We start from the raw sequence: 62,962 nt of genomic DNA on the forward strand, positions 1-62,962 counted from the left end.
TGCTTATGACGCCATTGCCTAAAATCAACACTGTGCTAGTTATGCTAACTCAACAGGAATGACAGTTGAATTGTGAGTTGTCTGATAGCAAAATTGTGACTAATTCTTTGGAAGTGCAAGCCTCAGCTGGAAGTGGTTCATTCCCAACGAGAGGCAGAGGCCGTGGGAGAAGTACAGGTAGAGGAGGCACTCAGAAATCCTATGGTCGAGGATACACTTCTAAGCTTTATAGCTACTGTAATCGAATTGGTCATTTAGCAGAAACTTGCTACAAGAAAATTGGCTTTTCTGCTCCCTTAAAACAGCGAGTAGCTAATCAAATAAGCACTGAAGGGACAGTTGAGAATTCTAGTGCTGAGATCATTGATTCTGGCTCAGATGAAAAGAGTAATGATATAGTACTTGTGTTAACTCCAGATCAGAAAGAAACTTTACTAGCCCTCCTCCAACAACCATTCATGCCAGCTTCCCATAGTGTTAACCACATCACTTCTTCAGCTACCCTCACTCAGCCAAAAGGTAGGCATTTCATGAGTATGTCATCAAATTTTAATAAAACCTCTTGGATACTTGACAGTGGAGCCACTGATCATGCATCTTACATTCAAGAATCTTTTAAAACTTTCTTTTACATGAAGCCGGTCTTAGTAAATCTACCTGATGCCTCCACCACCACTACAAACATTTGTGGCACTGTACAACTTTCGAACCATTTGATCCTTACTAATGTCTTATTCATACCTCACTTTAAATACAATTTGATTTCAGTTTCTAAACTCACAAAGTCATTGCATTGTGAATTAAAATTCACTGATTCTTCTTGTGAGATACAGGTACTCCCATCATTGAAGATGATTGGACAAGCTAAAGTCATTGGTGAGCTCTATGTGATGAATGCTCAACCCTGGAAGCTAACTACACCAGCAGTTCATACACCCTTAATAAATTTGACAGTGCAGCAGAATTTAGGAGCCTTATAGCATGCTAGACTAGGTCATCTACCATATAGCAAAATGTCCATAATGAAAAATACATTTCCATTCATCGAGTGCATCTCATCATCTTATGTGTGTGATTCTTGTCACTTTGCTAGACAAAAGAAATTGTCATTTTCTAATAGTAATACACACTCTGAAAGTCTTTTTGACTTAATACACATAGATATTTGGGGGGCCACTCTCAATTCTATCAACTTCTGGCCATAAATATTTTCTTACTATTGTAGAAAATAAAACAAGGTTCACTTGGATTTATTGCATGAAATTGAAATCAGAAGCTGCGAGGTTGGTGCAAAATTTTGTTCAACTGGTGCAAACCCAATTTCATAAAACTGTGAAACAAATTAGAACAGATAATGGAATGAAGTTTAAAATGAATTCTTTCTACAACTCAAAAGGAATATTGCATCAAACATCTTGTGTTGAGACTCCTCAACAAAATGGAATTGTTGAGAGGAAGCATCAACACATATTGAATGTTACAAGAGCACTTTTGATTCATTCTCATGTTCCAAAATGTTTTTGGCACTATGCAGTGCAACATTCGGTACATTTAATTAATAGACTGTCAAGCACTTACTTACAATATAAAACTCCTTATGAAGCTCTTTTCAACGCTAAACCAGATTTAACTTCTCTCAAGGTGTTCGGTTGTCTAGTTTTTGCCACTACTTTAAGTGCTGGTAGAAGAAAATTAGATCCAAGAGCTCGAAAATGTATTTTTCTCGGGTATCAATCAGGGACAAAAGGATCCATTCTGTTTGACTTGAAAACAAAAGAAGTTTTCATATCAAGGAACACTGAATTTTATGAGCACCATTTTCCTTTTAAACAAGTGACAAGCGATCTCCCTTCCATGCATCAACATCCATTGGAGTTGTCAAATTCTGACCCTTTTGCATTTTACTATGATAATTTCACATATAATACAGCTGCATCTCATCATGACACACCAGCACCTCCCACTATGAGCATTGCATCAGATTCAACTATAAGTTCTGCATCGCCAGTGGCATCTCCTTATGACATAATTACTTCTGCATCATCCTTAGCATTGGAACCAGCATCAGCACAAGCATCATTAGACCATACATCCACTAACATTGAACCTCCACCTACTGTACCAATTTTTAGAAGGTCTGAACGAGAAAGAAAACAACCGTTTTATCTTAAAGATTTTCATTGTTTCCACATTTCATCACATAGAGATCCAATGAATGCACTCCAATTACCTTCAACTTGTAAGTATCATCTTTTTCATCATTTGTCATATGCATTATTCTCTCCCAAGCACCTAGCCTTTACTTTCTCTCTCATAAATAACCCGGATCCCAAACACTATTCTGAGGCTGTCTTGCATGATTGCTGGCGGAAGGCCATTGAGGCAGAACTCACTGCTCTTGAGCAAAACAAGACCTGAATTATCACTCCTCTTCCCCCTGGGAAGAATGCAATTGGTTGTAAATGGATCTTTCGTACCAAATTCAATCCGGATGGCACCATTGAGAGACACAAAGCGCGGCTTGTTGCCCAAGACTTCACTCAAATTTTCGGAGTTGACTACATTGACACCTTTAGTCCCGTTGTGAAGATGAGCACCGTGAGGGTTCTCCTTGCCATTGCCGCAGCGAAGAACTGGCACCTTCATCAGCTTGATGTGAATATGGCTTTCCTTCATGGCGACCTTCATGAAGATGTTTACATGAAGCTCCCAAAGGGACTGCAGTATTCAAATCCCAAGTTAGTTTGCAAATTGACGAGGTCTTTATACGGCTTGAAGCAAGGTAGTCGCTAGTGGAACATCAAACTCTCTGCTGCTCTTGCTGACTTGGGGTTCACTCAATCTGAAAATGATCATTCATTGTTTACTAAATCCACCGGTACAAGATTTACTGCCATCCTTGTTTATGTGGATGATCTAGTGCTGGCAGGAAATGATCTGGATGAAATTCAGGCTGTTAAGATTTTCTTAGATGATAAATTCAAGATTAAGGATCTTGGCATCCTCAAGTTCTTTATTGGTATGGAGGTAGCGCGCAACAAAACCAGTATTGCACTGTATCAAAGGAAGTATGCATTAGACTTAATCACGGATTGTGGCTTACTTGGTGCCAAGCCAGCTTCTACGCCTATGGAGTATACTACCTCCCTGTCTATGGATTCAGGTTCTCCTCTTCCTGATGCAACCATGTATCGCAGATTGGTGGGCAGACTTTTATATCTTACAAATACAATACCTGACCTTAGCTATTTAGTTGGGTGCTTATCTCAGTTCATGGATTCACCCACTGATGCTCACTTGACGGCAGCCTATCGAATCCTTCGATATCTTAAGCAATCCCCTGCAACAGGCCTATTTTTCTCAAGCAACAATTCCTTTACACTGTCTGGTTACACAGATTCTGATTGGGGTGCTTGCAAAGACACTAGAAAATTCATTAGTGGCTATTGCTTTTTTCTTGGCAACACTCTCATTTCTTGGAAGAGTAAAAAGCAAGCCACAGTTTTAAGGTCCTTCTCAGAAGCTGAATATCGTGTCCTTGCTAATGGCACTTGTGAGCTTATTTGGTTACTCAAGCTGTTAAAGGAATTTGACATTCACCCTCCTCTTCCGGTTGATATTTTTTGTGACAATAATTCGACTATCTACATTGCATCAAGTCCTGTGTTCCATGAGAGAACCAAGCATGTTGAGGTAGACTGTCATGTGGTTCGGAACAAGTTTAAAGAAGAAATTTCTAATCTCAGGCACATTGTCTCTAGCGATTAACCTGCAGATCTTTTCACTAAACCCCTTGCTCCCAAACCATTTTCTCACTTGCTTTCCAAGCTGGGCTTACTTGATTTGCACAACCCAAGTAATACCAACTTGCGGGGGGCTGTAACATAATACAGCTGCATACTTTGTATTGCCCAATAAAACTAAAATGCAGCAAAATAGCAATCTGTTAGAGTTTGTTTTGTATAGCTGTAGAGTTTGTTTTGTATAGTTGGCAGGTTGGCACCACAGGTCAAAAACCGTTGCCAAACCGTTACCTAAAGTTTTGGGAACGGTTTTTCAATCTACGGCAACGGTTTTTGACCGTTGCGAAAAGCCTTGTTTGTTGTAGTGACCACTAGTTATTTAATTTTTCCTATTTGTATAGCTATATATACTGTATATAGCTTTGACTCTTTGAATTAATTGAATTATTCCAAAATCCCTTTCTATCTCAATCACAATGTCATTCTTCTATCCTCTGTTTTCTCTACTCAAAGCTGGATCACAAGCCTTCTTCTCTTCAAGCTTGCTTTTGCAAGTTATTTTTTTTGGTGACTTAAAAGAAAATAAACAAAAACTAAGAAAGAAAAAAAAAACAAGAAACTGCTTAAGAAAGGCAGTCCCGCTGAATACTACTCTCAAACTCCTTCCAAGGCAATGGAAGCTCCACTTGGGGAGAAATAGTCCTCATTGCAGTCTTTTCCATGATGTCTGCTACTGTATTTGCATCTCTCAAGATCAACCGAAGATCAGCACACCATTTCCAAGACATGATATCTCGGATTTTTAACACCAAAGGATTAATAAACCCAGAGCAATCTTGTAAATTATTGACAATAGTAAATGCCTCCACACAGTCTGTCTCACATATAATGTCTCTTTGTCCCGAGTCCCATGCTAAAAGAAAGCCTCTCCAAATAGCAAACAACTCTCCTTGCAAAATGCTACGACTCTCAATTGTTCCCAGACAGCCTCGTTGCCACCTTCCCTTCCAATCTCTGCTAACACAAGCAAAACTAACTCGAGCACCACTGCCAGGATAGCTAGCATCACAATTAATCTTAAAGGTACCCACTGAGGGGGGAATCCAAGAGCCACTAATGGTTGAGGGGATAGATAGTCGTTGCAACTCAAAAATATTTCGGAGCTCCTTTTCTAAGGACAAAGCCATACCAATCACCTTGTCTGTGGTCCAATGCTCGTGAGGATGAAAGATCTCGTTATTTCTCGAACACCAAATCCACCAGAGACCAGAAAAGAATCTAAAAGGGCGCTGTTTGCTACTATATAAGAACCAACTCATCAAATCCACTGGTTGATCGGAGATCCCTAAAGCTTGCCAAACAAGTTGGGCTTTTGGACAATCCCGAATACAATGTAAAACCGATTCCTGACCTGAGAAACATCGTGGACAGCTATCCGTGTGCGAAATGCCCCTCCTAAAACGAAATGCAGCAGTAGGAAGAGCCTCCCGAAGACATAGCCAGGCCAAAAATTTGTGCTTTTCTGGAACATGTTGACGCCAAAGCCAAAGCCAATTACCCCTATCCTCCCAACTAAAAATCTTCTTACTGAGCCACAAATAACCACTATGAGCATCATAAACCTTTGAGGCCGCACCAGTCCAACACCAACCGACCTCTGAACCAGCTTGAACATCTGGGTTGTAAGAGTTAATGTTGCTCTGCAGAGACTGATTCAGATGAGAATAGATATTCTCAAGGTTCCACTGTCCAGATGACCAAAGGTCCAAGATCCTGAGATCCGAATCAGAAATGTGAACATAATCCATCTCCTGACATAGTCGCCCCTCTCTTCTCCATTTAGAAAACCAAAAGTTCTGTTCCAAATCCCCAATGCACCAACTAAAACCTTCCTTCAGGATATCCCAAGCTCGACATATACTCTTCCAAACATAAGATCCCCTTCCTCGAGACCGACTAAAACAATCAGCCTTAGAAGAATGGTATTTCTCCGTCAACAGTTGAACCCATAGCTTGTCGGGATGGTGAAAAAGTTGCCAAACTAGTTTTTCAAGAAGAGCAATATTGACACAAAAAGGATCTCTAATTCCCAGACCTCCAAACTTCTTAGGAGTGACCAACACTTTCCAGTTAACTAGATTCAGGCCTCTACCATCAGCTTGACCCTTCCATAGAAAGTTTCGCATCATGGATTCTATCTTATTAGTTACCCCTTTAGGGAAGAGAGATACTTGCATGCGATAAGTGGGAATCGCAGTCACTACCGAGTTGAGCAAACAGAGTCTGCCTGCCTTATTAAGCAATCTCCCTTTCCAGCTGGCTAGCCTTCCCCGAATCTTGTCCAAAACATCGTTGAAAGTTGCGCGTGTCACCCGAGAGTGATTAAGGTTCACCCCTAAATACTTGCCCAAGTTCTGGACGAATCTGATGGAGGAGACTCCAGTGAAAATCTCTTTTCTTGTCGCTGAAACATTCCTGGAGCATAGCGCTTTAGATTTTTCCACATTAACCTTCATTCCAGAGGCTCTGCAGAAATTTTCCAAAGCTACCATTACAGTTTGAACTTGTTGTTTTTCAGCTTTACAGAAAAGAAGCAAATCATCGGCAAACATCAAATGAGAAATTCTTGGACCCCCTCTAGAAACCGCAACTGGCTTCCACAAGCCCTTATCAACTTACTGATTAATAGAACAGGACAATCTCTCCATACACAACACAAACAGATACGGTGATATAGGATCTCCTTGCCTGCTTTTGCAAGTTATTTAAATTACAAGCTTGATACCATTTTACAAAAAAGATAAATAAAATGATGACTATTTTTTGTATTTGTAAAGAAGTAGTTTAATTATTTTACTAATAAGTAAATATTTGATTATTATGCTGCAAAAAAAAAATTGATCACTTTATTGTGAAATGTTTGATTATTTTTGTGATTTGTATTATTTGGTTAAAAAAAATTATGTTAAACACCTATAAATATATGATGTCCAATACGGTTAATATTTGATATGTTTATATATCGGAATAATCTTTGGAAGATCCATTTGAATTTGTAAAACCTATATAGAGAATTGATTATTCTCATTGTTTTTTCTTCAGAATTATGATTAAATTCCGCATGAAGGAAACTGTAATGGAATTTGATGAGCTAGCGTTGAACAGTAATGATGTATTTTATAGTGCAGTGGAAGCTCACAAAGACAACACTTAGAACTGTAGCAATTGAAAAACGTGGTGAATAAAATAGTAGGGACAATGAAAATGACAATGCACATAAGATAATTAAAAGGAGAATCCCAATTCCCAGATCAATCTATTTAACACATAGAGCACAGTATATCCCAACAACACACATGAGCATATTTTGGCCAGAAAAAAGCTTCAAATGAAATCATGAGTAACAAGAATGACACTACAAAGGTCACACTCAATTTCCACCACGAGGACGAATTCTATAGGATAACTAACCAGATACTTAAAAGGGAAGTTTGATGAATAATTCCCTTCTTTTTTAGGTCATGTCAACGCGGAAAAAAATTGGAAAAAGTTGATCTACAATATTAAGACCACACTAAATCAAGTTGGGTTGATTTAGTGGTTAGTTTATTAGTTCGTTTAAGTAAGTGTCGGCCTGTTGGGGGTTCGAATCCCATCTTATACATGCAGCAATTCATTGACCGATAACAAACCTTTAAATGAAGCTCTAATTTATAACGAATTAATTTTTGGTCTGCCGGGTTAGCAGATATAGTGAAAAATCCCAAAAAAAATTACATTAAGAGCATACTTATTTTTATTTTTTTTATTGTCCTAAGAGCACAATTATTTATTACTTAACTTTAAATTATTTTGGGGAATTTTATTATTATTATTATTTTTTATAAAATTGACTTATATTGATATAATTTAAATTCATACGCTAGACCTCCTAAAAAACTTGTTATGGTGGAAAGGCTTTTGCAAATTAAATTGGACTGAAAGTTATATCTTGTATAACACATTTAAATTTTTTTCACATCAATCTAACATTATTTGATACATTTTTTTAGAGTATTTTAGGATGAATATAATTATGATAGTTATGGTAGTTATAAAACTTTGGCATCAATTAAAAAGTGTATTTAAATTTAAAGTTATATTTTTTATAGTGAATACTATCATGTCCTCTCTAAAATAAAGGGTAAATAACTCCATGTGATATATATAATGTTTATAATTATAATTAAGTTGAATGTTAACCATAATAATTAGGTATATGTTATCTACTTTTTTTTTTCTCTCTTGTGATTATTGAAATTTAGTTTAGCACTCCCAGTCTATAATGGTGGTGGTGGCTGTCACTGCTGGAGAAATCTCTTTGCAGTGAACTCACAAACCCATCAACAAGGTGCAAGTAATATTCAGCTCGTTACACGTGGCAACATTTGTGCTACTGAGGTACGAATTTCTGCTACATAAGCACAACTCCTTCCCAACTAACTCAGCGTACACCCATTGCGCCTCCTCCACCCTCTTTTGTACGGTGATAACATCTTTAAAGTTCACTATCCACAAAATTTTTGTCCCATAAAAGTGATTAAATTCTTGTGCATAATTGTCACCTTGCAAATCCTATTGTTTGCAATTGAATTCGACTTGATCTCCACCTCATCGACAACAATGTCTTTAATCTCATGAGGATCCGAATCTACCATCCCTTGAAACTTGTATTTGACATCATCAACAACAATGTCTTTAACTGTGTTTATAACTTGAGGATCTGAAGAATCTTTTCAAATGTCTTTATGACTTCTGATGTGTACCACGCAATAATCGGCATTCGAGTTCAGTTACCGACCGACCTTAAAGGTCGGAAACAAGTAAAACAGAACAAACAAACTCTGCCTCCCAAAAAGCAGTCTCTGAAACTGAACACACTACTCAATCACGTCTCCACACTCCCAAGAGATATCCATAACGGCACTGACCAGGAATATCGGAACTAACAAAGCTCACTAACGAACCCAAAACACCTATAAATCTGACCACTCTGATTCAGAAAGACTCAGGTTCTAAGTTCACTTCTAGTTATTACTCTTTATTCACTAATTGTTCACACACTTACTTGAGCGTCGGAGTGCTTTGTGTAGGTACTCCCGCCGCCGTGTTTCAGAGGACCGAGGCCAAAATCACCCCGTTACGCTTGAACGACGCATAACTCGGCCGCGTATCCAAGTGCTCGCCTGAAGATTATCGACCTCGGTCATCACCGACGGAACATTTGGCGCCCACCGTGGGGCCATCTCTAACCCCACTTTATTTCCACTCTCTTTTCTTCTCTTGTGCAGGGCCCATTAATTTGATGACATGGATGACAATGGAGTTCCTCAGCCCAATCAAGCCGAACTCATGGCCCAGCTGGCCGAACTACAGGCAGAAGTCAAGAGATTAGCTGAGCTATCCACACAAAACAGCAAGCCAGAGGAAAACAACTCCAAAGGTCCAACCCAAGGTCGAGCCGATCTAGTGGGTGTCAACCCCCCCAAGGAAAAGCTGACCTTGGACAATCCGTTCTCTGAGGAGATAACAAACTACCAAATGCCAAAACATTTCACTCTCCCTTCTTCTCTTGAGCCGTACAAGGGGATTGGTGACCCCCGGGCTCACCTAAAGAAATTTCAATCTATGATGTTTTTTAACGGACCTAACAATGATCCTGTGCTTTGCAGAGCTTTCCCTACTTACCTTGATGGGGCTGCCCTGTTGTGGTTTTCGAAATTGTCTGCAGGATCAATTGCCTCCTTCGAAGAATTAGCTAGGTCATTCATCGACTATTTCGCGGCAGCTCGGATTTACGTGCATGGATCGGACTATCTCAGCACCATTCGCCAGGGCCCACAAGAAAGTTTAAAGGACTACATGACCAGGTTCACAGACGCCACCATGGAAATACCTGACCTGAACCCAGCCGTCCACCTACATGCCCTCAAAGCTGGTCTCAGGCCCAGAAAGTTCAGAGAAATCATCGCAGTGACCAAGCCAAAAACACTGGACGAGTTTCAGGAAAGAGCAGCGGGACAAATGGAAATCGAAGAGCTCCGAGAAGCCGACAAAACAGAAAGGAGGCCGAGGAAAGAGGATGACAGATCTTCCAGATCGGCAAATGCTAAAGACCTCGGTAGATCATTCAAGCTCACTCCGAAATTCGACAACTATACCAAATTCAACACAAGGAGGGAAAAGATAATCAAAGAAATACTCAATGCCAAGATTATAAAACCACCAACCAGAGCAGGAAGCTACCAAGACCAAAGATTCGTTGATAAAAGCAAACATTGTGCCTTCCACCAAAAATATGGCCATACAACCAACGAATGTGTGATAGCCAAAGATCTCCTTGAGAGATTGGCACGGCAGGGCCTCCTGGACAAGTACATTGAGGGCAGAAAACACAGGAAAAGCAATAAGGAAGAACGTCAACAAACCTCGGCCAATAAAGACACCAACAAGTGGTCGAACAACAGCCCACCCAAAGGCGTCATAAACTGCATATCTGGAGGATTCGCAGGAGGGGGCGAAACGATCTCAGCAAGGAAACGAAGCTACCGTGCAATGTTAGCAATCGAAGAAACAACACTGCCAAGCAACAAAAACACATCTGACCTAGAAATCACGTTCAACCAAACTGACATATGCTCGACCGCTCCAAACTCGGACGACCCGGTGGTAATATCCATCCAAACCGGCGACCTTCTGGTAAGAAAAGTCCTGTTGGACCCAGGTAGTAGTGCAGATGTCCTCTTTCAGTCTACCTTCTTAAAAATGAATCTGTCTGAGAAACTAATACAGCCTTCGTCCGGAGAATTAGTAGGATTCTCTGGCGAAAGAGTACCAGTCAAAGGTTACATATGGCTAAGGACGACGATGGGAAATAACCCATTATAAAAAACCTTAGACATACAATACCTAATAGTTGACTGCCCCAGCCCTTACAATATTATCCTCGGACGACCTGCTCTGAATATGTTCAGGGCAGTCGTATCTACTTATCATCTGTGTGTTAAGTTTCAGGCTCAAGATAGCAAGATAGCGATAATACATTCTGACCGACAGCAAGCTCGGCAATGCTACAATGCTAGCTTAAAAAGATCGGACATAAGCCACAAACAAAGTGAGGTCCACTCAATAAATGGCACAGAAATCTTGTCCCTGGCCGAGCTCGATCCTCGAGGAGATACCCAGGAAAGACCTCAACCAGCAGATGAGCTACACAAAATCCAGCTAACCCAAGTCCCGGGGCAGGTAACTTACATCGGCCAAGCACTGAAAGGACAACAAAGATTGGAACTGATAAAATCACTACAAGACTACGCTAACTTGTTCGCCTGGACCCCGGCAGATATGCCTGGCATTAACCCAGACATCATCTGCCACAAGTTGGCCACAAACAAAACAAGCCGACCTATAGCCCAGAAGAAGCGAAACCTCGGCGTGGAGAAATCGAAAGCGGCCTTAGAAGAAACAGAGAAGCTCCTCAAAGCCAACTTCATCAAAGAAATCCGTTTCACCACATGGCTCTCAAACGTAGTAATGGTAAGAAAAAATTCAGGTAAGTGGCGCATGTGCGTCGACTTTACAGATTTAAACAAAGCATGTCCTAAGGATGCTTACCCTCTGCCATGCATCGATAAACTTGTAGACAACGCCTCAGGTTTTAACAGCTTGAGCTTCATGGATGCATACTCTGGGTACAACTAGATTCTAATGCATCCAGAAGACCAAAGCAAAACAACATTTATAACTGAGCACGGTAATTTCTGTTATAGAGTCATGCCATTTGGCCTAAAGAATGCAGGTGCAACCTACCAGCGTCTGATGGACAAAGTATTCCGACATCAAATAGGTCGGAACATTGAGATCTATGTGGACGATATGGTCGCCAAGACACTTAAAGATCGAGCACACTGCGACGACCTCAAGGAAATATTTGAACAGATTCGAGCATACAATATGAGATTGAACCCAGAAAAATGCGCTTTTGGAGTCCAAGGAGGAAAATTCCTAGGATTTATGTTGACTTCCAGAGGAATTGAAGCAAACCCTGAGAAATGCAAGGCTATACTCAACATGACAAGTCCCAAGACGATAAAGGAAGTACAGCAACTAGCAGGAAGGATAGCCGCTCTCTCTCGATTCTTACCCGCGGTATCAAGTCGGTCACACCCATTCTTCCAGACGATCTTAAAAAACAAACAATTTCAATGGACACCAGAGTGCGAGATGGCATTCGCCGAACTTAAGACCCTTCTATCATCACCTCCCGTATTACAAAGACCTGAGGTCGGCAAGCCTCTATATTTATACCTTTCTATTTCCAATCATTCCGTAAGCTCGGCCCTCGTCATTGAGACAGGAAGGACTCAACAGCCAGTATACTTCGTCAGCAGAGTAATGCAACCAACGGAACAAAGGTACCCAAAAATAGAGCAGCTCGCCCTGGCACTTGTAGTCACGGCAACAAGACTAAGACACTATTTCCAAAGCCACACAATAGTAGTAAGAACAAATCACCCATTGAGGCAGATATTAACAAAACCAGAGCTAGCAGGACGATTGACCAAATGGTCAATTGAACTCTCAGAGTTCGATATTCAGTTTCAGACTAGATCGGCCCTCAAGGCACAAGTTCTCGTCGACTTCATCACAGAGATGACCCCAGACGAGCATATGGAAACATGGGAGTTACACGTGGATGGGGCATCAAGCCGAGAAGGAAGCGGGGCTGGCATAATCTTAAAGGAGGGAAATAAGGTGGTAGCCGAGCAAGCTCTCCAATTTCACTTCTCGGCAAGCAACAATCAGGCCGAATATGAAGCCCTCATAGCGGGACTTAAGCTCGCCTTAAGCTACAAAGCAACGAACTTAACGGCACATTGCGATTCCCTCCTGGTGGTCCAACAAATCCGAGGAGAGTTCCAGGTAAAAGACCCTTTGCTAGAACAATACTGGCTCATAGCGAAGGATCTAATTTCAAATTTCAGTTCTTTCACTATATTACATGTACATAGAGAACACAATGTCAGGGCAGACATACTATCTAAACTCGCCGCCACGAGGGCGGATACACAAACATCAACATTATCACAACACACACTCACAAAACCGAGCATTGACCTACTATGTATCGAAAACATTAACCACCTCCAGGATTGGAGGAAACCTTTTCTTGAATACATATGTACAGGTACCATACCCAGAGACGAGCTCCACCCTCAACAATTCAGACGCAAGGCAAGCTTCTATACGAAAATATCAGGGGAGCTATACAGACGAGGTTTCTCACAACCACTACTAAGATGCTTAGACCAAGACCAGGCCAGAGAAGTAATGAACGAAGTTCATGAAGGAGTATGTGGAAACCACATTAGAGGACGAGCTCTCACCGCAAAAATAATCCGAACAGGATATTACTGGCCGACCATGAAGAGAGATTGCATAGCAAAGGTCAAAGCATGCGACAAGTGCCAGAAACATGAGGCCATCTCAACAAAGCCAGCCGAGATACTACATAGCATGGAGGTAAGCTGGCCTTTCCACAGGTGGGGACTTGACATCCTCGGCCCTTTCCCAACAGCACCTGGACAGGTAAAATTCCTTTTGGTATCCATAGACTACTTCTCAAAATGGATAGAAGCACAACCCTTAGCAAAGATAACAGCCGAAAAGGTACGATCCTTTATTTGGAAAAATATAATATGCCGATTTGGAATTCCAAAAGAAATAATATCAGACAATGGTAGACAGTTCACAGACAATAAGCTCGGATTATTCCTAAAAAACTTTAATATTCAGCATCGTTTTAGCTCGGTAGAACACCCACAAACTAATGGGCAAGCCGAAGCTGCTAACCGAGTTGTGTTGCAGGCAATAAAAAAGAAGCTCGACAATGCAAAGGGAGAATGGGCCGAACTCATCCCCGAAGTACTGTGGAGTTATAACACCACAGCGCATAACACTACGGGCGAAACACCCTTCAAGCTAGTCTATGGCTCAGAAGCATTGATACCTATTGAGGTCGGAATACCGACGTTAAGGACCGAGTTATATAGCGAACAACAAAACCTAAATGCCAGGAATACCGAGCTTGACCTAGCCGAAGAGGACAGAGAAATCGCTGCCATCAAACAAAGAGCCCAAAAAAGAATCGCGGAAAGGAAACACAATAAGAAGGTGGTACCGAGGATATTCACGGAGGGCGACCTAGTGCTCAGACGAACAGAAGAGGCCAGGCGACCTCCAACACATGGCAAACTCGCCGCAAACTGGGAAGGCCCCTTCCGTGTAACAAAAGTGCTCGGCAAGGGTGCATATCAACTCCAAACACTACAAGGCAATGACATGCCAGGAAACTGGAACATCTCTTCACTCAAAATGTATATATCATAGTTTGTGTACAATTGCGAATGAAGGTACTCTTTTTCCCCCTTAGAGCTTTTTTCCCAAAAAAGAAGGGTTTTGCCTAAGGAGGGTTTTAATGAGGCCGAACGCCCTATGCATCCAATGAAACGTGACAAAATTCCTCTAAAGCAAAATTTAACAATGACAAAACAACATACTATTAAACAAAATCACCAAATATCATCAAACCGGCCTAAACATCGGCCAAATACCACACAAGGTTCAAAAAACCAACAAGGTCTAAAGTTCAAACAATCAAAGTCAAAACAACAAAGGTTATAAATACATTACATAGAACAAACTAAGAAGGAGCATTCTCATCATGCTCCTCTGCAGTACCATCTACAACCAATTTTCCACCTACAACTATTTTTGTCATATCAAGCTTATCGCAATCAAATTCAGGGGCTAGCAAAGCAACCTGACTCACAGCACGATCAAAACCATAAGAAAACATCTCCATCCCCGCTTCCTCTAGCTCATGAACACGAGAAGTAAGCCGACCTTTGGCCACATCATGCTCCTTAACTTCAGTTTGCAACAAACGGATCTGATCCCTCAAACGAACAACCTCATCCTCAGCTTCCTTCGCTTTAGCCACAGCACTAGTAGCGACCTCATCTTTTTCCTTCACAACTTTCTCCAAATCAGCAATCCAAGCTGTATATGACTTCTCTAGTGTAGAAGCTTTGTCCACAGCTTCTTGATGCTCAGCCCCAACGCACTCAACAGTCCGACCAATACAGAGCAAGCGAGAAGCAACCACCTACGAGCATTTCTGACGTAAGAACAATACAAAAGATCGAAAGAACAAGAAACAAAAAAAAAAAAAAAACAAGACGTACCTGAACGAATTTACCAAGCACTTCCATACCAGCTCGGCGAGTCATAAGCATATCCCCAGGATACTGCGAGGCCCTCTCAGAAAGCCCCACAAAGTTAAACTGCTCGCTCCAAAGGGAATGCGAACTAGAACCAGCAATGAAGCCATGAAGCTTCTTCTGTCGATCAAAGGCAAGTCCACTACCACCCACAACCTCATGATCACCTTCAGAAATAACCTCCAAAGAAGTATCATCCCTCTTCCTTTTAAATGAAGATGCAGGATGCGCAACAAATGAGAAAGCCTGCTCACCAACATCCTTCCGATCACCAGTACTTCCAACCCCTTTCTCCTTTTTCTTGTTCAAAAAAGACTGCAACTTGTTCGGATCCAGTAAAGGAACTCGGCCACCTGGAAGAAACCACCAAACGTTAGATAAACTCGGAAAATGCCCAACACTTAACAACAAACATCAGAAACATTACCTATATAAGCCCTTAAACCCTCATTATCACCCGAATCATATAAACGCAAAATATCAGGAATAGACAAGCATTCCCCAGCAGCAACACTCTCAACAAGAAAGTTCATCACAAACTCCTCTTCCTCACTCCTCTCAGAAGCTTCAAGGATTTGAGTCGGTTCAGAGCACCAGTAGAGAGGAAATTTCTCACTCAGCTCATCATCCAAATAAAAAGGATACTCAGACTCAGCCGAACGGACTTTGACAAAAAGAGATTTGAAGTTCTTGAAAGAGGACTTATAAAGAAGGAATACAGACCGACCCGGAAAACTACTGAAACAAACCCACAATCCCTTACGAACCCCCTTTGCCTGAAAAAGAGAGAAGAACAAAGACAGCGAACAAGGGAAGGAGAGGAATTCCATCAGACATTGAAATGCGCAAAGAAATGCCCAAGAATTTGGGTGCAACTGTGACGGAGCACAGTTTAGCTGAGTGAGGACGTCACACTCAAAAGAAGAAAAGGGAAACTTCACCCCAAGTTCAACCATGCATGGAGTATACATATAGAAATACTCCCAGTCACCCCTTCTCTCACAAGCCCTATCACTACTGGAGCAGGGCTGAAACTCAACAACAACACCAGAACCTCCCCTCACGAAATCAATGCCCCTCAAATCAGAAAGGGATTCGATGCTAATGAAGGAAGATGAACGAGTCTTCACATCATCCTGAACCCAGTGATAGGGATCATCTTCCCTAACCTCAACAGCCTTCAACTTTTCTTTCAATTTCTCTCCCGCCATGAAAGAATATACAAAGACGAACAGTCAAAGAAGAGTCAAGAAATGCTTACCTTTCGAAGACATAGCGAAGATAAGAAGATTATGAGCAAACAGTGTAATTTCCAAAACAAGAAAAAATAACTATTATTGCAAGCCCACTAACAAAGTGGGTAATTTAATTCACACCCACTAGCAAACGTGGGAAACCAAAACGGCAATAAGGAGCAATAAAAATGACACGACTTGCGAAGAGACAAGTAAAACCCCTTTCAAATTTTTTCAAAACAAACTTAGCCACGTATGAAAGACAAAAAGCTCGCCTACCGACCTATACGGAACGCTAGACGACTTGGGGGGCTATGATGTGTACCACGCAATAATCGGCATTCGAGTTCAGTTACCGACCGACCTTAAAGGTCGGAAACAAGTAAAACAGAACAAACAAACTCTGCCTCCCAAAAAGCAGTCTCCGAAACTGAACACACTACTCAATCACATCTCCACACTCCCAAGAGATATCCATAACGGCACTGACCAGGAATATCGGAACTAACAAAGCTCACTAACGAACCCAAAACACCTATAAATCTGACCACTCTGATTCAGAAAGACTCAGGTTCTAAGTTCACTTCTAGTTATTACTCTTTATTCACTAATTGTTCACACACTTACTTGAGCGTCGGAGTGCTTTGTGTAGGTACTCCCGCCGCCGTGTTTCAGAGGACCGAGGCCAAAATCACCCCGTTACGCTTGAACGACGCATAACTCGGCCGCGTATCCAAGTGCTCGCCTAAAGATTATCGACCTCGGTCATCACCGACGGAACAACTTCTATTATAACGGACCATAAACTCTCCTCTACCTTCAAGTGCATTAATTGCATTCGTAAAGATCTCTTCCCCTTCATAAAACTTATCTGATAAATTACTTTTAATATATATATCACAAGATAATTTATCCTTTATTCCTTTATTTTAGAGAGGGTATAATTCACTATTTTTTATTATTTGTTAATAATTCTTTTTATTTTAAAAAAAATAAAAAATTATTATAAAATTAAAAATTGTTGTCAAATAAGAAAACAAATATGACATTATTAATTTTAATTATACTTTCTAAATATTATTAAAATTTTATAATTACCGCAACTTTCATAAATTCACCTTTTTCTTTTATATATATATATTTTAAACTATTGTGCCATTGTGCTCTAATTTTCTTTTCTCTTCGTTGTTGGATCTCCTTTACGTGAGTATGGGTACAATCATCTTTTAAGTTTTATCTTGTTTTTTATATTCTTTGTCGGTGTAATTTGTTATTCCCTTTTGCTTGATTTCCATAAACTCTTCGATCCAAATTTGTTTGGAACAAAGGGTAATGTCCGTGTTCTTCGTGACCAAGTAATAGTTCTCACTTATACAACAATAATAAAATCTTTAATTTTCTCAATAAAATTAATTGTTTATTAATTAAAAATATTGATTCCCTTCAATCTTCATGTTGAAATCTTGAAAGGGATAGAAAGGGATAGAACTTTATTTATATCAAATTGAAATCTTGACCAAATATGACAAGACACCAATCACACTATAACCATCCCCACACCACATTAGTAAATAACCCATTGAAAGAATGAAAATATTATATTCACACAAAAAAAAATTATCATATAGAGTTTAATTGTGATATATTGTTAGTATAAAACTGTTATATATATATATATATATATATATATATATATATATATATATATTACATAAATAAAAATTATTATTTTTTATATTAATTTTGTAAATGGTCATTTAAAAAAACGATTGTGATTGTACGACTGTACGGTTAGTACATTAAAATTAAATTTTTATCATATATTTAATTTATTTTTAATATATAATTTATATTAATAATTAATTTAGTGACTTACTTTTAATATACATATAATATAGTGTTTTAGAAAAAGCAACAAATGCAACTTCCTCTAACGAACTTTTGCTTACTTCTAATAACTAACTTCCTAAATCTAATATACACCATTACTTATTATAGAACCATCGAGTTGTGTTTGTTAAAGTCAAAGAAGGCACGGAAGAGATGTTGAATAAACTAAATTTTTAATTAGAATGAAGTGTTTTTTTGTCTCAAATATTTTAAGTTAAAATTGAAAGCGTCTTTAAACTCTTTTTTTTATCTCAAATTTATCTTTAAAATTAGGAATCGTAGTAATACTATTTTTTTTTTCACAAAATATCAATTTTCAAATCATTTTATCCTATATTAATTATATATATATTTTTTAGGAGAAAGTTCAGATGCAGTCAACTTCATATGAAATTGATAACTAAGAATTATTAGATAAAAATTTAGTCAAACTAATCAAATTATTTAATGAACTCCACTTAAGTTTTTATTTTTTAATTTTTAATCTCCAGCCTTTCTTTTTCAAATCATTTTCTCCCACTTCATCTCAACCATGGAAGCACTCATCTTTTCACCTTCTCTTTTATCATAACCCCTCCAACAAACAAAACAATGATAGCCTCAGATCTTTTATCGGAAACGATGAATCACACAACCACACACTCTGTCTCCCTTTAACTTCACCTTCTCCTCCTCCATTTACTTATCTTCTGTTTCAATTACACATTTGTGCAGAACAAAACCAAAATACACTCATAAAAACTACAGAAGAAGCATCCTCCAATGTAGTAATATTTTTGGATTTTGCTGTGACCTAAATGGTATTAAATGGCACACATTACAATGTTAAAACAACACAACACTACTTAACATTTGTCTCAAGTTAGTCGAGTGATCAATTCACTTGTTTGCTTAAGTATGTCAAGTTAGGGATACCGTCAACAACTAACTTAACCATTGTCTCGTTTTGCATGAGTATATATAACTATGATAGAGCTTTTATATATGTTTACTTCAATTTCAGCAAAATTTACGCTTCAACTATTCAATCAATAAGTCTCCTCCACATGATGATTTGTTTTCAAATTTTGTATATTGATGTTGTCTGTTAAGGAGTAGTTAGTGCTCTTCTTTTTATTTTTCTTTTTTGTTGTTCAAAACGAAAGGTTGAATTAATCTTATCAAGTTATTATAGTATTAACCGAAAAGGGCAAAGTCTACAAGGACATACATTTGCAAATTAAAGAGATGACGAGTTGTGCAAATACTTGTTAAGTTGTTATATGCAATAGTGGCATTAATTTCCCCCTAATAATTGATAACCATTTGTATTGGAATCATTTGAGTTGCGTATTCAAGAATTGATTAGCCGACAGTAGTATTTGGTCACTACTATTTGGCAGAAGATTGAATGATACTATGCAGAACGATAAGGCGGTCTTGCTGATCCTATGAATCACTCATTAAATCATTTAACATCAATATTGGAGGATGATGTTTCTTGTAGAAATATTATTTAAGCATATGCTATTTATTATTCTAGTCATACCAAGTTGAAGGGTTTAGGTTCCATACAAGTATTTCTTTTCAATGTTGTGGTCGTGGTCGTGCGTTCGATTTCCACAGATGGTGCCATTGTTTGTCAGTTTGTTGAATAGGTTGGTTGGGTGAAACGGTTGATGGTGAGTAGCGGGACTTGAGCGCACTCGTCACGGATAGAGATGACGTCCACAAATGTCGGTAGGTGGGGTCACCTGAAAAGACACTCCGATGCCAAAATAAGAATTATGAGAAACACTGAAAACTTAAACGAAATAAAGAATGCAAATCAACTGAAATAAAGCTAAGGAAAACTCATGGTTGGGTTGCTTCCCAACAAGTGCTTATTTACCGTCACTAGCTTGATGGTCAACTCCTCTAAGGAGGAGGGTCATAGACTCATAGGGGCTCAGATATTCACCCCTCACTGTGAACTTCCTTCCTGTACTCTCATGAATCAACTCAACATGCTCTAGAGATAGGATCTTATTCACTTTATGTGGTAGGACTGGATTTCTAGTGAATACCACTCTCATCCCAGGTGAGAAGTCTTTAGTGGGAATCTTTTTGTTCCTCCATCCCTTCGGTACCTTCTTCTTGGGACCCCCTCCCTCCTTAGTGGGTGGTGAATGCCCAACACTAAACTTCGGTGTGTTGTCAGGGGGTACTGTATGGGTCTCCACCAAGGGAGAAGGCTTAAACAATGAGCTCTGCATGCAAGTACTTCCTTCTCCAGAGAAAGGTGAAGGTTTAAAAACCTTGAATACCAAATAGTCTTCCCATAGCTTCAAGACTAATTCACCTCTCTCAACATCAATTAAGGCTCTTCCAATGGCCAGAAATGGTCTTTCTAGTATGATAAAGTCATTTGCATCTTCTCCCATATCAAGTACTATAAAATTTGCAGGGAAGAATAGTTCTCCAACCTCGACCAAGACATTTTCCACTAGTCCATATGCCTGTTTCATATATTTATCAGCCATCTCCAATGCTATCCTTGTAGACTGTGCTTCTTGAATTTGCAGCTTCTGCATCACAGACAATGACATCAGATTAATACTTGAGCCAAGATCACAAAGAACTTTGTCAAAAGTGATATTCCCAATAGTACAGGGAATTTGAAAGCTCCCTGGATCTGGCATCTTGTTTGGTAGCTTGCTCTGAATGAGGGCACTATATTCCTTGGTCAGCACTACTGTTTCATCTCCCTTTAAGGCTTTCTTCTCAGAGAGTAAGTCCTTCATGAATGCAGCATATGGAGGCATCTTATCTAGAATCTCAACAAAAGAAATATTAATTTGTAACTTTTTAAAGACTTCCAAGAATTGAGAGAACTGCTCATCCTTGGTCTCCTCTTGGAGCTTCTGAAGGTGTGGTGCTTCAGGCTCTTGGATAGGTGCTCTATGTGGGGCGTGTGGCAATGTAACTCCAGCCTGTCTTGAAGCTTCTTTCTCCTCTGACCCCTTAGCAACTTGCACCTTCTTCTTTAGGATGGATTCATTATCCATTGTGAGGGCCTTACATTCTTCTCTTGGGTTTACCTCTGGGTCACCCGGAAGAGTGTTGGGGGATTTCTTAGGTATCTTCTTACTCAACTGACCTATTTGTACTTTCAAGTTCTGAATGGAAGCTCTAGTTTCTTGCATAAAGCTATGTGTAGTCTTAGAAAGTTCTGCAACTAGAGAGGCCACGTCAGGAGTATTCTGAGGCTGAGTGGATGCCTGCTGTTATTGAGAAGCTTAAAATTGGCGGTTGTTAAAATTATTGAACTTGTTCTGATTGAAACCGTCTTGAGGGTTGTTGTTGAAGTTCTGCTGAGGCTTCTGGGGTTGCTCTTTCCACCCAAAATTAGGGTGATTCCTCTATCCTTGATTGAATGTATTCGAATAAGGATCATTATTAGAATTTCTAAAAGAATTTCCCATATAGTTAACTTGCTCAGGAGTGGGTTGAGCATAACCATAATTCTTCCTTGGTTGAAGCCTCCACTCATGTCATAGGATGCATCTTGAGTACTAATAGTCGAGACTTGCATCCCACTCAAGTGCTGAGAAATCATATTGATCTCTTGTGACATGATTTTTTTCTGAGTCAGAATGGCATCCAGAGTGTCCACCTCTATAACTTCTTTCTTCATTGGATTACCCGGATTCACAAGGTTCCTCTTAGAAGAATAAAGATATTGGTTGTTAGCAACCATCTCAAGGAGCTTATTGGCCTCTTCAGGCATCTTCTTCGTGTGTAAGGAACCTCCTGCAGAGTTGTCCAAAGACATCTTAGCCATCTCAGAGAGGCCATCATAGAAAATCTGCAGCTTGGTCCAATCTAAAAACATGTCTGGGGGACACTTCCTGATCATCTGCTTGTATCTTTCTTAGACTTCATAAAGAGATTCACCATCTCTCTACCTGAAAGTCTGAACATCCACCCTTAGCTTAGACAACTTCTAAGGTTGGAAGAACTTGATCAGGAATTCATTGACCACCTTGTTCTAGGAGTCCAAGCTCTCATTGGACTGGGTGTCCAGCCACTGCTTTGCTCTATCTCTCACAGCAAATGGGAAGAGCATGAACTTGTAGACGTCAGAGTTCACTCCATTAGTCTTTATAGTATCACAAATCTGTAGGAAATTAGAGATAAACAAATTTAGGTCTTCCTGCGAGAGTCCATAAAACTGACAGTTTTGTTGCACCAGAGTGATCAACTGTGGCTTTAGCTCAAAATTATTTGCACCAATGGGAGGTACTGAGATGCTGCGTCCATAGAAATCAGGAGTAGGGGCAGTGTAGGAGCTCAGCGTCCTCCTAGCTTCCTCATTCGGATCCCCACCATTAGGATCCATAGTGAGCTCTTCAGCTTCTTTCTCAAAAGTGTCTTTGAGATTCTCACTGGCTCTGTAAGCTCTAGCTTGTTGCAAACGGCATCTCAAGGTCCTCTTAGGTTCATGATCAAAATCAAGAAGGGATTCTTTGTCCCTATTCCTTCTCATAAACAAACAGAAAACAAAGAAAAAGTAAAAATCTCTATGTCAGAGTATGGAGAATTCTCCATGAGATATCCTATGTAAAAAGAAATAAAATAAAATCAAGCAAGCAATTAAACTACAAATTTTCGAAAATTAATAAGAGTAAATAAAAAATTTCGAAAATCAAATAAGGACAAATAATATAAATTTAAAAATTTCAGAAAAGAAAAATCACTAACAGGACACCAAACTTAAAATCAAAGATTAAGGAAAAAATAAAGAAAACCTAATTCGAAAATTGTAAGGGAAATAAAATAAAAATAAACAAACAAACTAAGAAAAATACCTAATCTAAGTAATCAGTCAACTGGTAGTTGTCAATTACCATCAGTCCACGGCAACGAAGCTAAAAATTTGGTGCGAATTTTAGGAACATCCACAACTGAACCAGCAAATACATCGGGTCGTCCAAATAATACCTCAGGTGAGTGATGGTCGATCCCACGAGGACTGACGAACTGAGCAACAATGGTCAACTGATTGGCCTAGTCAGGTGAACAAAAGAGTTGATTGTGTGGGTTTTTAAAAGCATTAAATAATAAATAAAGAATAGAAAAAGTAAACAGTGTGTTTGGTGTGAAAACAGTGAGAGAAAACATGTAAGGTATCGGGGATGTTTACTTTAATTAAAATAGAAAAGTAATAGTCCTAATCTATAGAAATAAACAGAGCTCGTAACTTTAACCAAAGAGGTTTAGTGGCTCATGACTTATAGAGAAACCAAGGGTTCTGAAAAGTGCGGCAGAGAAAAGACCTCCCCCCTAGAGGGTGAATCTTTTTTCCTTTTATATCTAACGTAATTTGATTTGGAAATAAAATAAATGATAAATCCTAAAACTAAAAGATATTATTTGTAAATAAAAATTACAAAAATAAAAGATAAGATAACTAATAAAGGCTAAATCCAACTAGAGATGCTCTAGAGTGTGGGCTTGGCTTCGGACTGCCTGGCGCTAAACACCAGATCGGCGTTTAGCGCCCATAAGGGGCAGAGGTGTTCTGACTTGCAAGGCTTGAGATGTTTACTTTAATTAAAATAGAAAAGTAATAGTCCTAATCTATAGAAATAAACAGAGCTCGTAACTTTAACCAAAGAGGTTTAGTGGCTCATGACTTATAGAGAAAGCAAGGGTTCTGAAAAGTGCGGCAGAGAAAAGACCTCCCCCACCTTAGAGGGTGAATCTTTTTTCCTTTTATATCTAACGTAATTTGATTTGGAAATAAAATAAATGATAAATTCTAAAATTAAAAGATATTATTTGTAAATAAAAATTACAAAAATAAAAGATAAGATAACTAATAAAGGCTAAATCCAACTAGAGATGCTCTAGAGTGTGGGCTTGGCTTCGGACTGCCTGACGCTAAACACCAGATCGGCGTTTAGCGCCCATAAGGGGCAGAGGTGTTCTGACTTGCAAGGCTTGAGATGTTTACTTTAATTAAAATAGAAAAGTAATAGTCCTAATCTATAGAAATAAATAGAGCTCGTAACTTTAACCAAAGAGGTTTAGTGGCTCATGACTTATAGAGAAAGCAAGGGTTCTGAAAAGTGCGGCAGAGAAAAGACCTCCCCCCTAGAGGGTGAATCTTTTTTCCATTTATATCTAACGTAATTTGATTTGGAAATAAAATAAATGATAAATCCTAAAACTAAAAGATATTATTTGTAAATAAAAATTACAAAAATAAAAGATAAGATAACTAATAAAGGCTAAATCCAACTAGAGATGCTCTAGAGTGTGGGCTTGGCTTCGGACTGCCTGGCGCTAAACACCAGATCGGCGTTTAGCGCCCATAAGGGGCAGAGGTGTTCTGACTTGCAAGGCTTGCTGGTGCTAAATGCCAGCTGGGCGCTAGTGCCCAAGGGGGCTACCTCAATTCTTCTTTTTTTGCTCCAAACTCTGCCAAATTACTCCAAATTTCACCTAAAATCATAAAAACACTAAAACAACTCAAAGTAGCATCCAAAGAGGATTTTTGCACTAAAATATAATAAAACTTAACTGAAAATAACTAGAAAACAAAGGGTAAAGGGTACAAGATGCTCACGCATCAGTAGCTAAATTGGACATCGTCCTCTTAAAAATTGGTGAGCGGTACAGTACCACGATCCTCACCTGGTGAGTGGTAAACCACCTCAGTACCTACCATCTGCAGGCAGTTAACCACCTCGATCCCCACAGACGTTTTCAATTGGAAAACAGCATACACGTGGGTGGTAAATAATCACGATCACCACAAAACAATTATTTCATATCAAATCTGGTGGGCGGTAAATAACCATGATCCCCACAAAATAATTTTCTTTAAGTTCTGGTGGAACATCACAAACATAAATAAAATCAATATCAATACAATTCATTCATAAATCATAATTAAATCAACTCTTATCATCATTTATCATTCACCACACATATCAACCACTCACTCAACAATTCAAACCACAAGTCTCTAATCCTAAATCATACATATCACCCAACTTATCCTAGGATCATCTAGCCTAGGTTTCCACGAAACATTACATGTTATCTATAAGAAACCAAAATCATACCTTAGCCGATTCCTTCCTAAGCCCGAAACACCACAAGCATCACCTTCTGCAATTGTCCAAGGCCCCAAACGTACACCAACAAAAAATCCAGCCACCAAAAGTCAACCCAAGCTTCCAATGTTCACTCTCAAGCTTCCAATGTTCGTTAATTTGCCTCCATAATCGCATAATTTAATCTAGTACCATATAAATACTACTAAATTAACATAGGATTTGCTATTCCAATAATTTCACAAGGGTTTGAGGATTCTCACCTTACCAACATGAAATTGAAGCAAGACCCAGCAAATTCACAAGGTCAAAATGCTCCTAAGTTCGAAACTATAGGAGGATTATATGGGTGAGAAAATATGACTTACCAACTAAATTGTTCAGTGGGTTTTGTAGAGAATTCCGAGACAAACGTGTAGCTGCTGACGACTCGTCAATTGAAGCTCCGAATTGAAAGTTATGGACGATTGAATTTTTTTAGGAATAAGGGTTAGGGTTTTAACGTTAACCAAGCTTCTTCAACGTGTTTGTAGGATTGAAGAAGAAGAAGGCTTGTCCTCGGTGTTTAATAGGTTGGGCCTTGGGTCTGGTCCAACTGGTTTGGTCTGTTGGCCCGTTTTTAGGACAAAATTTTTAAAATTAGTGTCAAAATTTGTATTTTAATTATTTCTTCCATTCTAAACTATAAAATCTAATTTTCTAGTTTTTTTAAATAATAATTAATTTATTGATTAATTATTTATTAATTTCCCAGGATTTACATGGATTACTTTGGCTTATGCGGGTTGGGGACCTGCCAGGGTCGACAGTCCGCCGAATTGACCTCTGGTCCTTATTGGGCTGGGCCAGAACAGTACCCCTAATGCGGCAAGCCGTGAGAATTGTGGTTGGCGCATTAACCTAATTTTTGTCTTCTCGCGTAGTTGGCTTCCTCTGATCGTGACCTTGGCTGCTAGGTGTATGCTTCTAGCACGTTCTTCGTGCGTGTGAGTTGCCCTTTGCCGTTGCTTGTAGGTGTCGCTTCGGTTTCTGTGCCAAGAGCATTTAATGCCCTTTATGAGTGATTTGAAAGCGCGTGAAAAGGTCTGTTATGCCCCTGACCTTTCGCGCTTCTTCTTCTCCCCTTACGATTACTTTTTTTTATTTCTGTAACTGCTATCACCGTTACTTCCCCTATTTTCTTTGCACTTTCGCCATCCTCTCCTTCCTTTCATCATTTTCGTGGATTTCATTTTTGCCTTGTACCACCTTCACTATTTCGTTTGCGACTTCCTTCATCTGCCTTTACTAGTAAATAATATTATTTATGCACTTTTTATTTTGCTTTTTGCATGTTTTTTCTTTGCTATTACATGTTGATTCTGATATTGTCATGTTGATTTTGGCCCTTTCTCATTGTTGTTATGCCTTTTCTTGTTGCTGCTTTTGTTTAGATCGAACTATTGCTTGATAGCTAGTTCTTAGGGGGTGTTGTAGGTGTCTTTTTCCTAGATTTACGCTTAGAAATGGTATAGTATAGGATAGTAGTGTCGTAGAATAACTTAGTTTTAGTTTTGGCTTGTGCCGAACTCCCGACTTCTTGTTTTAACTTAAGAGGTACCACCTATAGCTATGGTGGAGCAACCTGTTGTGAATCGTTACGCCTGGTGTACGACCGATGTTATGAGCACGTCCTCCAAGGTGACTGCGGAAGATTTACAAGAGCATTGCAACTCAAGAGCGTTATGCAGGGGTGGTCCTGAGGAAGCCAAATATGATGTTTTTGTGCTAGGCTCCCGAGAGCGTGTTTGTCAACTCAACCTTGAGGATCTCTGGGTTCCCGACTGGATGTGAGTGTATAAGCCCATGTTCACAGTTTTGGGAGTTTGGCTTCCTTTTTCTCCGTTTATCATTGGCCTCTTAAACCAGTGTGACGTTGCTCCCTCGCAGCTTCATCCGAACAGTTGGGCTGCTGACGGTCGGAATTTTCTATCGGTAAAGAATAAAAGTAATCGCGTTGTAAGTATAGTTTCTAAACCAACAGAAAATCCTTTCGTACAAACGTTTTGGTTGTCACAAGTAACAAACCCCTAAATAAATTGATAACCGAAGTATTTAAACCTCGGGTCGTCTTCTCAAGGAACTGCAGGGAAGTATGTTCTTATTATTGGTTATGAGTTTTGTAAATTGGGGTTTTGAAAGTAAAGAACAAGTAATTTAAATGACAAATAAAATAAATAAATGACTGTAAAATAAACTCTTGGCAAGGTATGAGAATTTGGAATTCCTATCCTAGTTATCCTTATCAGGTATGATGAGAATTGGATTTTAATCCCACTTAGTTAAGTCAAGTGGACTAATTAGATTGATCCTCAAGTTCTAGTCAATCCCTGTGGAAAGACTAGTTTTAGAGTGATCTAGATTAATTAGGAATCTGCCAATTTCAACCACTGCTGAGTCTGACAACTCAAGTGTTACCAATTACTTAACCAAAGCCAAAAGGAAGAAAATATCTAAATTAAATTAAAAGCATTCATAAATAGAATGAAACAATCATAAACTGAAATACCTCAAATAATATTTTAAGAAAATCAAAACATGAATGTAGCATAAGCCAAATCGAAGAGATAAATGATAATCAAAGGTATATAATAAAAGTGGAAAGTAAATAAGAGGAATATTGAACCTGCACTTGAAGAGAAGTAATCCTAATCCTAAAACCTAAGAGAGAGGAGAGAACCTCTCCCTCTAAAAACTACATCTCAACTATGAAAAATGAATAATCGGAGATCTCCCCCTGAATGGATGCATTCCCCCACTTCATAACCTCTAATATCTGCCTTCTGGACTTGGATCTGGGCCAAAAAGGACTTCAGAAATTGCTGGGGGCGTTTTCTATAATTTCTGGTGCGTGGCGTCTGTCACGCGTCCGCGTGGGTCACGCGGTCGCGTCATCTGGAGTTTTCCTTGTCACGCGTTCGCCTTGGTTATGCGTCCGCGTCATCTGTGTTCTGCTCATGGCGCGCGTCTGCGTCAGTCACGCGTTCGCGTCGCTGTCTTTTCGCGCTAGGCATGCGGCCGCGTCGTCCATGCGTTCGCGTCGCTTCCAGTTTCTTCAAAAACTCCATTTTGTGCTTTCCTTCTATTTTTGTATATTTCCTTTCCATCCTTTAAGTCATTCCTGCCTTTAGAATATCTGAAACTACTTAACACAAATCACGGCATCGAATGGTAATAAAGGGTGGTTAAAATAAATAATTTTAAAGCATAGGAAACATGTATTTCACATATATCACATAATAAGGAAGGAAAAGTAAAACCATGCAATTTACATGAATAAGTGAGTGAAGGATTGAATAAATCACCTAAATTGAGCATAATATATATCATAAAATATGGGTTTATCAGCTGCCATCCGGTGCTTCGAGATGGTTTGCGAGTACCTAGAGCTCCCGGCCTCCGTCAAAGTTTTTCTATTCTTTTTCTTACTTACAAATCCCTCCAGAGAGGGTAAGCATAAAAAGGGATACCTTTCTTTTCGGGCAGTGCAAAACCGGTGAATCTTCGGTCTTTTTTGAGGATTCGTTCCATGGTTTTGAAGAAACTTTTTTCAAAGTAGGCCAGCTCGAGGTCGTCACCCTTTTTGGCTTACCCTTGAGGGAGAAAGACGTATACCGACCTACTGGAGCTTCGGTGCCAGCTCCAATTACTTAATAAAAGTGACCTACAATGAGTTAGGTCGGCAAAACCAATAAGTCGTTGACGTTTTGCTAGCGATATTTGGTTCAAGTAACCTTAACCCTCATCTCTTGATGGGTGACCGGGAGGGCGGTCGCGATTGTGTGGGTAAGATCCTGTCTTTTATTGTTGTCTTCCTGCTTTCCCGATTTCCTGCTTTGTGCATTGCTGTTTTGCTCCCGATTTCATAAGTTGCTTTTTTCTTAACTTGTTTTTCTCCTCCTTTTGTAGCTGGGATGAACGCCGGGCCCACTTCTTTGAGTCGTTTGATGACTCATATTTTTCCTGGAGATGACGAGTATAGCTTGGACAAGTTTTCATTATGAAGGAAAAAAAACATTTGACAACGGGTTTTTCATTGACTCGCAGCTACTGCCGACACTGAGAACTTCTTCTGAGATGAGAATCTGGCTGCTCATGCGGGATGGATGTACTGAAGTCTTCTCTTGGCCGCCGCCATCTCTAGAAAAGTGGCACCAGGTTTGGCTCAGTGCTAGGTTCTAGAGGGAAAACATAGAGCTACTCAAAAAGACATTTCCAACTTGAGGCCGATGGGGAGGCCATGAGGACCCGACTTGGCGAGGGTGAGAAGAAGCTGAAGGAGGCAGCCGAAGAGATGAATCGCCTCGTTGATCGGGACCTCTGCCTCTCCAAGCAACTTAACGATGCTTAAGGTCAGGCCACTGCGGCGGAAACCAAAGTGAAAAAGTTGGAGGAGAAGCTAGCGGAGGCTGCAAATGTGAAAAAGAAAAATAAGGAGATCCTCAAGGACGCCAGGGATGCCATAGCTGATATCGAGTAGGTGATCAAGGCCCATATCTCTTTGCTTGCTCTCGACTTCGACACTTCCGTTGTTGGTGCCTTTAAGATGATTCAAGATGGCAACATTGTCGATCTGCCGAGAAAATGACATGTTTCTGAACTAATTTTTAATCAATTCACTTTTGTTATCGGGCCGATGTAATGCCCTTGTATTCCTGAACTTGTTTCTTGTTGGGCGATGCGATGCCTTTGTATTCCTGAATTTTGTATGCTTAAAAAGTCTAGTAATGACTGCTTACTGTTATATTGTTCCTTTACTTGGCCATTTAGCCGTATTATAATGGATACCTGTGCATTTTTGCGTAGGGGCTCTCGGGGTGATCAATCCTGAGAAGCTGATTTGATGACTTGGTAACAGTTAATAAATCTCAAAACAGAATACGAATGTTTTTCAAAAATTGGCCTCGTTAAAACTCCTTACCGCCGTCCCGTTCTAACGGCAAGGGGAAAAAGTACCCTTTTTTTACTAAGTCATGGCAATACAAGTAGACTTTGAAAAAAGTAAAGCAAGGTAAATTAAAATGGAAACATTTAAATGAACTTATGAGACAAAAAAAGATAATCATGTAGACGGGAGATTGTCAGACCGCTAGAAGTAAAATCTCCTATGGTTCGTTGGATTCCAGGTCCTCGGTACCTCCTTCCCGTCTAACAGCTCCAGCTTGTAAATGCCTTTTCCATACACTTCCTTTACTCTGAAGGGTCCTTCCTAGTTGGGGGGAGAGCTTCCCTTCTCCCGGAGTTGGTGGACTGATATCGTTGCATTGTAGCACGAAGTCTCCCTTTACAAACCTTTTGTTGAGAACTTTACGGTTGTTCTTTAGTGCTAGCCTTTGCTTTCACGTTGCTTCCGACAAGTGGGCCATTGCCCTAGTTTCATCTATCAAGTCTTTTTCGATCACCTCGTTGCCTTATCCCAACAGTAGTCTTGGACTTGGCTCCCCTATTTCAATGGGAATCACAGCATCCACTCTGTAGATAATCCGAAAGGGCGTCTCCTCGGTGGATGATTTTGGTGTCGTTCTATAACACCAAAAAACTGAGGCTAACTCGTCTGCCCAGGAACCCTTCCTTTGATCCAGGAGCTTCTTCAGTCCATTCAGAATAATCTTGTTTGTTGCCTCAGCCTGCTTGTTGCGGGGGTGCTCTACAGAAGAGAACTTTTGCTTGATGCCAAGGCCTGACAGGAACTCTCCAAACTTTTTGTCGGAGAACTGTGTTCCGTTATTCGACACCATGACCTTGGAAATTCCAAATCTTGCAATCACCTGTCTCCATAGGAATTTTTGACAATTCGCGGATGATATGCTTGCCTAAGGTTTCACTTCCACCCACTTGGTATAATAATCTATGGCCACAATTAGATACTTGACTTGTCCTTGGTCGTCGGGAAGGGGCCCAATAGGTCGACTCCCCATTGGGAGAAAGGCCGTGAGGCCAGGAAGGAGCTTAGCTCTTCCGTCGGTTCCTTATGAAAACATGCATTTTCTTCGCACCAACGACACTTCTTAACGAACTCATTGGCATCAGTCATCATGGAAGATCAATAATAGCCAGCTCTGATGAGCTTCCAGGCCAAGGATTCTCCCCTATGTGGTGCCTACAATACCTCTCATATACCTCCTTCAATACATACTCTTCTTGTTCGGGTTGCATACATTTTAGCAAGGGTTGGCTTAGTCCTCTTTTATATAACTGCCATTATACCACCGTGTATTTTCCGGCCTCTTTCCTTATAACCTTAGCTTTTTCCCCATTTTTCGGCAGCTCTCCTTCCTTAAGAAATCGTTGGATTGGGCTAATCCTAAAAGGAGGTTCCTCTTGGCTTTAAGTCAAGGATACGGTCACCGACGGCTCCTTTATCAAGCCTTGGATGAGAGATCGGTTTCTCCTTTCAGGCTTGGTGCTCACCAATTTTGACAAGAGGTCTGCTCTGACAACTCTCTCCCTAGATACATGTTGGACTACTACCTCCTCGAAATCTTTGTACAATTGTTTGGTTCTTTCCAAATATTTTTGCAACAGTGGTTCCCGAGCTTGGTATGTCCTGTTTACGTGGGCTGTTACAACCTGTGAGTCGATGTTAACTTCAAGCTTTTCCGCTCCGACCTCCTTGGCTAGTATTAAGCCTCCGATCATAGCTTTGTATTATGCTCGGTTGGCAGCTACCACCTGGCTTACCTACCCCTCGTTTATATACTCTCTCACCATATTTTGTATTTCTTGCATCGTCCAGACATGTTTGGTGGTTAGATGCTTCCCGAAGTCTTCGTTCAACAGGCCATTGGTGAGGCACAAACTGACAACGGAGTCCGTGAGGCCGTCAATTTTCAGACATTGATCAATCATTTGGTCCAAATACTTTCTCGTGGGTTTTCCGATGCATTGGGTCACCCCCAATAGGTTGATCGGGTGCTCTGCTTTGGCAATTTGGGTGCTGAACTATGCGAGAAACTTCTAAGAGATATTCGCAAAGACCATGATGGATCCTTGTGGTAAGGAGTTGAACCAACGAATCACCGGTCCCGCGAGGGTCACCGAAAAAGCGCGACATCTGACCGCCTTTCTGACACCTTTCAGGTTCATCTTGGCCTCGACGACCGTGATGTGCTCTTGCGGGTCTTCGGTGCCATCGTATCTCATGTGTGCTGGTTTGTCAAAGTCCTTAGGTAAGCGGACTTTGGGAATGGAGGAGTGAAAAGGAGTTGCACCGAACACTACAGGATCTCGACGTTTCCTTTTCCTCCCCTCCCTGTGTTCCTAGCTTCTCGACTTGCCGCGGGAGTAAGGGGACTGAGTTTGATTGTCAGTTTGGTCATGCCCGTCGTTCTCCTCTCTCTGGCACCTTTCTTCAGACCTCCTTACGGGGGACCAGGTGCGAGAATGACTAGGTCGGGACTCAGTGCACGAGCTAGTGTTACGGCTAACCTCGGGGTTGTAACGATCCCTTGTGGCCAAATATCTCTCCAAGTTTTAGACTCTATGCCTAGACTCTTGCATGATCCGGGAGCTATCGCTGGCAATATCGCCGAATGGATGCTTCTCTGGAGATCAATCACAGGAGGGGTCTCGGTCAAGGGAGTTTTTGGGCGCTTCCGAGAGGTCCCCGAGCTCACTCTTCTCACGATGGGCCGACCCCCAGGACTTCGGGACTCAGTGCACGAGCTACTGTTACGGCTAACCTCGGGGTTGTAACGATCTCTTGTGGCCAAATCTCTCTCCAAGTTTTAGATTCTATGCCTAGACTCTTGCATGATCCGGGAGCTATCGCTGGCAATATCGCCGAATGGATGCTTCTCTGGAGATCAATCATAGGAGGGGTCTCGGTCAAGGGAGTTTCTGGGCGCTCCCGAGAGGTCCCCGAGCTCACTCTGCTCACGATGGGCCGACCCCCAGGACTTCGGTGCCTCCACCTTCCTCTCGTACCTGCTCCGGACGAGGAATGAGTTCCATCTTCTGTCTGCGTCAAGTTCCCACAGACGGTGCCATTGTTCGTCAGTTCGTTGAGTAGGTTGGTTGGGTGAAACGGTTGATGGTGAGTAGCAGGACCTGAGTGCACTCATCATAGAGAGGGATGACGTCCACAAATGTCGGTAGTTCTACGGGTGGGGCTACCTGTAAGGACACTTCGGTGTTAAAATAAGTGTCCGTACAAAAAGGAGACTGATTAGGGTAAGAATGTGACGTACATTGGAGGAGGGATAGGTCCCTCTCTTTTTATTCCTTGTATCCGAGTGGACCCCTTTGCTTGGGTCCATTCACCTGGAAGCTTCTGCCAGCTATTCAGGACTTCCCCAAAAAATCGCGTGCCGTGTGGGTTACTTTAGCTTACACAGGTTGGAGATCTATTGGATTAGCAGTCTGTCAAATGAACCTCTGACTCTTATTAGGCTGAACCAGAACAAATTTTATTTTATTTTTTTTATTTTTATTTTTATTCTCATAGTTTATTTGAGATTATAGATTTAAATTTTAGTACCATGTTGTTCTATCTATCTGGTATGGTGAACGAATAATGGAGGTGAGGATTTTATTGTTTTATTCTATTTTATATGTTGCATACAGGTGGAGCATGGCATTACAATGCCGATATCTAATACTGTATTTAAAAAGGACAATGATAGATGTTTACTAAATTTTTAACTACTAAATTAAGTTATTATTATAAAATATATATTAAAATATAAAATATAAATTGAAAATAAATTCATAATATTTTTTATTTAAAAAAATAGACTCTAACATTTAAGTCAGTAACATAGGGAGAAAAATATGATAAATATAAAAGGAAATAGATAATTATGTTATGCAAATGAATTTTTTGAGAAGCAGATAGAATAATGAGAATTATAGAGAGCATAGAAAATGTCTTGTTTGCACGATTCTTAGAGAGAGCTCCGAGGTTAGAGTGAGAGTGTAATATTGTGCTAATAAAGGCCTAAAGCGAGATTTACGTAGTTAGAACTTAGAAGGTAGTTAGAACTGTAACACATTCAGTTACGAGAATCTGACTAATGAATATAGTTGTTGTGAGATACATTTTCAAAATCTATGAATAACCATCATGAAAAGTTGCGTTTTAAGGAGTTGTTTCTCTTCATAAAATGTATATGTTTACTCATACATATATGCTTACAAATAACACATCAAAATGACAAAAACATAAAAGAAGAAATCCATCAACAGTTATCAGATTTTCTATCTTTTATCTATCTCAACACTTTTTTTAGGTAAAAAGAAAAGGAAGGACAGAAAATATTTTCATTAGTGTAAGATTTAATTGATTGAGTGCAAAATAAATTAAACAATTTTTATTATATTTTACAAAAAAATTCACTAATAACTTATTTGCACACATCAATTTAAATTGAATTATATGCAAAATATGAGAGGTTGTCATAAAATTCAAATCTTTCTAGATACTATATCTAGCTGAATGATGATCATAAAATTAAGATTTTAGGTTATTAATTAATATCAATAATGCTCTACATCTATGTAAAAAATTTAACCAAGTCATCCAAGCACTTTTTCGTTATCGCACCTCGCCTCCTCCCCCAAGTTATGTGAAGTACACGCGCGCTCCCCTCCCCCTCCTATTAACGTAACAGAATTACGTAAAGCTTCTTCTTCAACATAAACATTCTTCAACGTTAACGATCGGATTGCGATTTTTGGATCTGCTCTGCTGCTCGTCGTTCTTCTTTTTTTTTCTCTGCTGCTCGTTGTTCTTCTTCCTATTCTTCTTCGTTTTCTTCTTCGATCTGTGGATTTATCTTCTTCGTTTTCATATTTCAATAGGCTATCGAAACAATGAATGATTCAACTTCAAATTAGTTGAATGAGATCGATTTGGATTATTCTTCTGAATTGAATCAATTGGACAAAGTTTTTATTATTGAATTGAATTGAATTGAATGTAATTACTAAATTCTAGACGCAGGTATTCTGATTTGGATTAAACTGAATTGAATTGAATGAAATGCAATCTCTGAATTCTAGATGCAGGCTTTTCGAATTTGATTATATATATACAATGTTCAAATTTGAATTTATATAATGGATAATGTTTCGTTCATTTTGTACTATACAATGGTTTCACTTTAATAACATGTTCGGTTCATTATGCAGACATTTATTTGAATTTGAATTTATATAATGAATAATATTCCGTTCATTTACTACTATACAATGGTTTCACTTTAATAACATGTTCGGTTCATTATGCAGACACTTGTTAGAATTTGAATTTATATAATGCACATTATTCCGTTTATTTAGTATTATAGAATGATTTCGCTTTAATAATGTGTTCGGTTCATTATGTAAACCAGGTGTATTGTGGATGAACAATTTGTCCTAAAGGTCGGGATGACTTTTAAGGCACTAGAAGAAATTGAAAAATTTTACAAAAATTATTCCAAACTTGCCGGTTTTTCTACCAAAATAAGGAACATGACTCAAAGTTTAGGTGTTTCTAAAACTGAATATTGATATAAACATTTTTTTCACACTAGCTTTCTGCAATAGTGCTATATACACTTTTTTTCGGTTCATCTAGTGTATTAATTTTGGTTTATTTGTGTTTTTGGGACTCTTGATGTTTGATAAATACCTTGAATCCATTCACTATGAACCTAGAACAAAACATTAGCCCAGACAGTTCCAACAGATATATATATTAACATTAGATTTTCCATTAACATTCACATATATACATTAAAGAAGAAGTGCTTACTTTTTTAAACAAGTTAAACAAATTAGTGTAATTTATAACGAGTCAAAGAAACTACAACCTATTTACTATCTATATCGCCAGATGTGAATTTATAAAAAAGGGTTGAGAGGACAGCAGATGGTTTGGAGAGTTTTATGACTTCAAATGCCTGAATCACTTGGCCTCTTATATTGTTAATTTTGTTCATTGACCGCTGAGCTTGATATATTCTGCTTCAACTCCCTCTCCATCCTCCATCAAGGGTTTTTTCCCAACATAAACCCTCATCTGGGAGATTATTAATCCCTGAAAAGGATACAAAAAGTAAAATCAGGCACAAGGAGTGATTGAATAAAACGTGATAAACATTCAATTAGTAAGAAAAATATTTTATGCATTCAAATGAACTCAAGTGAACACTTAACAATGAAGTGAATATAAATCATCAACTCTAATGAACCGAACTCCATTCATGTTTGAATAAAACGTGATAAACATTCAATCAGCAAGCAAGAAAAATATTTCTACATGCAAAAGAACTCAACTGAACAATCAAGTGAATCTAAATCACTAACTCCAATGAACCGAACTCCTTTCATGTTTGAATAAAATGTGATAAACATTCAATCAATAAGAAAATATTTTTGCATGCAAAAGAACTCAACTGAACACTTAACAATCAAGTGCATTTAAATCACCAACTCCAATGAACCGAACTCCTTTCATGTTTGAATAAAACGTGATAAACATTTCCACTCGTAAATCACCAACTCTAAAATATTTCTGTATGCAAATGAATTCAAGTGAACACTTAACAATCAAGTGAATATAAACCATCAATTACAATGAACCGAGTTATATATCACAGAAAGAAAATAACAACACATTTCCATTCGTATGCCCTAGTTATGGAGAAAAAAATGGAATCAGAATAAGTCGATCTACTAAATGCACCAACTCAATCCACTAAACCTTAAATCGAACTAGAAGAAACGCGAGTTTTGCGCAAAATTAAATGAATATAATAAAATAGTTTTTCTCGTACCTTGCGGAGTCTCTATTCTTGTTTTTGTTTGTTTTTCTTCTTCCTTTCGAAAACTTGACGCAATTCTGGAGTAGCGACAGTTTTTGTAGAGAACACGAACAAGGTTTGAGAGATTTTGAGAGAAATTTAAAATTTTTCAGAAGCGGTTTCGACAATGAAAAATGAACGTTATTTCATATTCAAACACGAATGGTAATGTTTGGTGGGATGTTCTGTGTGTGTATACACGTTTCATTTAATAAGACTGATTTTTTTTTTATTTTGGACCTGTTTAAATGAACTTGGATAAAAAATTACTTGAATGTGTAACCTACAGAATTAATATGTAAAAGGAATAATAGTAGTGGACAGAGAATTCTATTATAGGAGAAAAGATAGTTCATAAGTATGTGTGGTTAGGATTAAAAATCATTAAAGAAAATTATGTATTTTTAAAAAAAAAATATTGATTATTCATGTAAGATTCAATTGTCCGAAATTTATAATTTAATTTTCACAATAAACATCCTTAATGTATATCACAATAAAAAAAAAATTAATAAAAAATATTTTTTAATTGTTAATATATTTAATATATTTAAATTTTTTTATTTTATTCCTTTAATCAAAACCCTTAATAGGCTTGTTAACTAAATCTAAAATATATAAACAAAAAATTTTAGGGACTAATTTTTTTTATTAATTTTAATCAATATTTGACTAGTTTACTAATTTATATATATAAATTTTAATAAATATAAATTATATTAATTTGTGTATAAAATCTGATATATTAATGTGCATTAACCCAAATGTTAATATTTAGAGAAAAGGACAAATAGGTCCCTGACTCTTTGTCCCGCGGATATTTTTGTCTTTGACCATTAAAAAATACTTTTAAGTCCCTAACCTTCACAAAATTTGGACGGATCAGTCCTTTCGTCCAAATGCCTCCGTTAGAGACTGATCCGTCCAAATGCCTCCATCAAAGACTGATCCGTCCAAGTTTTATAAAGGTCAGGAACTTAAAAATATTTTTTAATAGTCAAAGACAAAAATGTTTAGGAAACAAAAGTTCAGGAACTTATCGGTTATTTTCTTTAATATTTATTAGCTTGTAGCACTGCTGATACATAAATAATAAGCACTGTCTTTTGCCCCACGCACCACTCCTCCACTCTCTTTAGAGTCCCCATATAAATGGAATGCAGCAAGTACCTAATAAACTGCAAAGAGAGGACAAGAAGCAAGATCTCATCATAATAATGAGGCTTGCTCTTACTATAAGAGCATCATCCTCTTCTTTTTCCATATCCAACCCCATTATCACTTTGTCACAAGATGAATCAAACACACCAACGTTACCTTTCAACCATTGTACCACACACTCATGGTCTCAACTTAAACCTACCTCATCAGCCAACTACATGTCCCCAAAACTTGGTCCCAAATGGAAGCAATACCAAGGAATCAACCACTGGCAAGACTTGCTTGATCCCCTTGATGATAACCTACGTTGGGAAATATTAAGATATGGACACTTTGTAGATGCAGCCTATCGTTCTTTTGACTTTGACCCTTCTTCTCCGACTTATGCCACGTGTCGTCATCCCAAAAGCTCGCTCTTAAATCGATGTGGAATTGCGAGCTCAGGATACAAATTAACTAAGAATTTACGCGCCACGTGTGGGATTCACGTGCCAACATGGGCAGATAAAATATCTAGTTGGGCATGTAGCCGGTCTAGTTGGATCGGTTACATAGCCGTATGTGAACACAAAAAGGAAATTATCCGGCTCGGCCGACGTGACGTGGTGATCGCATTTCGAGGAACGGCTACGTGCTTGGAGTGGCTGGAAAACCTACGTGCAACGTTAACTAACTTGGCTGATCAAGTGGACGGAAAAGACGATATTGGCCCTATGGTGCAAAAAGGGTTTCTAAGTCTGTACACGTCAAAAACCTCCAAGCAAGCAAGTTTGCAAGAGATGGTAAGAGAAGAGATTGGGAGAGTAATCAAATCCTATGGTAATGAACCACTTAGCCTCACCCTCACAGGTCATAGCCTTGGAGCCGCGCTTGCAATCCTAAGTGCGTATGATATAACCACCACCTTTGAGAATCCACCAATGGTGACGGTTGTTTCCTTCGGTGGGCCCCGCGTGGGAAACAGAAGATTTAGGAGAATATTGGAACAGAATGGGATCAAGATACTGAGAATAGTGAACCCTGACGATGTTTTCACAAGAGTTCCAGGGTTTGCTGTGAGTAAAGACAATGACGTGGCGGACAATGAAGATGTCCACGTGGCAAGATTGTTAGGGTGGTTACATAGGCGTGTAGAGGACATGCAGTTGGTTTATGCTGATGTTGGACAAGAGCTAAGGTTGAGTAGTAAGGATTTACCATATTTAAAGCAAGGAGATGTTGCCACGTGTCATGATCTGAAGACATACCTGCACTTGGTAAAAAGTTTTGTAAGCTCCTCGTGCGGCCCTTGCACACAGAAAACAATCAACGACATGTGGCCAAAGGCTTGGCTGTAATTGTGATTTTATATTATTTTCTTGTTTGTTTTGACTTTTGAACATAAGGTGGGATTTTTTACTGCTTGGTAAATATCTTGATGGTTGTATATATACCATGGAGGATAAAGCTTAAACTATTGTATCGAAGGCGAGAAAGTTTATGTAAAAATTATATTATTATAAACATGTAACTCTCAGTCAAATGCGATTTATAAACATGTAAACAAGCCGGGTATAAGTAGTTTTAGTTTGGTAAAATTTTTATTTTGTAAGAGTAAAATAGTTTATAAAAATTAGTTTTTAAAAAATAATTTTTTAAAGAATTAATTTTTACATACAAATCTTTTTATTGTATAAGTCTTACAAGTTCTCAATATTCTTTATTTCTAAAATGTATCTTTTATGGCACGTAGGTTTCACGCGTCTCCTTAATAGATTTTTCAATCAATCAACGCGTAAATATATAACTTCCTTTTTCGAAAGGATTTTGTTTCCTTTTTCGAATTTTTTCTGCGTTTTCTTGTCTTCTCTCTTCGATTTTTTTCATGCGTTTCTCTCTATCTTCTCCTTCGCCGTTTACATAAGTTTTTCTCTCTGTTTTCTTTTTTCGTTTTTCTCATTTTTCATTGTTTTTGAAATCAATCTCTGAAATTGTTTTGAAGCTAATGTATGATTCAACTTTAGATTGTCAGCTGAACCAGAACGAAGTGAATTTTGAATTTGAATCCAATGAAGTTTTTGAGATGTGGTTTAATTTCAGTTAATAATTGAATCTGAATATTCAGTTAATAGTTTATGATTGTGTAGTTGAATAATGCATGGACCTTGCCTGTGAAATTTGTTGTTCATTGTTTCTTATTTGAATTGAATCTGATGTACTAGTTCTGATAAATTTTCTGCATTTTATATCAGATATTTGGGTGTAAATCAGGAATATTTGGGTGTATTTTAAAAAAATTTGGGTGTATTTACAGTTTATAACTTTTCATCTCACTGGGGGTGAATTGTCTTATTCTTTTAGTTGAATTGTTTTAGTTTTTGTTTAATAATGATTCATGAATATGATTTTTGTTATTTTTTATGATGATTTTATAGTTCTATTTGCATTCTATAGTTTATGCTTGTTTTAATATGATGTATTTTGGATATATTTTGCAGCCCCTCTATGGTATTGATGGGCAATTTGTTCTTCACATACAAGTATTTTTCTCATACAAGTCTTTACAAGTCTTCTCCTCCTTTTATTATTTTGAATCCAATCAAGTGGCTGATGTATGATTCAATTCAGAAGAGAAAAATGTTGCATTAGAGGAAATATTTTTCTATATTTACAACAAATTTGGATGTAATACGAAGATATTTGGGTGTATTTTTAAGAATTTTGGGTGTATTTTTATTCTGATAAGTTCTGCCTAATTCAAAACCCTTCTTCTTCCTCTTCCTCATCTTCTACTGCTGCTTTTTTTTTCATCATCATCACCATCTTCTTCTTTCTTTTATTCATCTTTTTCTTTTTGTTTTACCTTCTCAAGTTTGTTCTTGTTTTACTCTCTTAACAAGAATAAAAACAAAAAAATCAAACAAAAAAGAAGAAGAAACACATAATGCTGCAAAATTACTTGAAAGATGGTGAACTTATATTCATTTAACTAAAAGAAAGAAAGAAATAAGGAAATGAAGAAGGAAAAAAAATATAGCATTAGAGGAAACATTTTTCTGTACAAAAATACTATTTGTACACTAAAATCAGCCACCAATGTATTTGTGTATAAATACATGTGTGGTTTAATTTATATTCAATGTATATTTGTATTCCGGTATGTATTTTATATTGGTGGCTGACTTTGGTGGCTGATTTTAGTATACACGTAGCATAACTCATTTTTGTATTTGCAGCAAATTTGGGTGTAAAACAAAGATATTTGGGTGTATTTTTATTCTGATAAGTTTTGCATAATTCAAAACTCTTCCTCTTCCTCCTCCTCCTCCTCATTTTCTGCTGCTTCTTTTTTTCATCATCATCACCATCTTCTTTTTTTTCTTATTCATTTTTTTCTTTTTGTTTTATCTTCTCAAATTTCTTCTTGTTTTATTCTCTTAACAAGAATAAAAACAAAAAAATCAAATAAAGAAGAAAAAGAAACACATAATGCTACAAAATTACTTAAAAAGAGGATGAACTTACATTCATTTAACTAAAAGAAAAAAAGAAATAAGGAAAAGAAGAAGAAAAAAATGCAGCATTAGAAAAAATATTTTTCTATACAAAAATACTATTTGTACACTAAAATTAGCCACTAAAATCAGCCACCAATCTATTTGTGTATAAATACATGTGTGTTTTAATTTATTTTCAATGTATATTAGTATTCCAGTATGTATTTTATACTGTGGCTGCTTTGGTGACTGATTTTAGTATACACGTAACATAACTCATTTTTGTATTTGCAGCAAATTTGGGTGTAAAACGAAGATATTTGAGTGTAACATAAAGATATTTGGGTGTATTTTTATTCTGATAAGTTCTGCATAATTCAGAACTCTTTCTTCTTCTTTTTTTTCATCATCATCACCATCTTCTTCTTCTTTTTTTCTTATTCATCTTTTCCTTTTTGTTTTACCTTTTTAAATTTCTTCTTGTTTTACTCTCTTAACAAGAATAAAAAAATCAAACAAAAAAGAAAAAGAAACACATAATGCTGCAAAATTACTTGGAAGATGATGAGCTTACATTCATTTTAACTAAAAGAAAGAAAGATAAGGAAAAGAAGAAGAAAAAAATGCAGTATTAAAGGAAACATTTTTCTGTACAAAAATACTATTTGTACACTAAAATCAGTCACCAATGTATTTGTGTATAAATATATGTGTTTTAATTTATTTTCAATGTATATTTGTATTCCAGTATATATTTTATACTGGTGGCTAATTTTGGTGGCTGATTTTAGTGTACGCGTAACATAACTCATTTTTGTATTTGCAGCAAATTTGGGTGTAAAACGAATATATTTAGGTATAAAACGAAGATATTTGGGTATATTTTTATTCTGATAAGTTCTACATAATTCAGAACTCTTGCTCTTCCTCCTCCTCATCTTCTACTGCTTCTTCTTCTTCGTCTTTTTATTTCATATTCTCATAATTTTTTTTTGGAAGAAAAAATCAAACAAAGAAGAAAATATATAATGTTGTCAAATCAAAAGAAGGAGGAGAAACAACAACGATGAAGATGAAACAAGCGAAGAAAAAAGAGAAGAAACACAAAGAAAGAGAAGAAGGAAGAAGAGGAGGAAGAGGAGAAACGCGAAAAAAAATTGGCCAAAAAACAGAGGGAGGGAGAGAAGAAAAGGAGCCGCGCGCCCGGCCCCGGGGGGGGGGCAGAGGGAGGGATGTAATGGAAGCCTTGTTCCTTCGGTTGAATCAATAGAGAGAGGGAGGGCAGTAATGGAAGCCCTGTTCCTTCGGTTGAATCAATAGAGAATGAAATCTTTCTAGTATAACTTTTCTTGTTTCTGAATCAAAGCGCTGGTTACTGGTTAGCATAGACAGACAAGATATTAAAATTTAAAACACTACCTACTCATGACAACTGTGGTTCCTCTTACACATCTTTCTACAGAAAAGAATGATATCTTGTTAGAAGTATCCATTTCATCATTCGGAACCATGTCCTATCCCTCTCTCCCTTACTATACATCTCTGCATACAATTTAATAATGGTGCTAATTTACTTATCTTTTTCAAACCTCCGTTAAACCATATTATACCAGTTTCTATCAGGAATGAAATGATGTTGTCGAGTTTTAACAAAGCCATGATACATGAATTTAAAAAAGAATAGCATAATTAGTTTTTTTTCATTCAAAGATCAATAATAATTAACAGTAAGACTCGGTATTTTAATATACTTGAGGTTTAGTGAAAATCATTCAACTCCCTTCTATTTCAAAAGACATAAACTGAGCTCTCATGACATTTGGGTGATAATACACCTAAGAGCCCAGTATTTGTACAATATAACATTATAACATGAAACTATACCCCTGTAAAAATAACACAGAGCTTCTAAAAAGATGCTTAGGAAAAGCTGCCTAGACAAATGGGATTGGAACACAATGAGTTACCTCAAATAACAGGAGAGAGCAATATAGCTTGCCCACAAAATATTAACTTCCTACCTTTTTCTGTGTTACTACATCTTTGGTAGAAAAAGAAATCAAATCTTAGATTTTGTCTTTTGAGGAGTGATACACAAGCGAAACAAATGTTTATCAGAAGCTATTAACTTAGGTTGTGAACTTGTGGTGCAGATGAACGATAATAACAGAATATACTTATACATTCAAGGATCAATAACAATGCACATCATTTTCGTAATAAAATTGTCTACCAATTTTCTTTTTCTCTTTTTTTTTTTTTACATGATGCAAATGAGATTTAAACTAGAACCTCGTGCATACTACCCAAACCCTTTATCGCTAGACCAATCCTCGTGGCTTAATTTTTAGTTTTTACATGTGGTAAAAATTATATTCCTCATTTACAACAAGATAAAATGAATTTTAGAATTTAACTGAATATCAGATCCATGCATCACACACATATATATACACCAAAAGATATGTAGAGAAAGATATGATTCAACAACGAAAAGAAGGTAGTTATTTACGCTCAAGATCATTTAGTTGCTTTTTTAAGAGTGCATGTTCATACCGCATCCTTTCAAGCCTAGTCTCAACCATGTACATCTCATCTTTGAGGTGATGAATTCTTTTCTCCAACCATGCCACGTCTGAAGTTCTAGTAACTCCATTTTCCATCATATTTATGTTGTCTACGGGAGGGTTAACATGTATGTGTTGAGGTCTTGACAATAGCACAAGTATGCTAAACTGCTGCAACAGAATAGAGTAAATAGTTAATAAAATGATGTATTTGATCTGCAACTATAGTTAGTAAACGTTTTACAACATCCCTAAAGTCCAAAATGCTGATAACGTTGGAGAAGGTGAAATTTTTCATGGATTAGATATATGTAAATTGTATATGAATTTCATTTAAAAAGAATTTCACCCAATTTTCACCCTAAAGATACCCTTGGTTGAGAAGGAAAAAATAAAAAGGGCAGCCCAGTGCACAAGCATCATGCATTAATGCAAGGTCCAGGGAGGGACTGCACCCAAAGGTTGTAATGTAGGCAGCCTAATCTCATAATTACATCACTTCCACTTCTCGGAAGAAACCAGGTGAGATGAGCATGGAAGTGCAAACTAGTGTGATGTAAGATGACAAAAGTTATTAGGAAAACAGCAAAAGAAAAACTAAAGGTACTGCAGGAAGAGATAAAATTCGTGGTGGTAGGACACAAGTGTGCAAGAGAAGGTAGAGGTAAAAAATGGAGATGATGTAAAAGGTGGTCTTTATGCGATAATGAGAAAAACTGGGATAAATAAGCGGCCACAGAGGAGACAAAAGTGACGATAAATGAAGTAAGAACAAGAGCTTACGAGGGTCTTTATCAGTATTTGGGTATGAGAAAAAAAAAAAAAAAAGAGATTTGGATCATGTTAAGTGCATTAAAGACAAGAATGGTGAAGTTAGTCACAGATAAGAGTATTTAAGGATGGACATGAGATTCTTTCATGGCATGCTTAGGTCAATTACAAAGGAGGAACCAAGACTTGAATTACTATTGAAGAATTCAAAATTTTGAAAGTAAATGAAGAAAGGTAGAGCAGTGGGCCCAGATATTATCCTGATTGAATTTGGGAAGATTTAGGATGAAATAGAGTCTATTAGCTACTAAACTCTTTAATGAGATTTCATAGTCTAAGAAAATGCATATGTATGGAGGAAGAACATTTTGGTCCCTATCTACAATGAACAAGGGGATATACGAAATTGTGGTACAAAAACAGATTAAGCTCATGAGCCATACTATGAAGTTGTGAAGAGTTATAGAACGAATGTTGGGACAAGAAACTAAGGTTTCAAAGAAACAGTTTGGTTTTATGTCAGCTAGATCTACCTCAGAGGCTATAAAAGAGAATGATGAAGAGGCGGCATCAGAGTAATAAGAAAAATCTACACACGATGTTTATTGACTTGAAAAAAAACATATGACAGGGTAGCAAGGAAGACCTGTATAAAGGTTTTCTAGAAGAAAGCAGCAAGGATTGTACATATTCGTACAACTAAAGATATGTGCGATGGGAATACAACTAGGGTGAAAACTCAATAAGGTATAACAAAGGAAATTTTTATTGGTGTAGGATTACACCAAGGATAATCTCTAAATCCATCTCTTTTCACACTTGTTTCAGAAGCATATTCAAGAACTCATACCAGGGTGCATGCCTTTTCCTGATGACATCACCCTTATGGGAGAACCGCAGGAAGATTTGAATTAGAAGTTGGATTTGTAGAGACACATTTTGGAGGTATATGGTTTGCACATAAGTTGCATAAAAGACAGTATATGGAGTACAAGTTTAGCGGCAAAAGATGAACACCATAGAAGTGAAAATCGGGAAAAATGTTATATCAAAAGTAAAGGAACTTAATAAGGATGGTCAAATAGTGGAGTGTTTTGGGTTTTATGCAATAGAAAAGTAGTCATATGAACATGAACATAAGGTGAACATGAACATAAGTTCAGCGTTAAATTTTATCACTATCATTGAACCAGCTATGTTATATGGAAAAAAGTGTTGGGTGACAAAAGGTGAACATGAACATAAGTTCAGCGCTAAAACGAGAATACTTCAATAGATGAGTAGTCATATGCATATGGAGAAAAAGTTAGAGTAGCACCTATTATTGAAAAGATGATAAAATCTTATCTTAAGTGGTTTGGACATATGGAAAGAAGTCAGTATAGCATTTAATGAGAAAAGTGGGATTGGATAAAAAAATAAACTAGTGGTTGGAGGGAAAGGAAGACCTAAAAAGACTATGTAAGAAGTGGTCAAATAAGAACACTGTATGAACACTCTCATTGCAAACATGATACATATTAAGACGTAATGACATTATTTGATCTATGTAACCGAACCCACTAGGTACTAGTGGGATCATAAAGCCTTGTTTTTTGCTGCATTGTAACATAACATTCACATAGAAGCGAATCAGCGACATACCACTAACATTAGCAAGTAATTGCAACAATCTTTCAATAAAAATTTGATTTTAGCATTTAATGTAAAAGTACTGATAGTAGAATGGCTTTTCATAGTTTCATGACTAATCCACAAAACATGAAAAGACAAAAATTTAAAGCTATGGTTCAAAGTACGCACCTGCATGAAGAAAATCAGCGCAAAAATGGCAACAATGAGTAATGAGAGGTTGTTCTGACTTTTCAAAGACAACCTTAACTTTCTCACATAATCTTTGAACAAAGAAGGAACAGACGATGTATCAATGAATCTTGTTTGCATCTGGGTGTCAACCTTGTGAATAGCATCTGCTACACTAGATGTAGCTTGCATCCTTGTAGAGTTACATTCCTCCTGTGAAGCTCCTGAAGTTTCTACAGTCTCCAACTCTATATCAGGATTGATTTTTCCATTTTGAGTCAAAGCAACAACAGCACCTCTTTCTGCCTCATAAAAACAAATCATAAATATTACAAAGAAACTGATGGTATCAGGAATGCATAATGAACTTCAAAATTTAAGAACATATATAGAAATTGCAAATGTTAAACCTTGCTTTTCTAGGTTTTTCTGCTTCAACAAGTCATGTGCCTGAAAGTAGTGATAGAATCTTAAGTGGACAATAAAAAGTGTAAATAGTGAACACAGAAAAAAAAAACACCCACAAAAAAAATACCATGCTAATCCAAGTAGTATAAGCTTCTCGACATTCTTCAACGGTTGATTGTAATATTTTGCCTGTGCAGTTGTTCACAAAATCAAATAAAGTCCAATTTTTAGAAAATGGTACATGTTCTTTTTCTTTTCTTTTCTCTCAAGTGAAGCAGATATGTGTCTCATACACATAAGTATAAAAAAATTTGTCAGAGTTGGTAATTCTGTTCCCAATCTTTCTTTGGCGTAATAAAAAAAGTTCTTGTAGATAAAAGACAATATCACACTTTACATCATGAAACCTTGTATTGTGCAAAAAAAAAATAATGCTAAAAATGAATATTTACTCAACTAATAGATTCATCAAACTGATTGCAATACCAATTGATGAGGTCAAAAGAAATGTAACTTTAAATTGAAATTTTAAAACTCCTAAAGTATAAGAGATGACAAGTCAAAAGCTAATAACATGGAGAACTGTTTGCTTCATACTTCTTCATTTCAGGAAAGTCGAAGAAAATTTAACAGACCAAAACTATTTATATTGAAAAAGTGAAAAGGGAGCACTAAGTCATTTAGCATATAATAATAATAATAATAATAATAATAATAATAATAATAATAATAAGATACAAAGCAAGAGAATATTAGTTTCAGGATAAATCATGAAAAGGCCCACCTCTCCAAATAGTTTTCTTAGAAAATGCTACAGTCACATATACTCTCAAAATGCAAGAGTCATCCTTGTGTCTCTGTATATCCCACAGTCCCTGGTAATTAAACAAGAAATATAAGTAAACTATAAATTCATTGGGAGAAGAAAATTATTAGCGAAACAACTAAAACAAAGAGAGAGTTAAATGAAGACAAGAAACCACCAAGTAAAAACAGTGGCTCGTCATGAGAGCAAAAAGAGCAAGTTTAGCACGAAGTCAACAGTAGAATTCAAGCCCAATGAGCTTTTGCAAGCGAGTCGGGTCAAAATAAAACATGTTATCTACGTTGACCTAGTAGCACAATTATAAAGAGAAATAATTCATGCCAAATGCTTCTAATAAGTATATTGTACTGGGGGCAAAAAGCTCATAATTTTATGATAAAGATCTAATTTTCCCAGAAAAAAATGTACCTCAACACGAAAATAATCTGCATAAGGTACATCACTGACTTCTTGTGATGTCTCTATAACCAGATGACTGAAAGAAGTAAAAAAAAAATAAGTAAAAAAAAAAAATAAGTAAATAAGTTCTTCATATATTTCAAGTAATCAATGGAGCAACTTTATTCTTGCTCTAAAAACAAATAATAAACATCTACAAATAAGGGAAGACAAAGAATGGAAACGATAAAATGCAGTATTGAGGCAAGAGCAATTATTTTCGCTGCCAGCATAACACAATAAAAGCACCAATACTCATTGAACAGACAAGAAGATGTTGAGATAATGGGTCTAAAAAAGGGAAGGAGGAAGAAGGAAATTGAGTATATGTATATATAGGCAGTTTATGATATGATGTGTTCTATGTGTGATACAAAAGAGACAGCACTAATCGCCATGTACAATAACAATAGAGTATTAATCTTAATTAATAAGGAAAAAAATCATAGATAGATGGAGATAAGAAAACCAATCCTAAGATACACTTCTTAAGATATTTTCCTCATTCCTACCAGATGCCAGAATAAGAAGATGAAGTATATGCTACAGTCACTTGACCATGCTATCCAAGGCCACATCATGGCACCAAGGAATTCCCAATTAAATAATTACATTACATTTAGCTTGAAAAAACGTCTTGAAAGAAATCAAAAGAATAACTGAAGAAAAAATAAAAATGGATTGAGTCATGGTAACAACCTGCTCTTATACACTCGAAATTTCTGAAGCTCATGGCAGCCACCAAATTTTGCTCCTGAAAAGGAAACACAATTATGTTCACTGGCAGGTCTCCATAGGAACAGTTTGCCAAGTTTTTAAAAATCATAGGTACGCATCAAAGAACTTATTATTGCTTCATCAAATGACATATGCTCAGGAGATCTTAGATTTAACAATTTATTCCATCTTATATTTAGCTTAATTTGAATTAATAACTTCAAACTTAACTACTTAAGGCATGCTGCTCAATCATTTTTTCCATGAAATGGAATTTTGTAACTCATCAATATGTTCATATATTTCTCTGTAAATAAGCCCCCATATTAGGCATTCACTTTGGCTTCATTCAAAATTTTAGTTGAACCTCCACCACTGCATAGTCAATAAAATTATCATGGAATAACAAAACTCAGATAGAAAAGAGAAATAAAGCTGGCAGAAACATACCAAGATAAAGTTTTATTGGATGTTGAAAAGATAGTTCACGAGCATACCCAAATTTCTCTTGAGGACGCCACGAACTACACTTGAAGTCTGAAAGGGGAGGGGGAAAAATGAAAAAATCATCCTCGACAAAACGTTAAGGTGTATTGTGACAGGTATTAGTCATCTTAAATTCTTCCCTTTAAACCATACTCACAACCAGCAAAGCATACAAAATTAAAGATGATTTTTCAAATGCAGAGGTTTCATAGTTGTTTCATGCAGGCTACCTTTATCACCACATCTTTTATGGAAAGACTCATGAAAGTTTACAGCATCATCTGAGAAAAAGTACCTAAAGAAGTCTTCAACCTTTATCTGCAGTTTGTAAATTTAAAATTTTAAAATTTCTAATAAATTTAGAAGACTAATATTACTAAAGTCAACAAGGGAAAACTTGAAAATGAAAAAATAAAATGGTATTTTTTCTAATAAGAAATACCGGAAACTCAGCTTCTGCAACACATGTGTATTCTTCTGGGGCTGCACATTAGAAAATAAGCTCAGATCAGCAGAGTTTTTGAAAAAATATGATGGATTAATAAAATATATTATAAGTTAAACACAATAGACATTTTTTTATCTTTTTGATAAAAGAATAATTTCATTAAGATTTAAGGAGAAGGATAATATGATAAAAAAGCAAAACAAATGATTCATCTATAAAGCATAGCTTTTCAAACCCTAAACACAATGGGCATGAAAATTTGATCAATTTTGCTCAGGCAAAGTTTCCTAGGGTTATATATTTAATATTTTTTAACTTCTCAGACCACAAATAAACAGAGGGGCTGGAGAATTTCAAAGACAGGATCAATCAAGTCAGTTTACCAACTTCTATTTGTAAGAAACAGTAGTTAAGCAAAGAGCTTATATGGCTAATCCACTGCAGTTAACTATTTAAGTGTAACAGAGCTGCAATACAATATAGCATACAAACTCCAATCTCATCTGTACATCAAAACTTCCCGATTGTTACAAACTTCAGGCAAGTTATTTTATGACAATGTATGATAAAGTATACCCTAAAAGCCTGAATCAATAGAAAAGTAAAAATTTCATTTTATTTATATTTCAACAAAACCACCCATTCTTCCAATATACTATTAGCCAGATCCATTGAACAATTCTAAAATAAAAACCTTGCATCATTCTCCCACATTACAATATCTAGAAGATTAAATGCATTCTACAAGCTTAAATCCAAAATGTATACAAGTAGTGGGTATGTTCCAAACTCACTTGTTGGAGCATCAATGTCCTCCTCTTTCCAGCATGAACTCGCAGCTGGAGAATCTTCATTCAATACAGGTTCAGCTACCTGTTTTGTACTGGATTGTTTATCTGTAACTTTCATCACTACAGGGCTATCTATAATATTTGATGGAGGTCCCATGTCGTTGATAATATTAGTAGTAACCTTGCTTCTGATTAACACATATATAAGTAAGTCTAAATGAGTTTCCACACAAAATAATCTTATTCTAAGGCAAAGGTCACTAAGATAATGGGCATACGGGTCTGCAGAAGGAGATTCATTGTCTAATATATCAGAACCTTTGACATTTTCAGTAGCTATAAGTTCACTGTCTTGGGCGCTGCACTCGGACATAGACTCCTGAAAAAAAAGAAAAAGAAAGACCACCCAATGTATAAGGGCAAGGGTACAACAAACACAACATTAGCCAAAAAGAATTGCTGTTAAATTCCAGGTTTTTTTTTTCTACCTTAACAAACATCATAAATAATTAGATACACAGATTACTGTAGCAAAACACCTGTTCAATAACTGCTCTGGTACCATTAGCCTGCCGTAACCATCCATCATTAATAATCTTAAAAGCTTCATCACGGGATAGGAAAGATGCGAAAAAGTACTGTCAAACAGATAAGTGGATTAAGACGGACATCAGGGCACAATTAAGCAGAAAAAACAGTACGCGGTAAAAATATATTCAGATTGAATATTCAATGTTGCAGTGATGCATAATGACTATAACGTTCTTCTATGTGTAAGATACCTTCCTGTTGCCAGCAAGAATCTCAATGGCATTGGGAAAGAGCCCAGCTGTCTTTGCCCTACGTACACTTGTGACTTCTGGGAATGCAATTATTCTCTGAAACATAAACCATTGACATATCCAAGATGCAGAGAAATCGTAAAACAAAAACCAAAATCTCTAGATAAGAATAAACTCAATGGAAACAATCAAGGAACGATACTTCTTTCACATATATCATGGATTTTATTGTAAAAAGATTACAATGAAGAGATTATATATCTGGAAACAACACGGTTCAGAAAAAATACTTACACAAAATCTTTCAGATATTTTATTGTCCAATATGGATTTAAGTTTGTGATTTAGTCACTCTTGACAGTTCATACCCACGTACGTGCTTTCACACAATCATTTGCAATAAAAAATATAGTACCAAAAGCAATAAATTTTCCCATTAAACTAGATTAGTCATGGGCATTATAAACAAGCTCAGAAGGCAAAAAGATAAAAGAATATGTTAAAAATGCATTCTGTTCAGTCACTTACCTTTGTCTCAAACCCAAATATGTTCGAGTAGAAACATATAAAGTTGACAAAAAGGTACATATGACCCTACAACAAGAAATTAATAACTAATCAGGAAACCAAATGAAAAGGCAACATGACTTGTTATAACTTGCTTTTAAATCATTAAACAACAAAATGAAAAAGCTTTTGGCAGTTTAAGCAAATGAAATCCAGAAAAATGATTTTCCAATAAAAAAAAGAAAATGTACATCACTCAAGTCAAGACTAATACCATTTAACAACAAATCAAAACAAGAATATTACCTGAATAAGTATATTTTCCTGGAGGGCACAATTAAAATCTTCAATAAGGACCTAAAATAAAAGGAGAATAAATAAGATGTGAATTATGAAAAAGGAATGAGAAAAATCAACATATAAATATCAATTTGCTTTGTTGCTAGATGTAAGAAATGCACAGACAAGGTTAATATATAATTGAATCCTAGCACTTATTTATCCATAAGAATGTGTTCTTTTATTTTGGTTACAAAGGATGTGCAAGCATCTGTCTACGGAGAGGGGAAAGGGGGCCTTCTGGGAATGGAACTCTTGATATCAACATCACATTCAAGTCTAGAGAGACTTGGTTTTTCCTTAGTCCTAGATGAAATATGTTTGTGTTTATATAAATGGTACAGAACTAATTTTGGAAATTTTGTAAGAATGACTTACTAAGAAAATGTTGAGCCAACATTATTCAAATTTTGGAGGACTGAAATTACAAAACTAAAATATGATACATTGAGTTTTAGGTAATATAATTAAGGAAAGCACTCCCGAAAATGGTTGCTCCACAATTCAAACACTTCATTCACACGGTAAGCAGAATGTGTAGATAAGATACACATTACAATAGAAGGATAAGTTGGTAAGAGGAATTTCATTCCAAACAAATCCAAAATATGTTCTACCCCAAAGGCTTCAAGAGATATCTCATTATATCATGAAAGAAAGTGCGTAAAGTATTCAATAAGGTTGGGTTGGGGAACCTCATTGATAAGGTTCTTAAAAAAATTGCTTACAAGCCACCAGTCAAAAGTCTCTTATTTTGCAAAGTCGGGGCTGCTCTTGATTTGAGGCTATCCAAAATTATTGTTCTTTAGTTTTGACTTTTTTGAAGATTTGAGTAATAGTTCCTTTAGTTATACACCACCAGGGTCCAAGGTCGTTAGAATTAGTTAACCTCTAAAGAATTTATATATTAAAAAAGGAAGCAATTGACTCAATAGTCTGAATATTACTTGAGAGTAAGGAAATGAAAGTAAAAAACCTTCATGGAGGAGTGTTGATAACTAAATAGGGTGTGTGAATGATCTTATCTACCATTAATCAAGAGAAGGTCCACAATTTGCAAAATAAGAGACTTTTGACCTGGGACTTCTAAGCAATTTTTTTTAGCATCTCATCAATGAGGTTTCCCAACCCGACTTCATTGAATGCTTTGCCAAGAAGTGACATAAGGACATGATCATATACAAACACGTTCCAAAAAACTGCAAATTTGACTAGAATACCATTCAATTCAATTCAATTCTATGCTATAACAGTAATCAGTAAACCAATAAGCAAAACCTTAAGAAATTAGAACAGCTAACTTGAAAAGATAGAAAATCACTTACTTCATCTGGTGGAAGACGAAACAGCTGCCGATACTCTTCACTCTTCAACGCGTCCATAGTCTGTAACCAAAAGGATAAAGGCATGAGTTACAAAGATTGATCACAGAAATGTTGAAATTCAAAACTACCAAAAATTTACACAATTTCCATAGATAACTAAGCCAGCTTAGATTCCTAATATCAAAATCCACAGAACTCGAAATTCTCAAGACATCCGGAAAAACACATGAAAGATAATACAGCATAATTCATTTCTACAAAATTAAATGAATAAACGAAATTCCTATAAAGTAATGCGCTACAGACTACACTACACACAGAAACGATTGAACCGAGTCGAAGAATCATAAATGCAGGAAGCGCGCAGCACCGACAAGATTAAAAGAGCGAGGAGGTAGGTACCTGATTTTCAGCGTCAGCAAATAGGTTCGGCGATGAATTGGAAGAATCGCTACGATCAATGACCTCGGCGGCGGGTGAGGACGATAAAAGCGACACCTCGGCGGCGGCGGAGGTTCTGGAAGGAGAAGAATCAGACGTCTGCGGCAGCGGTTCCGTCCTCACGGCGGCAGGGACGGAGGAGGTGGCAACAGCAGTGGAAGCCATAGAAGAAGAGAGAGAAAGGTAGATCTGAGAAAATTAAACGGAAAATGAAGGAGTGAGAAGAGGGAAATGGTGGTTGGTGGGGTTTTACGTTCTTAACTGACGGCGACGACGGAAACTAAGAAGAAACAAGAAGAAGAAACGTTGCTTGAGTCGTAGAAAGAATTTTAATTTTATAAATTGGAATTAATTAAAGATAAATAGATAATCCCATAATAATCTAACTAAAAATTCCATAATCCATACAATTATAAATAATTAAAAATAAATAATTAAAATAAAAAAGAAAACCCTTGGAAACCCAAAGTAACCTATTTTTATTTAATTCCCAATTCATACTGTATCACATAAACTATATAAGTTTTAGTTTTTAAATTGTATATTATTAAATTGTACTATCATTAACATTATAATATGTGTAAATGTTCTTCATGAAAATTTATTAATACAAGTGTTCATTTATTAAACAGAAAGATTATAGTTGATGTCGTTTAAATTTTAAGTTACATCAAATCTTAAAAGAATTAAAAAAAATTATTACAAAATAAATTATAATATCCAAATAATAATACTATAAATATTAAATTCTATGAATTTGGCAACTTTGAGCTATGAGTCAACGTCGGTAGTTATTGGGGGAAAAGAAAAAGAGAAAAAGATCGTCGTTTTTCGTTGACGCTGACACCGATTAGCGTGACTTTTGTGTGTTAGAGATCCCTATCAGTAGTAGCCGTTGGGTTTACGCACAATAATGAGAGTCACCAACAATTTGTCATTGGACCGATATCAATCTCAGCTTTTTCAGTTCGGCACAACTTTGGCAAATTCTGGGTTTTTTGTAGGAACATTTACTGGAATTTTTTCTTAAATAATGTAAAAGATATATTATTTTCAAAAATAATTTTAAATAATATTAAATATTAAAATTAACCTTTTTAAAAAAATATTTTATATATAAACAAAAAATAATAACTATGTATATTTTATATTATAATATATATTTTATGCAATAACTAACATTGTGTCTGTGTATACCTAACATGGTTAAATTTTTATATTATTGTTACGGGGCTTACCTAGAACCGGACGGTGGTTGGGCTTGTTTGAGGCCCAAGCGCTGGAGGAGTGTGGTCTCCGACTTGGTTTACGTCTGGGAGCCGCCTCTGAGTTGTGTGTTCCAAGAGATGGGGGGTGGTACCTGCAAAGACACTCCGATGCCTAAGTCAGCATGGGGTTAAGCAGGCTTAGAATGTATTGGAACTTAGAGATACCTGAGGGGTGTTAGTGTATTTATAGTGGTGATCCAATAACTACCATTGGAGTAGTGCCACCTTTTTAGGTGGATAACCGTCCCTTTATTTAGGGATTGTTGGGATATGGCTTCTAGAAGTGGGTTGAGAGATTTTAGGGGCAGTTACTTATTTGAATAAGTGTTATCTGCCAGCTATCTCTTGAACCCGACTCCTTTGGAAAGAAGTCTGTGTTGAGTCCGACCTCTTCTAAAGAGGTCGGTGAATAACGAAGGCCAATCTTTGGATTGGGCCTTTTGGTGTATTTGGACCTGGGCCTTAGTGTTGGGCCAGTGTATTAACAGTGCCCCTACTCGAGTTCAATCTCTTTTTCTTAAGAGTTGGATTCGAGTATTTGAACTCGGGCTTGTAGGCTCTGTATAATTGGTTTTAGCACATCTTACTTAACCAAAGAATATTTCTTATCCTAGTTTCGTACAACTCGTTCAATTCGAGTTGTTTTGAGGATACATGACTTGTTTTAATACAAATCACCTTTCTGAAACTTATTCTGATTTCTTACGATTTGTTTTGATACAAATCGTTTATTTCAAAACTCGTAATTATTTTTTAGTATAACCTCATCTAGCTCATTCGATGCGAGTAGTTTTAAGGTCTTACGATTTGTTTCATTTCAAATCGTTTAATTAAAACGTGGCTATTTCTTGATCTAATTTCATACAACTCATTTAAATTTGAGCTGTTTTTTTAGGATTTCACAACTTGTTTCAAGTACAAATTGTTTATTTTGAGTCCTTTTAAAGTATCAGATCATCTTTATAACCATCGGACTTCGTTGCTTTATCCATTATGCCCCTGCTCGAGGTCGAGCTTTATGGAGTCGGACTCGAGCAATCAAGCAGAAAGGATTTTCGAATGAAGCCTTTTTTTGTTGAACTCATTCATTCTGAGTTTTCTAGATGACTTGTTTTTTATACAAGTCACTTTTTTGAAGCACAACTCGTTATATATCAAGTTGTTTTGCGCAATTTGTTTTAATACAAATTACTTAGATCATATGGTTATTTTTTACTTGATTTGTTCAACTCATGGGCTTGAGTTGTTTTAAATCATCAAGCCGTATTATAACCATTGGATACCAATTTGTACCTCGTCGCTTTATCCGAGCGACCATTGAAAAGATCAGCTCGTGATTTTTGCACTTTGTCGAGCATAAATTGGCGCCTTAGGTGAAGGGATTATATGCTTATTCTCTCCCCTTTCTAGTTTTTACAAGGTTGTCATCCTCGTGTGTGGTACAACTCGTTTTATCCAAGTTATTTTGGAGGATAGTTTTTACGTTTCGATTTTAGTCAAAAACGTTTACAATCCTTCCTTTTTAACTCGTTTCTATATGAGTCATTTGGTAGAAGTGATTTGTAGTGCCCCTACTCGAGCCCAATTTCTTTTTAAGAGTTGGGGTCGAGTATTTAACTCAGGACCGTAGCCGACCTGATAAGGAACCGACGTGATGTTTCAGAACCGACGTGTTTTTTTTTAAAAATTCTCAACAATCGCATCTAATCAAACGTCACGTCCGTTAGGGATTTGTATATTCATACGCGGGGATCAGTTACATTGGGAACGGTGCCTCTCTTTAAATGACGGCTTCCGTTTTTACCATTGTGCCCCCAACATTTTTATAAATACTTTCCCTCTCTTTCCTTGCTTCGTTTCTGAAAACTTTCACACTTCCTCTCCTCTGTTCGGAAGAAGCTCTTGTTCGAAAGAATTCATCTTTCTCTGTTTGTTGTGCGCATGCTTTTCTGTTTTAGGTTTCGAAAAAACCTTTTTGATCTTTGTTTTGAAAAACATTTTTCTTGGCTGACTGTCCCTTTCTTTAAGTTAAGTTTTCCTTAATAACTCGGGACAGCCTTTTGCCTTAGTGCTTTCAATAGGTTTTCTGATCTCTTTTTGGTATTCCTTATACTCAATTTTTGATTTATTGAGCTCTTATGATTTAGGTTATTTTTGCGATGCGTTTCCTTGTTTCTCGGTTTTTCCGACTTGTAAGTCAGATAATTTCCGAGTTTATTACGATCGACTTTTATAACCTCTTTACACCGACTTGTACCTCGTCGTTTTATCCTGACGACCATTTAGGTCGGTTCATGGGATTTTCACGCTTTGTCGAGCTTAAGTCGGCGCGTTTCGTAGAAAGAAAGAAAAACGAGAAGGAATTTATAAGAGATAAAAGATCTTTATTTATTTGCGAAGGTACTTTTACTGCTACTAAGGGTTTTTCACTATCTATGATCCCTTAGTCTCTACTGTGATGCCTCGTTAAAAACCCCCCTTCAGAAAAAACCCTTTCCTTTTGGGAAAAAATCATAAAGTTGGGAAAAGAGTACATCAGGGAGTAGAGTTCGCTTTTAGCTATAGTACCTTTTCATGTTACGAGCATGCCACGACCTTTGTAACTCGGTGTCGTTTAAGTTAGTCACCTTATAATAACTTTTTTCTAAGATCTCAGTAATCTTGTAGGGTCCTATCTTTTTGTTGTCAGCTTTCATTCGCCCGAACTTAGTAGCCCGATATTTTTTCTTATCAAGATGAGGTCTTTTGCGGCGAATCTCGTAGCCATCCTTTGTCTCAAGAGCTCTTTCCTTATTCGAGTTTGCTCTCGAATTTCCAGAAGGGGGTCAATTTTTTCTTTTTGAACTTGAATGTTATCCACTTCATTGTAGAATTTCTCTAAACCTCTTTTCTTATCTGAGTTTGCTCTCAGAATTCTGGAAGGAGGTCGAGTTCTTTCTTCGTGCTCTGATATCACTGTAGAATGTTGTCTTTGATTTAATAATTTTGGACTTAGCTTTCATGATAAGCCAGTGCCCCTACTCGAGGCCGAGCTTCATAAAGTCGGACTCGAGTATTCAGTCATGCCATTCTTGAATCTTACTATTTGTTGCTATGTGACTTTTACAAGTTATTTTAGACTCTCTTTTTGGGAGGTCGGATAACTTGTTTTATACTTGTTGTGTCAACTTAGTAAGGTCGGATACTTATCTCTTGGCTTGAGGAGGTATTCTTATAAATCGCCATCCTTTCTCAATTTGTTTTAAACAAATTGTTGTGAGGTCAGGTTTGCATCCTCTTCGTGTTGATGTTTGATTATGATCACGCTGTCCTTAAGTTATTTGTGCAATTTGTTTTAGGTTTGCCCCTTGCCAGCTTGATTTAGTACAAGTGGCTTAATGAGGTTGGACCACGATTTGTATTTATAACTTCTTACACCACTTTGGATCACATCACTTCAAGTCAGAAAAAGTGTGCATTAGGGAGTAAGGTGCGCTTTCTAGCTGTAGTATCCCTTTTGTTGTAGACATGGCACAATCTAGGTAGATTGTTTTCGAGTAGGTCGAGTATGTTGTAGTAGTTCTTTTTCAAGTCTTAAGTGATTTTGTTGGGATCTTTTCATTTTGGTGTTGGCTTTTCTTCGTTCGATTTTGGCCCGATGTCATTTTGGATCAAGACGAGGTTGTCAGTTGAGAAATTTTTTTCGTATGACCTTCTCATAGCCATTTATGCTTGGGATCTGGTTCTCGAAGTTGTACCTCAAGAAAGAAGTCGGACTTTTCTTTGTAAGCTCTTAGCCTGTCTGACCTTGTTGTAAAGTCTGACCTTTAAAAGAGGTCGAACTTTTCTTTGTGAGCTCTAAAAGAGGTCGGATTTTCTTTGTGAGCTCCAAGCTTATCCGACCTTGTTGTAAAGTCTGACCTTTAAAAGAGGTCGGATTTTTCTTTCTAAGCTTGGAAAGAGGTTGGACTTTCTTCCTAAGCTTGGAGGTTTTCGACTTCATTGTAGACTCTGATCTTTCAAAGAAGTCGGAATTTCTTTCTGGTAATCTTCGAGATTTTCGACCTCATTGTAGAGTTGATCATGAAAGAGGTCGGATTTTTTACAGACTCCAAAACGAGGTCGGATTTTTTCCTTGTCGGCTCTAAAGAGGTCGGATTCTTCTGAGCAAATGAGGTTTTAGACCTCATTTGTAGAGTCTAACCTTTAAAAGAGGTCGGACTTTCTTCGTGGGATCTAAGAGAAGTCGGATTTTTCTTTATTAGTCTGAAGGTTTTTGATCTTATTGTAGAGTCTGACCTTTAAAAGAGGTCGGACTTTTCCTTCATGAACTTTGCAAGAGGTCGGATTTTCTTTGTGAGCTCCAAGCTTATCCGATCTTGTTGTAAAATCTGACCTTTAAAAGAGGTCGGACTTTTCTTCATGAGCTCTTTAAAAGAGGTCGGATTTTCTTTGTGAGTTCCCAACTCATCCGACCTTGTTGTAAAGTCTGACCTTTAAAAGAGGTCGGACTTTTCTTCATGAGCTCTCTAAAAGAGGTCGGACTTTCCTTCATGAGCTCTCTAAAAGAGGTTGGATTTTCTCTGTGAGCTCCCAGCTCATCCGACCTTTGAAGGAAAGTCTGACCATCATCCCCTCCAATGAAGACTGGGCCTTTGTCACCCTGACTTTCTTTTTTCTTTGGATCGGATTCCAGTTTTCTTCCTGGAAGACATCCATTTTTATTGGTGTGCAAACAACATCAAATTCTACCACGGGAATATTTCTTTCCATATTCATTGGCAGTGATGTAATTTGTGAGCAACCAACGAAAGATGTACCATGAGAATTTTTTGTGTTATTCACTGTTGTAATTGACATGTGAATCCACTGAAGAAAAAACTGGATTCATCACTCCGTTGTCGGATTGGGTTGCATTCAAATTGGCTGATGTTGTGTATTTGGAACATGCAACTGCTCCATTCCATGAGTGGGTATCATGGATTTTTCCGAGATTGTAAGTTGGCACAAATGTCATTATCCATCCTATTTCACGAAGAGGTTGGGATTAGTCACGTTCCCTTTTCCTCTTTTTTTTTTTTCACGTAACTTCTTTTGCCAATTGAATTTTCTAAATTGAAAATTCTTTTATTCAATTGGCTTTCGAGTTCCCTTTTTTTTCACGTAACTTCTTTTGCCAATTGAATTTTCTGAATTGAAAATTTTTTTTATTCAATTGGCTTTCGAGTTTGTCTTTTTTTTTCACGTAACTTCTTTTGCCAATTGAATTTTCTGAATTGAAAATTCTTTTATTCAATTGGCTTTCGAGTTCCCTTTTTTTTCACGTAACTTCTTTTGCCAATTGAATTTTCTGAATTGAAAATTCTTTTATTCAATTGGCTTTTGAGTTCGTCTTTTTTTTTTCACGTAACTTCTTTTGCCAATTGAATTTTCTGAATTGAAAATTCTTTTATTCAATTGGCTTTCGAGTTCGTCTTTTTTTTTTTCACGTAACTTCTTTTGCCAATTGAATTTTCTGAATTGAAAATTCTTTTATTCAATTGGATTTCGAGTTCGTCTTGGTTTGCTTTCTACAATGGCCTTGGGACGGTGCTTTCTTCTCTTTTGTTTAATCCAATTTAACTGTAGAAGTAGAATCATCATCCCTATTTGATAACCTCTGCCCATTGGGAGAAGTTTTTACGGAATTTCTGGTATCCATAGAAACTGTATTCCAGCTTCTTTTTAACATGCTTGCATCTTATTCATGTCGAGTGGTTGTCTGACTATGTTGTTGATCATCCGCCATTATCAAGAGTTGAGCTTCAGGTCCCCGACAACGGCGCCAATGTTACGGGGCTTACCTAGAACCGGACGGTGGTTGGGCTTGTTTGAGGCCCAAGCGCTGGAGGCCCAAGCGCTGGAGGAGTGTGGTCTCCGACTTGGTTTACGTCTGGGAGCCGCCTCCGAGTTGTGTGTTCCAAGAGATGGGGGGTGGTACCTGCAAAGACACTCCGATGCCTAAGTCAGCATGGGGTTAAGCAGGCTTAGAATGTATTGGAACTTAGAGATACCTGAGGGGTGTCAGTGTATTTATAGTGGTGATCCAATAACCACCGTTGGAGTAGTGCCACCTTTTTAGGTGGATAACCGTCCCTTTATTTAGGGATTGTTGGGATATGGCTTCTAGAAGTGGGTTGAGAGATTTTAGGGGCAGTTACTTATTTGAATAAGTGTTATCTGCCAGCTATCTCTTGAACCCGACTCCTTTGAAAAGAAGTCTGTGTTGAGTCCGACCTCTTCTAAAGAGGTCGGTGAATAACGAAGGCCAATCTTTGGATTGGGCCTTTTGGTGTATTTGGACCTGGGCCTTAGTGTTGGGCCAGTGTATTAACAATTATATTTAACAAAATTTGTTTTGTTTAATTTAATTAATTTTAAAGTTAATGAATTGTATCAGTAATTAATTAGTTAATTAAACTTATTTTTGGTAAATTTGATTTATCATTACAGTTCAATCATATTATATGTGTATAAAAATTAGTTATATGTATAAAATACATTACAAATATAAAAAAATAATAATGAGAATATAAAACAACATAATTAAGTAGGATTCACACAATTTTGACCATAACTAGATAAACCATTATGTTACACAACACGTTATTTTAGATTTTTTAAGTTCAATTAAATTAATCTAATAATTTATTAGTATAATAAAAACTAGTTGAAGAAGAAAGAGAAGACTTACAAAAAAAAAACTTAATTAAATTTAATTACAAAAATATCTTATTTATTCAACATTTTTTGTAGGCTAAATCTATCCGATTTTTGGTATTACACAATTTCAATGTATAAATATAACATATTTTTTTTGTGAGAAAGGAGGGTTAGAGACTCAAAAAAAACAAGACAACTAACTAAATCCTCTCACGAAAGAAACACCAGAAACATCTAACAAAAGAGAATTAAAAATATCAGGAAGAGTAGCTTCAAACACATGATAGCCAAAGAGTATATCATGCTCTTTCTTAGTAAGGATGTCAGCCACTGAATTAGTTTCACGTAAAGTATGAGACCATTGAATGTTCTGGAGAAGCCTAGCCAAAATGTGAATGTCAGCTATAAGAGGAGCACAAGGATGTGTAGTTGGGCAATCATTCTTAGCAAAATTAATAGCTGCAGCAGAGTCAGATTTAACCATTAAGCAAGTAAAATTGTTAGCTAAGGCAATTTGAAGTACCAAAGTTTGGCATGAATAATAGAGCAACTCCTCAAGTTGCAAGTGAAACCCTTAATAAATTGGCCAAGATAATTCTAAAAAACTCCACCATAGGTAGCAATG

The 62,962-nt window shown here is 37.2% G+C and overlaps 5 protein-coding genes across 6 annotated transcripts; 3 read left to right on the top strand and 2 right to left on the bottom strand.

The window, feature by feature from the left end:
- The first annotated feature begins 9,092 nt into the window (after positions 1 to 9,092).
- Positions 9,093 to 10,670, top strand: LOC112777879 (uncharacterized). Its single transcript, XM_025822264.1, has one exon. It carries the CDS (start codon positions 9,093 to 9,095, stop codon positions 10,668 to 10,670), a length of 1,578 nt encoding a protein of 525 aa, XP_025678049.1.
- Positions 10,671 to 10,748: 78 nt separating this feature from the next.
- Positions 10,749 to 11,483, top strand: LOC112777880 (uncharacterized). Its single transcript, XM_025822265.1, has one exon. It carries the CDS (start codon positions 10,749 to 10,751, stop codon positions 11,481 to 11,483), a length of 735 nt encoding a protein of 244 aa, XP_025678050.1.
- A 19,241-nt stretch (positions 11,484 to 30,724) lies between these two features.
- On the bottom strand, positions 30,725 to 32,367 carry LOC140182126 (uncharacterized). Its single transcript, XM_072228246.1, has 2 exons — positions 32,176 to 32,367; positions 30,725 to 31,081 (listed from the first exon to the last, which is right to left on the bottom strand). The coding sequence occupies exons 1-2, from the start codon at positions 32,365 to 32,367 to the stop codon at positions 30,725 to 30,727; spliced, it is 549 nt and encodes a 182-aa protein (XP_072084347.1).
- Positions 32,368 to 38,229: 5,862 nt separating this feature from the next.
- On the top strand, positions 38,230 to 39,800 carry LOC112776983 (phospholipase A(1) DAD1, chloroplastic). Its single transcript, XM_025821260.2, has one exon. The coding sequence runs from the start codon at positions 38,260 to 38,262 to the stop codon at positions 39,598 to 39,600; it is 1,341 nt and encodes a 446-aa protein (XP_025677045.1). The 5' UTR covers positions 38,230 to 38,259; the 3' UTR covers positions 39,601 to 39,800.
- A 4,150-nt stretch (positions 39,801 to 43,950) lies between these two features.
- Positions 43,951 to 54,983, bottom strand: LOC112776171 (protein VASCULAR ASSOCIATED DEATH 1, chloroplastic). Of its 2 annotated transcripts, none has more exons than XM_025820210.3 (18): positions 54,350 to 54,983; positions 53,948 to 54,007; positions 52,590 to 52,640; positions 52,305 to 52,370; positions 51,777 to 51,872; positions 51,534 to 51,632; positions 51,273 to 51,373; positions 50,998 to 51,182; positions 50,198 to 50,238; positions 49,986 to 50,073; positions 49,720 to 49,806; positions 49,252 to 49,306; positions 48,523 to 48,589; positions 48,073 to 48,163; positions 47,416 to 47,477; positions 47,291 to 47,330; positions 46,881 to 47,182; positions 43,951 to 44,477 (listed from the first exon to the last, which is right to left on the bottom strand). In XM_025820210.3, the coding sequence occupies exons 1-18, from the start codon at positions 54,551 to 54,553 to the stop codon at positions 44,244 to 44,246; spliced, it is 1,929 nt and encodes a 642-aa protein (XP_025675995.1). In that variant the 5' UTR covers positions 54,554 to 54,983; the 3' UTR covers positions 43,951 to 44,243. The 2 variants fall into 2 exon arrangements, with proteins under 2 accessions (XP_025675995.1, XP_025675996.1); XM_025820211.3 differs by having other exon boundaries at positions 43,951 to 44,474; positions 54,350 to 54,979.
- Between the last annotated feature and the right edge of the window lie 7,979 nt (positions 54,984 to 62,962).

This window comes from Arachis hypogaea, chromosome 19 (assembly GCF_003086295.3).
Source record: "Arachis hypogaea cultivar Tifrunner chromosome 19, arahy.Tifrunner.gnm2.J5K5, whole genome shotgun sequence".
NCBI lineage: Eukaryota > Viridiplantae > Streptophyta > Magnoliopsida > Fabales > Fabaceae > Arachis > Arachis hypogaea.

What these genes read in the sequence shown, in the direction of transcription:
- LOC112777879 (XM_025822264.1), top strand. Translation starts at nt 9,093, where the DNA reads ATGGATGACAATGGAGTTCCTCAGCCCAATCAAGCCGAACTCATGGCC.
- LOC112777880 (XM_025822265.1), top strand. Translation starts at nt 10,749, where the DNA reads ATGTTCAGGGCAGTCGTATCTACTTATCATCTGTGTGTTAAGTTTCAG.
- LOC112776171 (XM_025820210.3), bottom strand. Translation starts at nt 54,553, where the DNA reads ATGGCTTCCACTGCTGTTGCCACCTCCTCCGTCCCTGCCGCCGTGAGG. An exon ending in ATACTACTTGGATTAGCATG is followed by an intron (nt 47,331 to 47,415) that starts GTATTTTTTTTG and finishes CACTACTTTCAG; the next exon opens with GCACATGACTTGTTGAAGCA. An exon ending in GAAAAACCTAGAAAAGCAAG is followed by an intron (nt 47,183 to 47,290) that starts GTTTAACATTTG and finishes TTTATGAGGCAG; the next exon opens with AAAGAGGTGCTGTTGTTGCT.
- LOC140182126 (XM_072228246.1), bottom strand. Translation starts at nt 32,367, where the DNA reads ATGTCGCGCTTTTTCGGTGACCCTCGCGGGACCGGTGATTCGTTGGTT. An exon ending in ATCGGAAAACCCACGAGAAA is followed by an intron (nt 31,082 to 32,175) that starts GTATTTGGACCA and finishes CTATGGAGACAG; the next exon opens with GTGATTGCAAGATTTGGAAT.
- LOC112776983 (XM_025821260.2), top strand. Translation starts at nt 38,260, where the DNA reads ATGCAGCAAGTACCTAATAAACTGCAAAGAGAGGACAAGAAGCAAGAT.